At 44.4% G+C, this 72089-nt stretch overlaps 1 protein-coding gene across 1 annotated transcript; it reads left to right on the top strand.

Moving 5' to 3' along the window:
• The first annotated feature begins 15145 nt into the window (after nt 1–15145).
• SIAH3 (siah E3 ubiquitin protein ligase family member 3) lies at nt 15146–56633 on the top strand. The gene is made up of 2 exons (XM_030951259.1): nt 15146–15428; nt 55827–56633. Exons 1-2 carry the CDS (start codon nt 15294–15296, stop codon nt 56418–56420), a joined length of 729 nt encoding a protein of 242 aa, XP_030807119.1. The 5' UTR covers nt 15146–15293; the 3' UTR covers nt 56421–56633.
• Nucleotides 56634–72089: the final 15456 nt, after the last annotated feature.

Genomic DNA, 72089 nt, shown 5'->3' with positions numbered 1-72089 from the left:
GATCACTGTTTGGAAATGGACTTGATGGCCATAGGGGCAGAATGTTGTTCCCCAGTAAAACACAGGCAGGGGTGAAGCTACCCAAGAGCTGCCATCTCCTGATCCTGTGAGTGAAGAGGACAAATAGGGAGCCCTGGCACATGGTCAGGGTGTCAGAGCAAAATGTAGAATGGACTTTTTGTGGAATAAAATGCCCGAGTGGATTACAAAGGCAAATATAACAACAAATCTTCCTGATGCCCCTGCCTTTGACTTTCAAAGCCTTATGAGGGCATGTTGTTCAGCTGTTACACCCCTCCCTGCTTCAGTGGCACTGGAAGTAACCTTTCCCTCCCAGAGTTCCCCACTTTATTGCCTTTAATAACCTCATGAAAGGTAATGAAGCATTTTAAGTTTTGTGTCAAGCTGACTGGTGTGGTGGGGGCGGGAAAGGGGGGCTTTGGGAAATCGGGAAATCTCAAGGCTTTGAGATGTCTTTGAGCAGGGGCCTGGGGTGGGAATGTGGCATCCCAAGGCTCAGCCCTGAGGTCAGGGTGCTGCGGCAGCAGTTTCAGCTGAGAGCTCCCTGCCATGTTCAATGCCAGCTCCTCATCCTTTCCCAAATTCTCTTTAGTCCCTTTGTGACTTTCATGTGGAAAATTTGGGCTGAGACGGCACAAGGGTGCAGGACAGAGGGAGGATCCCCCGAGGCCCACATCTGCTTCCCACCCACAGGAAGAGGTAGAGGTGAGTTTGAGCATTCTTCTTGTCAGAGGAGCTCCCCCACGACAAAATCTAAGAACAGTAAGAGCTGGGGGGAGCTTTGAAAGTCTGACGTCAAAAGTGACTTTCATCACACTGCTTGCAGTCATCCAAGTGCTGTGATGCTGCTGCACTCCCCAGATTGGATCTGTGACAGCTGGATTCAGGGTGGAGGTGTGGGAAGCCTCTGTGGTTTACCAAATAACAGGGAGAGACAGGAAAATCAACATGTCACACGGTGTCTGCTAGCAGGCTGATGGACTTAACCAGCTCCACATATTTTAGCATTTGTGGTGAATTTGCTTTGCTTTTAAAAGCAGACAGACTTTCAGGCTTGCAGACATTTTCAGACTAAACACCCCACACCACTCTGTCGTCCTCATCCTATGCTGAGACGTTTTTTTGACCTGCACAGATTGTCTGATGATGATTTGGTTGCAAAATGCCGTCCCCAACATCCAATTGAATGTTGTAACAAAATGTTTCGGGGTTTATTTGGCTGTTTGCCTTTTAAACAAGGTAACCAAGAACTCCCAATTTGCACCCCGAAATGCTGATTGCATTAAGTAGTTCGGTCCATCAGGTTCCCAGTGACACTTTCTGTCTGTGAGTTTCAGATAAAGATGGGGAACTAAAGTAGCTTAGTGGATTAAAGGAATTGCCTTTCCCACCTAGACACCTTGGCTGGAATCCGATTTTCATGTAATTGCCCTTTTGCTTCAGGGGAGGGAGGTGGGGACAGACCATGTGAATTTGTGTGGTCCTCTGGCAGCCAGGGGTGGCAGCCACTGCAACCAGGGCCATTGGCTCCCTGCAAGTTGTTCCCCTACCAGATGCTCCCTCCATATGGGATTTCCTCATTGCTGAAAATTTATTTATTTATTAGCTATTTCATCCCCTTTGGCATGAAATAACTACCGCTCACAGCAAATGTGGAGAAGCTTTTCCCAGTACAGAGTACACTGGGACAAATTCTGCCAAATTCTTGTTCATGGAGAGTAGTGCTCAGACAGAGGAGGTGCTAAATGGTTAACCTTTCCATCAGACCAGGGAGAGGCTTTGGCTGTGAAAGCACCAGTAATTTACCTTCCATTAAGATGCTGCAGCTTCTCCTCTATTTGAAGGCTGCAAGAAATTGTTTTCTAAATAAGAAGACTTTCTCTGTAAAAAAATATCATAGGTAATGGAAAGATTAAAACGGGGGTTGAGACACCACCAATCTATATATTCAATCAATGTCAGATGCTTTATGCAGTCACTCTCTGCTTCCTGATACATGTTACTAGGACCGTACCAGAAAGCTCAGGAGAATTTCCAGGAATTGCTGCTATTTTAAATTTCTTTTTTAATTATTATTTTTAGTCCAGCTTTGAGGTCTAAAACAGAATAATTGAAAGTTGTCCAAATGACTGAGATCAGTGGAAAATCTTGCAGAGAACCTATTACTTTTGGTTTACAGTCCTAGGGTCACTTTCAAAGGAGCAACACAGCTCTTGGGGCTGTTCCTTTCACTCATCAGTGTGGCTGTAAGAAAAGTGAACTTTCTTAATGGATGTTTGTTTCTGTGTGCAGCCGAGGCACATCATTCCTTATATGCCAAGACATCCCAGAGCACCTGAGAAAATGTGTCCTGAAGAGCTATCTCTTAAATTGTTGTGTTCTCCAAGGTGGAACATCACAATTCTGTCTGGTAGCAGCACAGTGCAATTTTCATGAGTGTAAAATTTCTCCAAGATAGTCAGATTTTGATTAGGAAGAACAGAAGCAGCCAAGCTGAACCTGAACAGTCAATATCTCCATTTTGCAAACTACTTTTTTCCCCTATAGTACCTAGTAGAACAGCCTATGAAAGCAGTAGGGAAGAGGAAAACGCTTCTTACCTCTGCAAACAGAAGCTGGTCCTACTCTGCTGCTTGAGGCACAAGTGAAACACAGTGCTTCATGGGAAACACTGGATGCATGGCAGAGGAGAGAGACAGAAATACCACTTAATGTCAAATTAATCCAACACGATTTAATAATAAGGCACAAAGGAACAGAATTGTCATTTACCATGGGATTTAAAATGCTTTGTGTGTAAGCTGCTCATTTAAACCCTCTTAATACACTCTCCTGTTACCATTTGCTGCACATCCCATTTTTACTTCCCCTTGCTTCTGGGCTTTTCCTGACCCAGCTTTCATCAAAATGTGATTCAAGCAGAAAAATGGGTTGAAAGCTGATACAAGAGAGGTCCACTTCTCTCTTCTCTCAATATTTTCTGTAAGAGTCTAGAAGAAGGCTGACCTTGACATAGGACATGGTGTCATTGCCTCTTCCCTTTGCAATGTGGTGTAACAGTTACTCCCTCTTGTGAGGATGCAGGAGGAATCCTGCTCTGCAGCCCTAAACAAGGGAAAAGTTTTTCTTGATGCTGAATTGAGTAAATAGGATGGGAGATTGTTCCTGGGTTCTATCTTCAGAGTTGATTCTAGGCTGCAGCCGGAGCTGATAGGGGTCTTTTTCCCCTGGAATTAGGGACTTCTGTTGTCTGTGCTGATTTTCAAGTTTCTGCATGAGAAACCCATAGGTTACAAAACAGAAGCATTTGGGAGTTTCTTGACAATCAAAACTTTTCAGATCAAGAAAAATCATTAAAATAATCATGCACTTGAAAACATGTATTGAGTGCAAATGCTGTTTTTCACTGGAAGACATCAGGGACAATTTTCTTCACCAGTCTGGCAGATCAAGTCACACATAAGTCTTAGCTCCTTTCTTACCCTGTTTCATTTCCAGTTGTTTTGCCTCCTTCTGCCCAAGTGGCCCTCTCCCTCTCTGCCAGTGACAGAGGTGGTGCTGTGATCAAAGGGTCAGTGCATGGTCAAATGGTCAGTGCTGCCTGGCTCAGCCCCTGCAGAAGCCTGTCAGCATCATTTAAATGTCCTGGAAACAAGTGGAATTTCGTGGTCCTTTGGTGTCCGGGGAAAACCCACTAACAGATTTACTTCTGGAAGCAGGAGAAGGCTGGAGCTGGAAATGGGAGTAGAGCACCAAAATTAGGGAAACTTCCAGGCCCTGCACAGGTTCTGCTGCAGGCAGCAATGGGTCACTCTACCCCTGTGTCGATCCATGAGGGACACTCTCACACTCACTGTCAACCCACCCCCCTGCCCTGTCCCCTGCCCTGTCACATAAAGATCCTCAAGATCCTCGGAGGAAATATCAATGTGCAATGACAGTATTACCAGGATACATTTGTCTGCCTTACTCACACCAGATTAAATATCTAAAGAAATTCTTATTTACCCCAGTCAGCCACCGAATACAGTTTATTTAACTTAAAACATTGAAATAACCTGGTGGTCCAGGGGGTTAAAAAGGAGCAGTAAGCATTTCCAAATTGATGCATTGCCCTGAGGGCACCTCTGCCAGTAACAAAATGCATCTCACAGATCTGACTGGGCTACAGGCCAGCAAAGTGAAGTGGAGTGGATCTGTCCCAGGTTACCTGAGAAGGAGACTGCCATTTTAACACAAAATTCAATACCCATCAGGGCTCTGATTACATTAGTCACAAAGCCTTGGTAAATCATCTATATGGACTTTCTCTTCTTCAGGAGAAATTAGTTGATGGGATCTGCAAACAGTGGAAAATCAGATGTACAAGAAGCAAAAGCCATTTAAGTTCTTTTCTTTGCTCAGCTTCCTCATGATGGAAACCAGTAATACTAGAAACAGCTGCTAAGTGTGAATGAATCTGGGCGCTGTGTTCCTCCTCCCCCACTTTCCTTGCCATGGCCTTTGAGGTAGAGAAGCCACTCTCACCCCTTGGATGTGGCCATACCCAGACAAGCAACAGGAGACAAGAGATCACCGCTCCAAGACTGGCAGTACGGGACTGTGACTGGGAAAAATGTGAAGGCTGGGAAAGGCTGGATTTCCCAGGGGGCTTGAGGACATCTGTGTGTGGTCTGAGTGCTCCTTCAGGTGAGATTAGGATGTCATGGGTGCCTCCCACCCCTGCCTCACCCTGGAGCACCCAGACTCGCTCTGTGCCAGATCTTGCCATAGGGATGTGACCATGCTGTCCCCAAGCCCACACCTCTTCCCTCCTGCTGAAGGGCTCCAGCCCCAGGCAGGCTCAGCCAGGCACCAAAGGGCCAAGAGATACAGGGTGGCCATGCCTCCCCCAGTGGTGTTTTGGAGGAACAAAAGTGTGCTTATTTTCTTTGTTAAAAGGAAATGTATTCAGGAGCCAAGATCACCAGAGGAGTGAGGTCCTCTGTCAAGACTTCGTCCCACTTGTGCTTGGGCACTGGAACATCTCACCCTCAGCAGGCACAGCAGAAATGCAGGCAAAGTGGCAATGCCTGGGCTGCACACTGGATCAGGGCTGAATGATATTAGGATTTTTAAAAAATTGAAAAATAAAAATTTGAGGAAAAAAATTTGCCAATCTGAACTTTGAGACTGCAATTTGTCCCAGCTCCTCCTTTCTTATGATGGGCCATGGGCCAGGATGGCTGGTAGGTGTTCTTTGAGGCAGGATGACTCCTCTTGGACTTTGATTCAAAGCCACCATGCCAGAAGATGCTGCTTCTTGCCTTATCCTCCAGTTTTGCTACTTTGCATTTCAGATGCAGGGGCATGGTTTATAGCCTAATTCCAAAAAACAAAGACTTGGCATCTATTTTTTATGCTTTGTTAAGTAGCTGTTTGGATTTTTATGATTCAACTTACATTCATGGGGCTTTAGGTTGTGTGCAGCCATCCACCAGCAAGATTAAATAAAAAGTGGAGTCCCTTTATTGATTTGCTTTTGGTTAAAAACAAACATGTCATATATAATTGAGATGTGCACTGCTTGTAGATAGTAGAGAAGACATTTATAAAGCCATCGAAAGAAATAATTAAACTGAATATATCACAGCCACCTCTCTGAATCGTTCAAACAGGGAAGTTTACACCCATAAAAGTCTGATACTCCTTCTGGCAAACTTTTAATACAATAATTTGGTTTGTACTTTAAATGCCTGGCATATTTTAACCTTGAAGATAAATGAATCTCAGTGGGATTGCTGAGTAATTAAGAAAAGTGTGTCTGATGGGCTTGCTTCATATGGAGAGGTGAAATAACACCGTGCGAGTCAGCTGATCATTTGATATCTTCACATAAAACAAAAAAAAAAAAAAAGGCAAACCCTGAGGCAAGCCATTGTTATGCTGTGTGGCAGGGATTGCTTTCAAACAAGTCATGTTTTCAGTGTTAGCTGTATCATGGTTTTTAAATTGCCATTTAAAATGTAAACCAATGAGCATTGTGGAAGGAAGTCTCCTGAGACCCCCTGAGCCGGAGCATGGTGGCCTCGAGGCCGGAGGTCAGGGCTCATCTGCTCACTGGGGCTTTCCTTGATTGAGGGCGACAGCTCAGGGGGAAAGTGGCAGTGGTGGAAGGGCTTGAGGAGGAGCAGTTTGGGGTCTGCTGGCTAATTACTGGCAAGAGATCTCCAGAAGCTGTTTATTTTCTAGTAATAGGTCAAGATATAGTCAGGATGGTCTTGAGAACTTGCTTTAGGGTTTTGTGTTGAGCCATCTGGATGCTCGGTTTTACTGAGGGCTTAGACTCCTGGTTAGAAATGTCAAAAAGCAGCTGAAACCCTGAGCCCCCAAAGAAAGGAAATCTGGCTTTGAATTACTGCCTGAGTGTGGTGTGCCATGAGGATCAACACACACAGTGTTAGTCCCAGTGCTACTGCACACAAATCACACTGGGAAGGCTCCCTCAGCTATTCCTGCCAGCAGAGGGACACTTCCACATCAAGACGTTTCCCTCGAAGTAGTCACTTTGCCGGGAAAACCTTGGAGAGCAGGCTCTGGGAATTTTACCCCAGAGTAAAGCAGAAAGCAGCAGAGTTGTATCCCAGGCTGGGAGCTTTCAGCCTCGGTCTCTGCTGGCTGCCCAAGGTCAGGCTCCGCTCGCCCCTCGGGAGCTGGCTGTATCACAGCCAGGAACGCGTGGTGTCAGCTGGGATTTGTGCTGACAATATTGCTCTTGGTTTCAGTCAGCATCCTGCAGCATGAAAAGCATTCCAGGAAGGCAGTGGCTGTATCCCCAGGGATGATAACTGATCTTGTTTTGAAAAACATTAGTTGTTCTCTGGAAAACAGAGACCCCATAAAGACATTATGCAATTAGGGCCATTGCCCCTTAAAATTATTATTTTCCACTAAAAGGTGTTGTTATTATTGGTGGAGAAGTGGCTGCAGGAGCAGTCCACTTGACAATTGTGTCTGAGAGCATGGGGCAAAAGCACCTGTTTATTGACTATATAAATCAAATTAATTTAGTTACATTTACAAACACAGGAAAAAAAGCAATAAGGTCTGTCATGTGGCTGTGCCCCAAAACAGGCAACACTGTCAGTATTGAAACTGCTCTCCCCAGGGAAACCAGAAATGTGATGTGGCTGCAAGTATTCATTTGGTTGTTGTCATTTCCAGTGCTACATATTTTAAATTTACTTCAAGCTCTGTTGAAAGCCTATAATGGTGAGGAATTACCGGCCCAGAGGGACTCTGGGTGACGTGCCCACCAGCACAGAGGGAAGTTGTGCTGTCTTGCTCCATGGAAATAGTGAATTAAGGGTTTATAACCAAGGTTAATAACTTCAGATATATCTCCTTCTACTGCACAAGGAAAGTGAATTATTTATAGGCAGAACTCCTGTCCCCCTAACTCTCACCTTCTGTCCCTCACCACTCCTTTACCAACATCCTTTGCCCTGTCCATGACTCAAGCCACACCTAAAACATGGCTGAGGATTTCTCTTCCACCTGGGATGCAAACAAGAGGTAAAAAGAGGTCATATTTGGAAAACCCTCCCCAGCATTTCTTGCTGTGGTATTTGCCACGTTATCCCAGGCCAGATGGGCTGTGTGATGCAGAACCTGGACACCTCAGCCTGTGTCTCTGATTTGTGAGATGCTAATCCAGGGGCACAGGGAGACACAGTCCCTGCAGAATGTAGCCCAGAGGGACCTGGGAGGCTTTCACTGCCCTGGGCACCTGGAGATGGCAATCATTACTCTGCTTCATCTCCACTTCATTCAGCATAGTCACAAGTATATATTGAACTGAAGGACAGCCCCAGAATTTGTTTCAGGGAGGACTGAAACAGAGGGGAGCCACCTCAGTTTTCCCCTCCTGAGATTATCCTGAGGGTGAAATAAATAGCCTAAGAGTGAAGTTTTGCCATCAGATACCTGTCTACAAATGCCACTGGTGTCATGGGAGCACCACATGTGAGCACAGGAAGAGGAAGAGCACCTCACCTCCAGGTGAGGCCCTTCTTTTTCAACATCTATTTTTGTGTACAGGTTCTGGGCAGATGAGTCCCTGCACTATCTCTGACTTTGATGGGCTCAACCTAAGCTATCTGTAGGCTGGAAAAATGCCACCAGCTGCCAGGATGCCTTTGGTACTTGTGCAGATGCGAAAGGACACATTCCAAGCAAGTTGTTCCTGGGTGTAGCTCATGCAGGACGAGCGCCTCTGGTGACACGCTGGGACTGGGTAATCATCTTAACAGCACTTGGCACTGGATACTGCCTCTCATCCTCATCACTCCCAGTCTCTGTGCCATTAGCTAATTGAGCTTTGCAGCAGTGCCTCAGAAACACTGGCTTTGGCAGGCACATTTTTCAAATGCCTAAATAGAGATTTGGAAAGGCTGCATGTGCGTCTTGGCCAGTGATCATCTGTGGGATCTGTGAGCCTTTAGCTGACAGGAGCTGGTGAGACCCTCAGTGAAGGTGGCCCCTGGTCTCACCAGGAATACAAAGGAAGATACTGCTGTAATCCATCCCAGAAACTCCTATGAAAAGTGACTGGAAATTTAGAAAAAGGGTCTGAAATTCAGACACTCATCCAACCATTTCCAATCTGAATAATTTATCGTTCTTGTGACCCAGAAGAGCAAGGACTTCATTCTGTGCTGCTGAGTCGATTGGATAACAGCCCTTCACCTCTTCCTCCATGCCCTCCTCCTTGGTGGGGGAGCAGGAGCAGCAGTACCTGGTTCATCAGGGCTCCTCTGAAAGCCCAAAAATCTTCTCACCCTTTGACATGGGCGCAGCGAGTCTGTCTCCTTCCTGTTACCTATCCGTTCTTCAGCACGTCCCTGTGCGTGTGCCTCTGTGTCTGTTCTAAAGCAGATGGACTGAAAAAAGCCCACTGGGACTCTGGCAGGCTCCTAGGGAGGCCCCCAGCGTCCTGATTGCACACCAGCACTGGAGCTGAGAGCACACTGAGGAGATTAAAGGGCAGCAGAACAGCTGCCACCAGCTTGCATTGCCAACTGCCACTTCCCTGGCTCGGCACGGCTCTGGGAGCGAAGAGAGGGCAGAGACAGCCTCTCAAGCAGGCCTCCCAGCCACAGGAAAGCTCCTCATCCCTAAAAACCTCCTCAGAGTTAGAAGCTGCCTCTGTAGAAGCCGCTGCTCATGCTGTCAGCAGGAAAAGGAGTATCCTCCGTGCGTCACTTCAAGCTCCAGGAGCTTCTTCTCTCCAGCGCCAGGCAGATATGGTCCCTCCACCCAGCCGCTGTGGCCTGGGGCAGCAGAAGTCTCCAGCGGGCACTGTTAGGCTGGCAATTGAAAGCAATAGGTCTTTATGGTAATTTGGGCACCAGGCAACCACTATGAATAGGAAATGATGGCAGTTACTTTATCGAGTAACAGCATGAAAATGTGGAGTGCCTTTATTGAGCTGCTGGCTTGCTGGTGAGAGTTAAAGGAGATGCTCTCTCGGGTATAACATTTGCAGAGAAGTGGCATGAGATACTGCCATAAACTCCTCCTTTAATAAGCGAGCGGGGGAAGGCAGAGAATACCTAATGCAGCTGTGTGAAAGGACAAAATTAAGATGGTAGAAGCAGCAACATTTTTCCCTCGGCAGCAGATGTACCCCAAGGAGAAATGAAGAGTTTCCCTCTTGACCCAAGAACTAGAAAACTCATGTAGTGCTAATATTAATATAGGAAGGATGGCTTTGAAAGGAATAAAAGAAAAACACATCTTGCCACATCAGTGCCCTCCAACACCAGCGAGAAATTTAAGTCTCTGCTGAAGGGACGATTAACAGGGAAGAGACCAGCTCAGCAGCTGTGCAATGACAATGCTCTGCAGGTGGCCAGGGGGTACAGAAACGACTTTTGCTCTGTGACAAATGGGGGAGACCTGGCCCAAGTGTGTAAAAAAATGGCAGCATGCATCCCCAGTTATTCCAAGGATGGTGTTGGATTGCAGCATTGCAAAGCATGCCCAGTTGAAGGTGAGCTGCCCAGAGGAAGCAGAAAGGCAGCACTCAGGAAATACTGGGAAAAATTGCAAAATTGGTTACAGCACAGCAAATTCTGTTTTCTCCCAAGTTTTGAAAGATCGTCTGTGGCATTTATCACTGATATCCTAATTGGCATGTTATTTAACTGCTTTTGATAGTTCTTGTCCAATGAAAGCTGTTCTTCTGAGAAAATAAAAACTGTTGAGACATTTAGGATCAATTTCTGCTTAAAGCATATGTACAGTTCAGTGCAACTATTGCTTGTATCGATGAATGTAGTCAAAATGGATTTCTGAAAACCTATTTGGCAAAATAATTCACCACAGATAAAGAATTTTGGTAAAGCAAACAACTTCTGACAACACTTTGCTTTTGAAAAACGACAGATGATTATTAAATAAGAGAAAAAAATCTGCTTATATTCTCACTTCCCCTCACTGTAGTTGCCCAATAAGATGAGAGGAGGGAGTACCTACCTCCCTGCATTTTTGGGGGAGATCTGTGATTCTCCTCCATGCCTGCAGGCAGCTCTGGCTTCCTTGTAGCTGCACTGGTGTTAAACCTGCCCTGCAAGCAAAGTGGAGGTGTGGAATGGAGACCCCAAGGAGTGGACTGGTCATGCTTGTAACCAGAGCACCATGATGTCTCTTTGCTTCTGTACTCATTGATGGTGAAAAGCAGATCAGGTTTGAGAAGAGAGGAGAAGGGAGAGGAAGAGGAGGAGGAGGATGTAGAGAAAATACACAGAGAAGCTGCAAGAGTGACCTGACCTTGGGCAAGAAAGGTGCTTTGCAAAGGAAACACTACCTGTCTGTTGGGTTTGGTGGAGGAGGTTTTGGGCAAAAACTGAGTCTTCACATGCAGAAAGTCTGTGATGGCAGAGACTGCCCCAGCTCAGTGAGGGAAAGCACAATGACTTTCTGAAGTCAGAAGCTCATGTAGGAAAATAATTCAGACTGAAAATATGATAAAAAATGCTAGTGGTGAAGATACATAATCTTTGGAAGAACTTAGCAGGAGATGCCACTGGTCTCCTTCATGGGAATCTTCAAAGCCAGACGTTTTGGAAAGAATGGGCTCCAATTAAAGCACAAAGCAGTCAGTGTGAAGTGTCACATGCTTTACAGGGGCCAGGCTGGAGGGCTGCTACTCTTGTTGCAGTTGTAAAAGTTGCTGCTGCTTCTAAAAGGCTCTGATTCCTTGTGTATGTGCCCTCCAATACCCCAAGATAACAGCTGTAGGTGCTTAGGGAATGCTAGGAGAATGGACAGCAGGTGGTGATCCTTGTCCACAACTAAACTCAAAATGCTATCTCCTGTAGTCACGGCAGGGGACAGGGTGCTGGGCTGGGGGAATCATTGCACTGGCCTAGTGAGACTTTTCGTATGTTCTAGCCTCAAAGACAACACAGGAAAACGATAACAGGGCAAAAACGTCTCCTCAAAACCTGCTGTGAGAGCCAGGAGAGCACATGAAGCTTTGTATATTGTTTGGATCCAAAGGATGCAGAAAACTGCCTGGTGTCCCAGCCAGGTGGCAGGTCAGATTGGCCTGGTTCCTTTCTCAGGGAAATACAAAGCATAGAGCCAGAGGATGTCCTGCATCAGCCAGCCTTGCCAGAAATCCTACCAGCACTCAGAAACATGGGCAGGCTGCTGAGGGGCCTGAATGGACACTCGTGATACCCCCAGGCAGCATCTGCTCTCCTGTTTTTGGGATAAAGACTAATGCTGGTAATGTGGCAGGTTAGGTTTTCCCTATGGCTGTTGAAGAGAAAGCAGCATGTAGGAAGGTGACTCCCAAAAGTGCCCAGTCAGAAAAACAAACAAATCTGGTTGAAAGCCAAAATCTCCTGTTGGGTTTGGGTGGAGCAACCCATCTCCCAGGCTATCATCCTGCCAAGTCACACAGTGCCTGGACACCTGATGTTTCCCAGGAGGATTCTCCTTTCACCTTGGCAGCTTGGACTGAAAACCTGGACAGCTCTTGCTGCTGTGGTTGGTTTTTGTGCCTGGCTGATCCTATTACCATGCAAACCTGACACAGCTGCAGCAACAGCTCAGTGCTTAGAGCATTATAATCCTGTGCATGTTACAGTGATGCCACTTGAGCCGCTAATTTGGCAAAATCTGGATCCTAATGGAGGTTTAGCTCATGGACTTCTGCTACTTCCCACTTGTCTGTTACAGAATTAACCATCCTGGAAGTAACAGCGGCAGTCACCAGGAATTTCCAACCAGCAGTGAAATGGGGTTCACCAAGCACCCCTTGCAGGTGAACTCGTTTCTCCTCTCTCTGGCTACATCCACACAGCTAAATAATGACATTAAGAACCCATTCCATGGTGTGAGACCAGATGGGTCAGCAGACCTTGGACTCCTGAGCCTGGGTGAGACCACCATGAGCTCAAATTAGTGGAGTTATGCTGGTCCAGAGCCTCTGTATGTGAAAGCAGAAGAAAGAAGTGGATCCACACCCACATGCCAGATGATGCTGCTGATTCTTTGTTTGCAAGAGAAGTTGCTTGCACAGCCAGCTGCTGTGTCTTGGTGGGTACAGGGTCCCTCATCAAGCAGGTGCTAAAAGTGTTGAAATGCAGTAAGCAGGTGCTGTGTAGGAATCTTTGGACGAAATATGGGCAGTAAAATATTTTCCAGATGTGCCACCATGAATGTAAGCTCATGCACTGAGCACGAGTTACCTTCAGATGCACTGAATGCTCATTTTCATCCTTCCCCGCAAATACTGGTGGCAGACAGATGCTCCTCAGAAAGTCACATGTAGCAAGTATGATGGACACAGATGCACACAGGGATTTGGGCACTGCAAAGGTCCCTCACCCACCTTTGAATGTGGTCTTTTTTGGAGAACAATCATTTTTGTATACCAGCCCGGAGGCACTAACACATGAAGATTGAAGGTTGAAGATGATCCTGTGTGCCTGTGGGATCAGGGATACCTCTCCTGCCAACCCTGGAGGGCAGCTGGGTCTCAAGGGAGGTGGATCACAGAATTCCCACAGCTCTGAGGTTAGCAAAACTGCAGGGATAGGGGGATCCATCTCTATTGCCCATGGATATGGTGGTGCTCCCCAAGTCTAGGCATTTAGTCAATAGTCAAACAGAAATTATCTCCAGGGATTCAGGCGGAATAACCAGTGTAAATAGCAAGGACCTTTAGCTCATTTATGGCTTTGATGGCACTGGTAACTTGCAGACTGAAATTTCCTGGTATCAAAATTTGTGCAGCTACTTACTACAAATCAGGAAAAAAACAAATAATAACTTGCTGGAGGCTCACAGTTACTTTGGGAACAGAGAGAGAAAGAATACATTTAAGCAAATCGATTCACTCACTTGTCCTCAAGTCTGTCTGAAAATATTCTCAAAGTGTCACTCAGCTCTGCAAAAATTATCTCTTGTTCTCATTTACAACCAAATGCTAGGAACTGAGGGATACATATTCCTCCCATCCTTAGCGTTTTTTTGGGGGTTGTATAGTCAGCTGTTCCAGCATTCACAATTTTCACTTATTTATCTACTGAGGTCTTTTTCTTTTTTTTTTTTTTTTTTCATGCACAGCCTCTGCAGTCTGGCAGAGGCAGGATTGCAGTATTGATTTAGGAAGAGGCAGTTGTGACAATACAGTCCCAGGCTAATTCCCATGCTGTATGGGGGCTGCTCTGTCCGCAGCAGCAGCCTCACCCCCAGCATGGGGCTCACTTTTAAAAAGAAGAAAAAAATTGAAAGAAAAGCTACTTTTCTCTGTTCTGCTTTGAAGGGGAAAAGGATTACCAAGGCTAAATAAGCCATCTGAGTACTTAGCTAGCAAGCCTAAATAGTACCCTGATAGGAAGTTCTGGCAGAGAGCTAATTAAATTAACTCTCTTTGATTTATTAACAAGCAGAGCAACACATCACACAGGATTGTCCCATGAAATTAATGTGCTTTCTGATTCCCTCAGCTGCTTCAGCTCAGTCACCTCCCAGAAAACCCGGTTACAGGGACTCAAGTTTAATGAGACTCAATGGCTCGAGAAGGATGCCTGCCCACCAGCAGAGATACGCACTGGTAATAATACCTAAAAGCATGTTTATTTTCGTTGCACTTCCCTAATTCCTTTTTAATGCCTAGGACTATCTAATGGCTAATTCGTAATTTCCTGCTCACTGATATGCAGATGAATGACAAGGAAAAGCCTTCTGCATGTTTAATTATTCTGTTGATTTAAAAGCCACTTTTCCCTCAGTGCAAGTTTCTCTGTGTGTGTGTGCTCTCATGCATCACATATTTCATTATTTTTAGAAGCATGCTCTGTGCCTTTTTATGCTCCCATAGTTCCAGCATCCAGTAATTACCATGTTTTGTGTCCAACAGACCTGATCCACCAGCAAGTGTAAATCAGGAAAACATTGCTGTCTCTAAATGGAGTTATTCCAAGTTACACCAGACCTGAGACCTGACCTCTCCTCTTTCAATGATGGAGAAAATGTTATTTGTGTGCTGGGACCCTTGTGAAGTAGCAGGGTATAAGATTTGGAAAACTTCAGAGCAGTGAAAATCCAAATTGAAGCCCGTGAATGCGCAGACAGTAAGAATCTATTTATGTAGCAAGCTCTACTTCTGCTTAACCCCTGCAAGGAGCTGTAACTCTCTTTGCATATTTGATTTTTCTCCCTCAGTAAAACATAGTCTGCTTAACCTATTTTTGCTACTTTCCAACAGTTTCACTGGAGGGGTTCTTCCCTATGCCTTACATTTAGCTTTGCTATCTGAGCACTCCTTTGTTAAATTAAGGCAATTAATAAATGGAGATGTTAAGCAATCAATTTTGCCTGCATATCTCCACAGCCTTACGTATGTCTGGCTGTAATCACAAGATAAATGCAATGTGCTGATATATGGTAATGTTCAATAATACATTCTCCACCAGGCTCAATTCATCAGGGAGTTTCTGGAGGGGAGGCATTTGTTATTGGCTGTCTCCGGACCTCAAGGATAACATTCCTGTCCTTTCCATTGGCCGCCTCGCTGCTGCAAGCCTCTTCCCGTCTTATTTTGATGATGAATATGAAGGCATGCTAAGCTGTGCCGGAGAGCAGCTCTCGCCGACTACACTCCCACCCCGGGCTCAAGGACTCCAGAGCTCCCCAGCTGCTTCCCCTGCCCACTGCCAGAAGCAGCAGCAACAACAGCAGCAGCAGCAGCAGCAGCAACGCCAAAAGTTGGGATGCTTTTCTTCACCCAGTGCTTTGGGGCTGTGTTAGATCTTATTCACCTGCGGTTTCAGCACTACAAGGCAAAGAGGGTTTTCTCAGCTGCCGGGCAACTTGTCTGCGTCGTCAACCCAACACACAGCCTCAAGGTGAGTTAAAAATATATTTTCTCTTCTAACATCTCCTCGTTGTCCCCACCGCCGCCACCCGTGATTCTCCACAGGGAATGAAATTGTGCTCTGGCAGCAAGGGGAGAGTGCTGTTAACACATTGCAGCCCCGGCAGAGAGGACGTTTGCATTGTCTGAATGCATGATTCCCTTAGGAGCAAAGGAGAAGCAGCCCACTACTCCGAGCGACCGTGGCAAGTCGCGGCTCCCCCTCCCTAAAGTTTCCTCCTGCATTTCGCCCACACGATGAGCGTGCATGTTGCAAGCGTTCAGTAAAAATGATTGGAAAAGTTAGTTGGATGAATTAACATCCCTTTCTAGTCGAAGGATGCTGTGTGGTCTCCCAGGCTGACACCCCAGCACACTGGGATGCTGCCAGGCTCTGGGGAACAGGAAGAGGGGGGTGGCAGGAGAGGGATCTCCTCTGCTGCCGTTTGCAGAGGAAAACCGGCTGTTTGTGTCTCCGGGGGGGAGTTGGAGACATTCCTCTGGCGCTGAAACTGTCCTTAAGCTGTTTGCAAGGTGAATCTATTTTAGGAAGGAGGATACATTTGCTTTAATGCAAAACTATTTATAGTCCCCATAAAAACATTTCTTTTACTTGCACGGTTCTGAATTTTCACTGACAAAGTGTCAACAGCTCCATCTATACCGAAGCCTTCATGTTTGTAGTAGAGAAGGAGCAGCAGGGGGAGAAAGCAATCAGGAGGCTTTAATTACTTTATCACACTAGTGAATGACCAACTTTAATGAAGTGCCTTCTGTTTTGTGAGAAGTCCTTGCTGACCTGACTCGTGAGGTAGCTCCGCTATCCTGGTGCAAGCTTAGAAATTAATTTAATTCAGGATAACTTATTTTTGGCTCTGCAAGGGTCCCTGTGAGGTACTTGGAGGGGTTGCAGGAAGCATCTTTCCCGAGCTCCTGGTCCCTGGGACGTCCATTGATGGGGTAAATCCCTCTTCAGAATAGCATCACCTCACGAAAAAAAAAAAATAATAAAAGAAAAAAATGGGCATGTTTCCCACAGTCATCTTTCCCGTCTGAGGCTGTGCTAAGGCAGAAGGAGACTGTTTCTAGCAGGGTGCCGGCTCCGGGAGGATTTTCCCGCAAGGCTGCGCTCTGAGCCCTGCCGGCTGGGGCAGGCACTGCCCGGGGCTGAAGCGCCTGGTGCAGGCTCGCCTCTGCCGGCGCCGCGCTCCTCACAAGATAAGTTAAAAACACACAGCCTGTCATTAGCTGAAAGCGTCTGGTTGTCTGAATGGGTAAAAGAAAGAGCTGCGTTCCTAAGTGCACGGGGAGATTTTGTCAGTGAATTCTTCTGTGCTCAACCCTTTTATGTGACTTTCATCTATAATTTTAATTTTTTTTTTTAAGTGAGCAGAAAAAAAGGCTCTCAACACACAACAGGTCCCAACACAATTTCAGTGCCAGTGGAACTGTCTGATAAGGTCCCATAAGCACAGAAGGGGGTGACTATTGCTCCACTGTTACCTAAGACTAGACCCAAGTTTATCATTTCAGGTCCTGCTGAGTTGCAGGTTTGCTATGGTAGGAGCTGCAGCTGTGTTAAACATATAGGGCACTTCATTTTACTAAAATCCCCCGTGGCCAAGGTCTTCACTGCTCAGACTGAAAGCCCCATGGAAAGATGAACAATCTCAGTCCTGCTGTGGCAGCCTTTGAATGCCAAAGGAAGCAAATTCTCTTGGAAACAAACAGGACACTCTAGGAAAAGGTCTGGTGTGTCAGTGAAGCCCCAGTAAGAATTGTCATAACTGGGGTGGGAATTGCTCCCCTGATAAGGCTGCATTGGGAACCCAAAGGCACAGGAGCCTGTTGAGACATCATTCAGATGAACAAACTGATGAGAAACCCTGTGCTGTGATAAACCCCTCTGACTGTAGAGTGAAACGTGCTGTGCAAGTGCCCCAGGTTACCCAGGTCACAACCAGCCCCATAAATATGGTGGGCTTTAGCCCTGATGTGCTCCCCAGGTGCTCAGCTTCCCTCCAGCTGTGTGAGGAATGCATCACCACTTTGTGGCAGCATACAGAGGAGATGTGGGGATCAGGTCCCTCTGTGCCCAGCATGACACAAACAGTTGCTCACCCACAGCAGCCTGTGGGCCAACTGGAGCTTGCTGGCTGCAGGCAAGCAAGGCACCTTGTCCAAAGCCTGGTGTCAGACTGAAGCCCGGTGAACCTGCTTCTCAGGGTGCCCATTTCTCCCCAAGGGATGCACAGGGAGCTGTTGTTGCTCTCAAAAGGCATCTAAGAGACCATGAAATGTGAAAGGGCTAAAGTTATTTTTCTGTGGTGATTTACAATATTATGACTACTTTGATGTTTCTTAGTCTATTATTTCTAGCTGGGTCTTTTCAACTGTAACATTTTGTTGACAGCCCCCAAATCTATCTTAACAATTGACAAGTGGAGTGAAAACTGTATTAAGGTTCGCGGTCGATGAATACAAACCTGCTAGGAAACAAGGGCTGGGAGCAATGTCATTTCTCTCCTTTTCCTTCAAGACTTAAATGTTTGTGCTTACTCCAAAATCATAAGCCCTTTGGAAAGGGATTACTTTATTCTGTATCTCCACAGTACTGGTGCAAGGGCACTCCTGGCTGATTGGTGCAAATGATAAATGACAGGCATCTCACTTTGGTGTGATTATGCACATTGACATCCTTCACACGGGGCAGGTCTTCAATCAGTGCCAATACACATAACCTCATTAAAGTCAATTGCTGCAGGACCTCCATTTTCACTCCTTCCACCCAAGGGAGTGCTCAGGGATGTAGTGGGACTCAGCCCACACGGGAGGATCTGTGGCTGGTGATCACATATGTGTGTCAGACACGTGGCATCACAGAAATCACTCAGTGAGCAGCAGAGGAGACCTGGTGCCCTCCAGGGAAGGCTACACCAGCTTCTGCTGTCACAGACCCACAGCCAGATCAAGGGGGCACTCCTGTAAAGTTATTCCAGAATGCTGTCATCATCATCACAGCCTGGACCTCTGACAATGACCAGAGCCCATCACTTACCTCTTCTCTTAGGAGAGATACAGAGGTTGGTAGAGAGGCACACACTTAGAGAGAAACCCATGTATTTTTTCCCATTGAAAGGCTCATTAGTTGGGAAGGCTTATGAACATTTCTGTGTTCCTTAAAGGGCAAGAATGTAAAAGTGTCAGTACAGACACCTCTTGATCTGCTGCAATTTTCCCTGCACTCAGCAGGCAGACATGGGTGACTCTAAGAAAGAAAGATAATTTTGCAACTGTCCCACTCTGTTTTGTGTGTTTGTCAGAAGTGTGAATGGGAGGGGGTGTTTGTTTTGGAGCCTTTGTCCTTCTTGCCACTTTCTGCTCTTTGTCCTCCTACAAAGCTTTCCCAGACATAGCAGCATCTCACAGCACAGTGCTATGCTGGGATCAAAATTCACTTGCCAAGCAGAGAAAACCACTTACCACACTTCTATAGGTCACCTTCCTCCTCGATCATATTGTATCCATTACTTTGTAACCTGCCTTCTTTCAAGCATGTGGTCAACCTGACATCTTCCCTTGGACAGGCACAGCTGGGCAACAGAGCTCTCTAGCCAAGTGGCTGCTCCCTCCAAAGCCATACCAATTAAAGGAGAAACACTTATGCTGCTGGCTGCAGGTCCCAGCATGCAGGGAAAGTTTAAAGTCCTCCATTTGCATGGAAGAAATGGGCAGGGTTTTCTCATCCTGCAGAGGTGATGCTCAGTGAATTCCTGTCCATCTGCCCCCTGTCAATAACAATTCTCCACAGAACTGCAAACTGGAAAGAAGGTGAAATTGATGGGGTATCCTCACTCCTTAGCATCAGTCCCTGTCCTGATAGCCAGCCTCACATGGCAGGGGACAGCAGTGCAATCACATTCCAGATGGGTGCTGGTGCTTCATGAAATGCTGCATATGGCTGAGTAAAACAGATCTTCATTCAAGGAGTTACTAGCTTTTTACACACGATTTTTAACACTTTGGGGAGCGTGAAAACTGTTCTTCAAAATAATAAAAAACTGTGTTTACATTACTCTTGTAAAAAACACCAATCTCCACCTCTGTAGGACTTCAAGGAACTTGTTGAATTAAAAAAAAAAATTATTCAAACAAGGTCATAAAATAGTTCAATCTTAATATTCTAAAAGGGTCGTAACATGGTTTATGGGTCCAGGCTGTCTTTCAGCTAGTTTTTAAAGCAACAAGCAAATCTGCTCTGACTTAAGGAAGGGATTTGAATCCTGTTATAACAGTTTGGCTCTGCACCCAGTGGCCAGCCAAACAGCATTGTAATCCACTTTATCCCCAGGAGTATTAAAGTGCTAGGGTGCATTGCACCCCCATGAAATCTATTTATTGGTGCAAGGGAGGAGAGCAACCATGAAACCTGCTGCTAACAACGCCCAGATGCCACTGTCTCAGCCCAGACAACCTCAAATCTCCCATGCAGGGCTGTGATTTGGGGACAAAGTGGCGTTTGGCCCCAGTGTCCAGCAGGATTGTGACAGTTGCAGTGAGAGGCTCTGTAAAATGCGCTGCTACCTGAAAACCCAGGCTCCTGGCAAGGTGCCTGTTTCCCACCCCAGCTGTGGGCTAGGGCTGTGCGAGCACTGGGCACCTCAGATTTGAAATCCTTTTGTAGGGATGTGGACAGCAGCACATGTTTGAAGGAATTCCAGATGACCTGGTCACCCCAGGAGGCTCAGTCTGTCCTGAGATGTGACTTTAAGGGTGCCTTGCAGACAGAGGCACAGCAAGCTCAGGCAGCTCTCCCTGGGGGCTCTCCATTCTCTGCTGCCTCCTGGCCCCAGAACCCCTCTCTCCAGAAGCCATTAACCTTTATCCTGCAGATCCATGCACCTGCAGTGCCGTGGGCTATGGCAAAGGGCAGCACGGGATTCATTGCAAGGCACTGCAAAGTGGGACAGCTCTGCACAGAGTAACAACCACGGTGTCTCTGGGGACAGGGAGGGAAAGAGCCCCCACCTCAGAAGTTTCTGTGCCCATAGGCTCAGGCTTCCCTCTCCTCACCTCCCAGCCCAAGCAGAAAGTTAATTACCACTCTTAATTGGTCCTGCGTGTTCTGCTACAGCCCCGGAGGGGGACAGAGTGGGCAAGCACCGAGTCCTTTTCTACCCACATTTGATTTTGAGAGTGAATTTGAGGCAGTAGCACAAGGGGTAATGGTTTTAAACTGAAGGAGGATCGATTTAGATTAGATATAATGAAGAAGTTTTTTATGATAAGGATGGTGAAACACTGGCAGTTTTCCCAGAGTGGTGGTTTACGCCCTGTACCTGAAAACATTCAAGGTCAGGCTGGACAGGGCTCTGAGCAGCCTGATCTCGTTGGAGATGTCCCAACTCATTGCAGAACTAGAACTGAATTAGATGGCCTTTAAAAGGTCCCTACCAACTCAAACTATTCCAGGATTCTCTGATTCTATATTAAATCTGACCTGTTTGCAGGACATTTGAAGTCAAATGTTATGAATGGAAGACAGTGCTGTTATTTTAATATTAGAGAAATGTCTCTCCCCTTGACAGGGTGTTTGACAGCAGGGTGAGGAGTAGCCATCAGACGCTGCCACATATTACTTTGTAATCCACCCACTCTGATATGGCTCGGGGATATCAGGAATTTCTCAGTGCAGCCCTTTGAGTTAGACACAATAGCCCAGGTAACTCTCGGGAGAAATACTGTCCCAAAGGAATTGCTGTGACTAACGCAGAGGGTGCAGAGGAAAAAAGGGGTGCTTTAATACAAGGCTTGATTACATGAAATCAGTGGCAAGGTGTCAGTCTGCTTCCCAGCAGATCAAAGGCACACTGAGTATGGTCCTGCAAGTCTCTGCAGGTGTTAAAATGTCCTCGGTCAGGCTCCCGGACATCATGAGTTTGCCTCAAAGTCAGAATTCTTTGTTTAACCATTAAGATTCTCACTTTGTTGCAAAGAACTCCCAGCATATGTAGCTGGGTGACATTTAAAACCTTCATTTTTTTTCCTCAGTAACAATCTGAGGTTCTTAAGTAATGCAAGAAATTGAGTTTAAAGGTAGCACATTGGATCCCAAGAACTCTGGTAAAATGAGGGAGAGGAACTGCTGTGTCTGTGCCCTGCCTTCCTGGGACTTTGGTGCTTCCTATGCTGTTTAAAAGACCGTAATTCTTGTTCTGCCTGGCTCAGAGTTGAGACTTTGTGTCTCTTTTGGCACCCCCAAAATCTTCCCCTCACAATAGGAAATTGGCATCCCTCAACCGAGTGCTCAAGAGAGGAAAACTGAATCCTGCAGTAATTTCACAGGGCGGCAGTGGGGGAAGGACAGTCTTCATGCAGCTTTACTGGGAACTGAGTGGGGAGGTGAGGAGCAAGGGAGGGGCACAGCCAGGCTCTCCTGGCTGCATGGGGCTGGGGTGTCAAAGCCTGCTGTTCTCCTGGCATGGTGGCCATGGGAGCAATGACCGTGATGGGCTGCCCTTGGTGCCTCTTGTGGCATTGGCACTGGCACACACAGCATGGCACAGGATGGCACAGAGCCATGGTTCTCTTTGGAGGCCATGGAGATGGGTGTCAGGCAGCACAGGAGCCACCAAAAAGGAGGGAATTCCTTTGGAGATCTGAACAATATTTAGGCAATACACTGGGCCTGCTTTTGCCGTGGGTTTTGTAGCTGAACTGAGCAGTGTTGAGCCACTTCAACTTCTGATGGAGCTAGGGAAAGCCCTTCTGTCTAGCTGAAAGTGACAGCAACTTCCCAGCCCACCTTTGTATGCATGTGGTGTATCTGGAAATAAAAAACATGGATGTTCAGTCATTAAACACCTTATCAGACTGCATTCTTTTTCTTTCTTTCTTTCCATATCTTGCCTCTTTTTGTTAAGTATCTTTTCTTCTCTGCTCTTGCTCTTTTTCATGCTTTCTATTCCTGGTTGTACCAAAATCTTAAAGCAAAAGATTCTCCTCATCTGTCATTCAAAAACCTAATCTGGGGCTTTTCTTGCTCCTGCTGAAAGGAAAGCATCACCAACTTCACTGCAACTTTGGATGTCTTACTTTCCTCCAAGCTGTTTCAGAAGAAATCACATCATTCAATCCTTGGTGTCACCAATTTCGCTGTTGACAAATGAAGTTTCACTTTAACATGATCACAGACAAGACCAGGAGAGCTGCAAAAAGCACTGAAACACTGTGTCACCAGCTGTGGATGCAGCTGGCAAGGAAGCCAAGGGCTTTACATGCCTGCAAAACTTAATTGCCATCCTGCACTGGCCTGGAGCTCGAGCAAGCAGGTCCAAGTGAAGGAGCCACAGACCTTGCTGTCCAGCCAGCATAGTGAGACATAGAAATGATCCCACCAGCTCCCAAAAGAGAATATCTGCCCTCTGCTTTGGTGTGGCAAAGCAAATCCACTTCCAGCAGGGATTTAAGCTGGAGGTTTTGTGTGCATGCCGCCAAAGTAGACACTCGTCCCTTCTGCTTCCATGCTGCAAGGACAAGCAGCTGGCCAGGGAAGTGGCTCAGCTGTTTTTCAGAACCTCACACAAAGCTCTTACCCCTTGGGATTATTTATGGCTGTGCTGAATGGAAAAATTTCTCTTGTGCATGGAGACTTCCTGAAAATTGCTCTGGGTGACCTGCTGCTAATAACCACCTGCAATGCTTCTGCTCAGCTCTCCCACAGCATTCTCCAAAGAGGGAAGAGGGGAAGAGCATCTTGGCACTGCCAATAAATTTCCTGACACGTGTGCAGTGTACAATCTGAAGTACTTTTATTTATTTAGAGGCATTTCTGAGCATCTTATATAACATTAATGGATTTATCTTTAGTTCTCCCCTTTCATCTCAGCAATACCATGAAAGCATCACTGGAGGAGAACAGCAGAGACCTCTGAGTACTTTGTGTGTTTATTTTGGTGTTCTTTTTTTTAAAAGACAGAAATGTTTGAAACAACTTTGGGAAGAAATTAACCACCTATTTCCATACCAGATGCAGCGCTTTCAGTTCTAATCTTTTCTTCCAGAGCAATTTCATTCTGAACTGATCCAAACTGAAACCCTTTTTCACTTCCAGATTAGCCTCCTCAGTAAAAAATAAATCATTGAAACAACCTTAGTATTTCACACATGGAAATACTAGGGTTCAGAGTAGCTGATGAAGTGCCCATCAGCTCCTAGTAAATGCATAGCTGAGAAGAGACGCGAGTCCTTGTGAATATTTTAAACACAAGATCACACACTCTTTTGCATCAAATGCCAGCTGAAATGTAAAGAGAAACAGAGAAATGGAGCATAAATAAGGCAAAAAAATATTAAATTGGTAGCATCTCCATCTGCAGAGCACAAATGCTATAGATGAGCAAGGAGGCAGATGCTACAGAGCAGAAAACCACATCAGCAGAGGATGGAAATGTTCTTCCACTCCTGGAAACCACCATGTGGAAAATAGGCAAAGTAATAAGCCTAAAAATGTAGTAAACGACCACCACACAGGGATTACATGGGGCAGCTGGGGTGAGGGGGTGTTACAGTCACCTTCAGGCTTTGTGAAAATGAGAGGCTGAAATGGGAACAGCAGGATGGTAGCAAGTGGGGTGATTGTCGGCCTCAGCAGGAGTGCTCAGGGGCTCAGTGTCAGACACATGCACAGATATGGATGGAAAAATATGAATATTTTGCAGGATCGGACATTCAGACATACTTGTTCTGAAAATTATCAAACTTGACCCAGCAAAGGACCATATGAAAAACCTGCTGGAGTTCAGCAGACTTACCCACCTCTCTTCAAGGGTTCAGGGCAGACTGAAGACACCCTCCTCCTCAGCAGGGATGTTTGAGTGCTGCACTGCAATGTCTGTCTTGCTGAGAGCACCTGGCTGCACACAGGGAGATGCTCTCTGTACTGGTTGGATTCCCCTGTATGAAAAGGCACAGCACAGGCCAAGGAAGTCCAGGGAAGTCCAGGCTTTACTTGTAAAAGGAGGGCAGTACTGTGAGGTCCCTGCTTTTTCTGCCTGAGAGCTGAGGGCCTCTCTATGGTGCAACTCCTTAGGAGTCTAGGATCAGCCACATTCTTTGTTCCGCTTTTCTTGCCACCAACAATCAAGGAAGCTGGAAGACTAGCTTGGGATGGATATGTCATTTTTGTCTAGCTGAAGTTAAATTAAATTAACCCCTCTGGTACCCTACTGTTCCTTTGACTCATGCAAAAGGAAAACCAAGCAGGATAGTTGTCTCCTTAAGACAAATCCAGAAGTTTGGGCACAGTAACACCAAATACTATGTTTTCTGTTTAACACAGGCTCAGGTAAGACACTTTCCACTCCTGAAAAGAAAACTTTTAGGGAGATTTCAGATGTAGCAAAAAAGGTCTGGCAACATAACTGCATGCTGGAGCTTTCAATTTATTTCTACTACAAGGAACTCATCACCAGGAAAAAAGTAGGGAATTACTTTTTGGACTAGTTGACGATAGAATTTCAGGCAGAGTGAGTGAATAAAGCATGGATTTTATTACCTTTCCCAGGTAAGACAGGGGGACAAAGGGCACCTACATGGTATATAAGCTGAACATGAGCCAGGAATGTACCCTTGGGGCACAGACCAGCCTCATGAGCTGTGTTAGCAGGACTGTAAACCAGCTGCACTGCAATTTCTGAGATTGCATCCACAACTGCCCAGAACTCCTTTCCCACCCAAAGTGTTCTGACCCTGCAATACTCTATAAAAACAGAACTTGGTGCTAGCAATGTTAGTAATGTTAGTAAAATATGAGTTAGAGTTAATACAGGATAAACACTAAATTGAGAGTTTTTTCAAAGAACTCTGATTTAAAGCAGGATTGAATACAACATTAAATAATTTAGAAGTTTTCTTCAAGAAAGTATCCATTAATCTGAGTAAAAAGACTTGAACTTGAGGCAGGTGCAGCAGTGTAAGGGTGTTGAGAGCAATCTTTGAACGTTTGCCTCAACAATGACCAAACCAAAGTCATATCAGAAAACCATATCTGAAAAGAACAAAGAAGGCAGACAGAAAGTCTTGTGGGATGCACTTGGGAATCCAAGGTGCAGCACAGGAGACTGACATCAGTGAAAAATTATGGAGCTACAAGTATCTGGTAATTTAAACTCATCCAAAATGCAAATCCTCATGGCGGTCCAAAGCCCAGAGACAACACCAGCTAATTAAATCAGTCTGAACTGGAAAGGAGGTCACTGTGGCAGATGAGGGATGGCAAAAGGCAGTAAGACATACTCCAAAATATGCTTTGGGACAAGCACCCTTATTTGTAATCACAAGCAATGCTAAATAAATTCTGACAATGAGAAGACAGATTGTTCAATATCTACCAGAAAAGACTTTGTACCATGGCACAAGTGTAAACATGCTCCTAAAGAGTGCTGAGTGGAGAAAATAATATGGAGCAAATCACATGGAGAAAATAATCCACTTGGACAAATCTTCCTCCCATTCTCCTTGTAGGATGGCTTCCAGCAGAAAGAAAATTCCTGGGCTTATTCAATTAACTGCTTCATGATTACTTTCCCCCTATGGTAGAATCCCTGATGCTTCAGACCTGCTTTTGGATGTGCAAGCTGTGTTAATTTGCTGTGCAAAGAGGCACAAAGCAGAGAGGTTATTAAGGTAATTTCTGTTCCCTGCCTGGATTCTGGGTCTGCTCACAGGCTCAAAGGAGTCTGTTTCTGTTTGTCTTTGATGCTGAAAGCCAGAGGTGCAGCACAGATTTTGGTGACTTAGGATGAGATAGCATCACTAGAGGTGAGGAAATGCTGCTTTTCCCAGCATTCTTAGGCCAGCTCATGTTTTGCAGTATGAAAGTCTGTGGGTGACCTGTGTTTTGTTGAGGGGCTTTACTGGAGTGAAATATTGCCATTCCTCATGACTTTGTTGGTTCCTTAAAAGCTGTCATAGCCCTGCTGCAGCAGCAGCAGAGGGGGAAACAAAGCTAGGTCCTCAGGCCAGCTCCAACCCATTTCACAGGCTTTTATGGGGTTATTAAAATAGTTTTCATTTGTATGTCAGACTAGAGAGACAGCTGAAATGCTGTGTTCTCCTTTGCTGCCTTGGCAGTGGCTGTGTTGGTCCTGGAATCAGGAATGTCCTAGCCCACCATAGCCAGGTTCACCATAAGGTATCTGACAGGAGCCCAAGACACAGGTCCTTCAAAAATGTTTTGTTTCAGGTTTGTTGGCTTGGGAGAGATGTTCACATCTTATTTTCTCTTCTCACACTCCTAGGAAACAGCTGTGATGTGGTCAGAGTATTGTCTGGCTCATTCAGTTTCCTCTCTGTCATCATTCTGGCAAACACATTTTGTGGAAGTCTTTACCCCTGTTGAGCCAAGCAGTGTCCCATATAAATATTTCCCTCAATACATTAACTCAAGAAGGTTAAACTTCTCATTATTTGTGCTTCAGGGAGTGGCTGAAAATACAAGTTTTTCACAGCCACACACCAGCCTCAGCAGAGTGCAAACTCAAAGAAGGCAACAATGCAGCAGGAGCACATTCCTTACAAATAGGTATGTCTGCCTGCAGACAATTCATAGCTGTGCCCAGGTCAAGATTTAAACTGTGTCAGGAAAACAGATGCAAATGCTTGCAGTAATTCACCATTCGGTAATTCACCCCATACAGCCAAATTGGAACCCTTTGTCCAATTACTGTTCCTGCCTGGAATCTCAAGCGTCTAAATCACATGGGAAATGATACAGCTTTAAAAGAAAACTAAACTTTTACTGAGTTTCTTCTGCCATAGAAAATATTTAAAAAAAGAAACTCAAAAATATTAAGGTCATGAATGGCTGCACAAACATAACCACTGGTATGTAAATAACTGATTATAAAGACTGAATTTTGTTTCAGGCTGTTGCTAAAAGATGAAGGTACTATCAGAAAACAGATCTGAAAGCAGCTTAATCTCCAGAAGCTTCACAAGGCAACTGGAGATAATTTAATACTTGCAGCTAAACATGAGCTTACTGGTATCTCTTAATAATTTTTAAGCTTGTAATGATTTTTTAATAATAAACCAGTGATTAGAAAAGAACATCCCAGTTCACAGATAAATCCAGGCTGTGTCTGGATATTTTGCTTATTTGCTGCTTTAGCTAAAGCAACTCCAGTTTGCCAGCGGCCAACCAACAGCCGGTAGCAAGAGAGCTCAGTCTGATGGAGCAGATGTTGGGAAAGGGAAAACCTTTTCATTGCTCACTCAGAGGGAAAATCTGCCAAAAGCAGCCTTTCAGCATTTTTTGTAATAGTAACTTTTGCTTCTTGGCTTTTAGAAGAAATTTGCAGATTAAGTAGCTTTTGAGGGGTTTGGTTTTTTTGTGGAAAAGGACCTTGAGGCTCTCTACAGGCAAGTCACACAGTGGGTTGCAGCCTCCTTCAGCCCTGGATGACCCAAAATTACAGCTCAGGTGCTCCAGGAAGACCTGTACCACCTGGTACTTGCAAATAGCTGAGTGTTAAAAGCTGAACAAAAATCTACCCTCTGTAGCCAAGAAGTCCTACAATTTAGGTCTGGGTTTTGTGGGTAATTTGTTTCCCTGGTGAGGAACAACCCTACATCTTGGTGGGCATCACCAAGATTTCCCCAAGGCCCATCCATCTGTTCCTGAGTTCATGGGCAAAATCAGGTTACAGGGAACAGTGACAGAGTTTGCTGTGCTTTCCTCTCTACCCAGAACTGCCTTTCCCCTCCATGCACACACAGAGCCTTTGGGCACACCAGGAGCCCTGGCAGGCTGTCTGTCTCCTGCTCCTCTAGGTCTTGGAGCCAAGTTGCAAGAATAGATGGAGCAGAGGTGCAGCAGAGGCTGGATATGAGCCAGGCTGAGCCCAGGGGATAAATAGATGCATCAGGTGGCTGCTGTGTCTGAACTAATAAGCCCTGCAGGAGACAGGATCTGTTCAATCTGTTCAATCCTGACAAGGCCTTGTGGTCTATCTGCCTCCAAATCTGACAGGCCATGCCATGGGCACTCCATCATGTTACTGGAGCTGCAGGAGCCATCATCTAGCTAGGATGCTCTGCAGGAATCTGTGTCTTTGGTTTGTCTCTCTATAAATTAGTGAGGGACAATATTCCCTGACATCAGTTAAGTGGTTTGGGGTGGAGGCCAAAATAGTTAAATCACCTGTGTAGTTTACCTTTCATTGTGTGTGCAATGGGCCCATCTGCAAAACTGATGCTGTTGTCATAAATACTGTGAAGTTGCCAATCTTTTTGGTGTCAGTAAGGCCAAAGGATATGCTCCACTGATCTCATCACTGTAAATAGGTAAGAAACAAAATGAGAATGAAGCTGAAGCTTAAATGTAGCCATCTAAGTTGATTTTTTTTTTACTTTAATCCCTTAATGATTATTACAATGTAAGTAGAAAATATAAAGCATTTTGGGAGCATTAAGTATTGCTTGGAGGGCTCATTAATCCACGGTTAATATGCAGCCACCACTGAGAAGGGAAGGAGCAATCACGCTGCCTCAGCACTGAGCAGTGTGCCATTGCTGCCTCTGCCTGGCTTCAGGAGGGAGGCAGAGGATGGAGAATGCTCCCTCAGCCTGGCACTGCAGGAGGAGGCACAGCTGGACGGAAAATGAGGGTCTGAAGTAGACACCACAAGACACACACATCTCCCTAACCTCGCTTGTTGTCGTGCATTGGGGTTTGGGGGCAGATCTGTGCCAACAACTTGACTCTTTCCCCTAACGAAAACAGCGAAGTTGGCACCTTTTTCTTTTCAGCTTCCAACCTGAGTAAAATTCAGCCACCTAGATCACAGCTGAAGATTGTTCTTTGGAAAAGTATGTTTCAGTGCAGCAACCTCTGTGTTTTTCTCTGGCAAAGGCAAGACCCCGGGGAGCTCAATCATCTAGGCTTCACCACACCAATGACTTGATAAAAAAATAAATGTATGGAAGTATTTGCCAGCTTAATATTCACTAATAAATAAAAAAGGTCTTCATCATGTTGGGTTTTCGTGGTGGTTCCCTGTGCACAACAGTGATAAAACTGGGTCTCATTCTGCTCTAAGTATCATGAGTTGCCAGACCTGAAGAAGAACTCTGTGTCTGCAGTGCAGGCACCCAGTCTCTGGGCTTTAATTATGGAAAGGGGAGTTAATTTTCATACAATATGTCCAAATATCAAATGAAAAAAAACCAAACAACTTGTCAAATCAGTGATCTTCAGGAAGTTCTTAACTGGCAGAAGTTTCAAGGGTGTACTGTGCACTGCCTTAGGATGAGGCCAAACAAGAATGGAGGGGCATATCAGGCGATAGTAGATGTACATGTACTGCACAGTCAAAAGAAAGATCTTTCTTTGTCTTGCCAGGAAACCTAGTTTTCCTGATGGCAATCACCACAGCAAATGAGTAGGGAGGCTGTTGCAGTTCCATATGATATTTTTTTCATGCATTATCTTCACTCTCCGTGTGCAAGATAAGGCTAAGTCTGACTGGGATGCAATACCTTGTCATGGCCAAATCTCCACATGGGAGGTGGTTGCCCTGGCCCTAAAGCAAAGAGAGGTGCAAGAGCAGGAAGCCTTTTGTTTTGATGGGTTTACCCCTCACACCCTGTCCCTAAGGTGAAGAAGGAAATAAATTCATGTGCTCAAGGGGTAAATTCTTCTCTCGACAAAGCCAGCAGGGGTGCAGGGCCCCCTGATATCTCAAGCCTGCATCTGTGCCCTGTGGCTCACACATGGGTGCTACCCATGGTGCTAAGTGACCTGTGGTGTTCTACAGTGCTGGCTATCACCCCAGACATCATGGCCAGGGAACAGGGAGTGTGGACAGGACATCTTCAAAATATAACAGCTTGCTGCAGGTCAGCCCCCTCCCTGCTCTGTGCTGCCCTTGTTGCTAATGTGGGTGTTTCTTCTGTCTGCTGTGCCTACATTAACCCAGGAGATGTGCCCAGGGAACCAATGAATGCCATACCTTTATGTGATGCTCCTGATTTTCCAGAATTTTTTATCTAAGCATAATCTATTGGTGTTATTTAATTACCATAAAGCAGCTGCCTTATAGCACCCAAAATATATCTATTTGCCTTAATTTTGCAGTATGGCAATTAACAACCAACAAATGATTTAAAACATATTTACAGAGGGAAATGTCAGAGATGCATTATTTTTTCATGCCCAGTAAATGCACTCACAATAACCAATTTGGTATTTAATTAACTCGCTTATGAGCTCACCTTTGAGAAATATTATTTGAGAGAACATTTGGCTATGGTGCTCAGGCAGACGCTCAGAGGGAGAATGCACCAGCTGCAGGTCAGCAACAATTTTTTGCTTTATTATGTCAGGGTGTTTTGCTGTTTGTATGGGCTTAATGTAGTTCTGGCCTTCACATCATTTCAAAGTTAAACTATTAAGCATGCAGAAAATCAATATGTAACAGAAGAATGTTCATTAAGAGAACCATAAATCAACTCTTCTGTAGACAGAGCAGGTACCAAAAGCTTTCATAAAGCTGCTGGCCTGTCATGATTAGAGGAGAGGAGATGGTTACCATGAACAGCACATTTCTGTGTTTCAGACCAGGGTTAAGTAATACATGCACACTAACAAACATTAATTAGGAAGGGAATTTGCACCCATCATGACCTAGCAACAGTGTCCTTCCAGTGTTCCTTCTGCTGTAACTCCCCAGATGAGATGGAAATTACACAAGTTAAATGGCTCTTCCATTTCTGCTCCTATTTGAAATTTCACTGACATAACACAGGGTGAAGCTCTGGTGAGGGTACAGAAATTTTCTTGCAGACTTAAATTCACATCCTTTAAAGCTAGAAGAGGATCTTAGGGCAACCTAACCAGGCTAGCTGCACAAATCCAAAACCAAGATCCTTCCTCAGGAGCTCAAGGCCATAACTTCAGCTCCCAGATGTCTTTTAGAAAGTCCTCTGGTTTGAACACAACGACTTTAGTCAATAGAAATCACATGTCTATGGGCAAAATATGATATTTTAGAAATTGTACTGTCAGCAGAAAAAAAAAGGCTACATTTGATTACCTTGGAAGGTTTTGGCAGAACTGGGAAGGCATTTTTCAGTGTTTTCTTCTTCCTGAATGTTAACAAAATAGCAGCAAGGTTTGTATCAATTTGGTGTGTCTTTGCAGAAGGCTTACATTCCCTTGGTGTTTACTGCATCAGCCTGCTCCCTCCACAGCCCCTTTTCCCTGTGCTCTTCTCCCTACCAGCTTCTGCAGGTGCAGATACAGCTCATCTTGACTGCTGGATCAGCACTTTCTGCCCTCTGAGGCTTTGTGAAAGTCACCCCAGCTTGCAAACCTCCTGACTGATGCTTCAGCATTCTGTAAAACCAGCAATGTCTGCACACACCACCTACCCCACAGCAGAGCCCCAGCTCTCCCCACTGCTTCCCCAGGTAGCTGCAGCTTTCTGCCCCCACCCCATTTTGCTGGAGTGCTCCTTTACTTTTCCCCCAGCCACCTCCTGACCCATCCAGCTGGCTTCCCCATCCAGGAGAGGGCAGAGAGCACTCTCCCTGCAGAGCATCTGCTCCTACAGGCTCCTGAAGCAGTCCTGGTCACCCTATATCATGGGGATCAGCTGTGGGCTTTCTGCTCCCTTCACCCTGGCCTTACCAGCCTGGCAGAATTAAAATGCCTAAATGCCTTAATACTATTTCTGTGCTAATTAAGAATTGAAGCTCCTGTTTCAGGGGACTGGTACTAGATATTCTTGTAACATTTTTTTTTTTACCTGCAGTATAGAGTCCGTGGCTCATTGATCTGGAAAATATCGTGCTTGTCTTTGGCAAATAGCTAGGCTTCTATAAAATGTCCCTCAAGTAGAAACTCCCAGTCAGCTTATAAATATTGTCACCTGCATTTTAGAGCTGGAAAAACCAAGGTGTTTTTGAGGTTAAGGCATGATCTGTAACGCAGAAAAGAGAAAACTCCCGTCTGTTTTCATTAAGATGTTCTCAGTAATTTTGTGGAATGAGAGATGAAATCTCCTCTGAAGTCACAGAAAGTCTCACAGGCTCAGCACTTAGAGGTTCACACCTCCCATTAGCTGAAAGAAGGGGTTTTTTTGAAGCTGATCAAAATACATTTGATGTTGAAGTTACAGAAAGCCATTAATTATTCTGGTTTTGGAGATAACCAATCCAGACACCTGTTCATACGACAAGCAGCAATACAGTGCTAATAAAAGAAGAAAAATAAATGTAAGCTGATAGCATTTATAGTGAGGAAAAGGTGTCCTTTGAAGGACAAACGCTATTCTTTATCTCACCCCAAAGTCCATGGACATTGTGAGAATGTCCCAGCTCTTGTCAGGGCTGTTTTGCTAGCACAAACAACCTAGAAAACAAATTAAGGAAGCTACTTTCAAGTCTGTGTTGCATCATCTCAAGATTGTACTAAACTTGTTATACAAAATGGAAAAAAATGAAGACACTGTTGAGTGCCTGAGGGCAAAAGTGCAAATTTCATGCAAGATGCCTCTGTTTGTCCTCAAGGGCAGTGCTTGGGCAGTGCCTATGGGATGCTGCCTTCCTGCTGTGCCTCTGCTGCTGGTCATGCAGGGGAGACCTACAGCAAATGCCTTTTGCTGATTATTTAAGAGGAAGAGAGAAGTTTTGATTGAATTAGGTCTGTGGTAGAATTTACTTAGGATTAAATTGCAGCAAAGTTTAATGTTCCTTTTGAATAACTGGGAAAATGTTGTGCTCATTTCCTAGAGGTTTTATCCACTTTTGAATCAGAACTGGAGAATGAACAGTCTGAGTGGGAGATGGTTTCAATGCCAAAATGTAGGGACTGGGTTTTGTTCTCTCCCCTATGGATGGGCAGGTAACAATCCCAAGGCATGAGAGGTGCATGGCAGCAGCTCTGGAGCTCAGCCTGGCTCTTTGGCCATTCTGTAAACTGAGCTCCCTGGAGAGCAACAGGGTAATTGACCTGGAAGCAGACAAATCTGCATTTTTCTCATCACCCGAATTCACAGAAATGTTGACGATACTGCAAGGCTTGTACTTTTCTCCTGTCTTTTTCTTGCTCTTACTATAGCCAAGTGGTGTGCTGTTAATGGGCATGCATCAAACTGCTTGAGACAGCATGTTCAGCACTGAGAGCAGGAAATAATCATTTCAGGGCCACTGCTAAGAAAACCTGTCGAAGTGTCTGGGGGCAGAGTGAATATCTAGTACTTGGGGATTAATTATCTGGAATTTAATGAGGCCAAAAGCTAGGTAGCAATTAAATGTCTGTAGATGGAGAGAGTAGTTTCATAAAAGACTTCAGTGGTGAGGCTGGCTTAAAAAGATTTTGCTCTCCCATCTCAGGCTGTTACCAGTATTACTGGCTTTAGGGATGTGCTGTGAACCAGATTGCTGAAGGGATCTGCATTGCAAACTCTTTTGGGGGATTATATGTGAGGTGTGACATTTCAAAATTAGACTTAGGTTTCTGCCAAATTGGAGTAAAGAAGGAGATGTGTATGTGCGCAGTACATATGCCCTTATACACATCAACATAAATGTGTTGCAAAGTGATGTTTGCATAGTATCAACATCTAAGACTGGTGGGTTATGTATAAATAAAAGAGGGGTGGGAAGTAACATCTTTCCTGAAGCTAAATACAAATTACTTCTTCAGCTGGTTAGGGTTAGCTCTTGCCACAACAATTTCACCTTGGGGAGATGTAGCGAGGGTGGTGCAAAAAGAGCCAGGCTGTGAGGTGATTGTTTGGATGATCAGGAGTTTTATTTTCATATGTGCATATGTGCATAAAAGGACAGTGGTTTTTAACAGTAAATTATACTTTGACAAGTCAGCAGGAAGTCCTATTTTCTTTCTAAGTTATGTTAAGGGTGTAGCAGGTCGGGAGTCAGTCTCTTCTTTCAGGTAACAAGAAACAGAACAAGAAGAAATGGCTTCAGGTCGTGTAAGGGTAGGTTTAGATTGGATAGCAGGAAGAATTTCTGCCCTAAAAAGGTAGCCAAGCATTAGAACAGGCTGTCCAGGGAGGTGGCTGGGTCACCATCTTGGTAGGTATGTAAAAGAGATGTAGATGTGGTGTTTAGGGATGTGCTTTCGTGGTGGTCTTGGGAAGTGCTGGGTAAATGGCCGGACTCAATCTTAAAAGTCTTTTCAAATTTAAACAATCCTGTGATTCTGAGAAATATGTGAACAGTTCCCATCTACTCTTTTTAAGAAAAGCATGTTGGACAATAAAATTCATGACCACTGCATGACCCACCATACAGGTGTCCATGTGATATTAGCCAAAATCCAGTCCTGTTCTTTGCTTCATCCAGTCCTGTTTTTCTGCAGAGTTTGTTTTTTCCTCTGAGTACAATAACAATATCACTTCAGTTATTGCTGTTGTAGCAAGCAGATCAGACACGCTCCCTGGCATCTCCATACAACATATTAATTCTGATTATGTAAAATATTACAGCAATTATTGCATCAAGCCAGAGGCAGACAACAAGATTAAAACACTATGGCATGACACATACAATATGAAATTATAGACACATTACTTGACTAAGTATTATATTAGTTTGCATATGGGACCTAGGAAAAGACTTGTAGCATCAAAGATCATTTTATTTTTAATTCAAGAATCAGAATATAGCTACTCTGGGCTTGAGCAGAGCCCTTTCTTGCCACTTATAAAAAGACTGATGGTTTTCTTACAACCATGAACCAGCTCTCCATCACATTTTTTGTTTTTTAAAGCTGTAATGAGATCAGACATAGCTCAGCTTTCCTTAACTCTCCGCGGGCTTGTATCAACGCAGATGTTCATTAAGAAGAGATAATGGTTTAAAAGCTCTAATTTTGTTACCCTCTCTGCCATCTAAACTGATCCTAATGTGATTAGGAGAGTCCTTTCTTACTTAGGCAGGGTCAATTTGTCTCCGAGGAGGTAGGGAAAGGAGACATTGAGGGTGCCAGTGCTGGCTCCGTGCTCAGAAATGTTATTGTGGCGGCGAGCAGACTTGTTAATGCCGTGTCCTTCATCACATCCTGAGGCAGGGGAGGGCAGCCCACTTTAGTCTTTCCTTATTTATCTGCATTTATCTGGAAGCAATGGGCTGCCACATTTCCACAAGTGCACTTTATACAAAAAGAGGCTCCCAAACCTGGCCACTGAGGCTGCACCCATCACATCTGATTTATCTCAGCTTCACCTCAGTGGAGGACCACAAGAAACCCAGTGAACTGCGAGCAAGCTGCAGAAGTGTTGGCACAACAGCTTTGGTTGCCAGAGCTCCTAAACTGTTTCGTGTCACATGGAATCAGACAAGAAGTTAAAGCAGTCAAAAGGAAGTTTAGCCTAAGTTCAGAGAGCGCCAGGGTGCTCCCACACCCTGTGGGAAATAATAATAGCAACCAAAAAAGGAAGAAAGTTCTAAAGATTTGTTGGTGCAAATATCTTGGCCCCAATGGGCCAAGATTTGGCTGCAAGTACAGGGAATGTTGTGGGCAGCAAGTTGCAGGCTGGAGAGTCATTATGGGCTATGGGGTCATGAGAGCTTCAGAGCCACAGAGTCGGGAGGGAGCAGCAGGGGTGAAGGGCAGAGCTGTAGAATGAAGGCCATCAGAGGAGATATGCATGACATAAGCAATGCTGAAAGTGCCGGTGGTCAGGCCACATCTGCTCTGTTTTGGGACAGCCTCACACCAGGGGTATGTATGGAAATGTTACAGAGCTGATCACTTCTCTCCTGCTGCACTCACCTACAGCAGGCCTGCGTGGAGAGAAACACCACTAAGCTTTCATATGGGAACTCTCATCTGGCCCTGGGATGTAAATTACCACTTCCCTCCCCTGTCGTTCCCCATCAGATGTCACAAACAAACTAATTTTCAAAAGATGGTGTTACTCTGTTCCTACTGCAGTTGCTCTACCTGTGGCTTTTTTTGCCCTTTGTGGTAAGTTAACCCTGCTCAGCAACTAAGTACCTGCAATCTGCTTGCTTGCTCCTCACCAGCAGGAAGGGGAAAAGAAGCAAAGTGAGAAAAACTCAGATCTTGAGATAAAGATAATCTAATAAGAAGAAAAAGAGAGAAAGCTAAGAACATGTGATGGAAATACAATCACTTGCCACCTCCCACCAGAAGACCAGTGTCCAGCCAGTCTCCAAGCAAAGACTACTTTGAAAAGAATACCTTCTGCCTGATTTATTGATTCATATGACATTCCAGAATATACATTTGATCAGTTGGAGCCATCTGCCCTGGCTGTGTCCCTTCCAAAGTTCTCAACCAGCCCAAATAAACTTGTTGAGGGGAGCCAGAGTGATAAACACAAACCTTGATGTGGTACGAGAACTTCTCAGCAATAACTAAAATGTTTGTGCTTGACCAACACTGATTTGTGTTCAAATCATAGATTCGTTGGTCACAAGTCCAAAGTCCAGCACCATAAGGGCCTCTGTGAAGAAAGTTAATTCCATCCAAGCTGGACCCACTACTCCTTATTTGATTTCACTCCACACCTTCATCTTCTTGCCCACTGTTCTTCTCTGGTGCCAAATATAAAGAAATGCCTGACTAAATGGAGAGCCCCATTTTACCCAGTGGAGGGAAATAAGCATGCCTAGAGCAGATGCAAAGCAGATCACAAGGTGAGTCCATGCTATTCACTCTGACTCTCGGGAGATCCTGTATTGACTAGGTAATGACCAGAAGTCTGTGAAGCTCAGTTAGGTAAGGTGGATCAAACTTGTTCCCTTTAAACCCTTTCCGTGATCTCAAAACTCTGAGACACAGAACAAAAATCTTTAACCAGATTTCTCTTTTTGACATCATAGACACTAGTCCAGTAGACTGTTACTTTCCACTTACCAGAATCGTTCATATCTTCAAAAAGTCTTTTGCTGTGGCTCTGAATTGTTGCCCTTAAAAAGGATCCACACCATGATATACTACATGCATCACTTTCCACCTGTGTACAGGTGAAATAAAACTGGCTGTGTTTTTTACCCATATGCCTTTGTGGTGCAGTATAAAGTGTAAGTGGTAAACTTCAACACCAACAAATAACAGTGAAAGTGTTTCATGCTCATTAACTGGAGAGATGACAACAGTTCACAGGGAGAACAAGAACAAAGAAAGTGGATTTCCTTCTACTGGTCATGCTGGCTTTGCGTACTGGGGAGAGGAAACAGTAACCCTCCTTTTCTAGGTCACTTTGTTCAGGCACCTTTTGCTATTCACAAAGAGATTCTGTAAGCAGGATATCCACAACTTTGAAGTATAACACAGTTATTTATTGGTTGAAACAGACAAGGAATCTCTGGGATTTAATGTGTTGCCAGACTAAGCACTAGGATGCTCAGTGCCTCCATCAGACACCTGAAGAGTCCTTGCTGGGCAAGTAGTCAGCCACCAGGCCAGGAAGGTTTGCACTTGTGACATGTTCTCAGTGCTGCTGAGTTTCCAGTCTCCAAATCTCTTTGATGCCATCTATTATTTTATCTATTTATTATTCCCAAGCTGGTGTTTTTCTTCTTGAATCCTGTAGTTGCTACTGTCTACCTGTCCCTACAGAGCAGAGTAATTCTCTGTAATCAGTACACTGAGATATCCCAGGTTTTCAGTGGTCCCCCAGTAAATAGGGGGTGGATAAGTTCCCATGAGGGATGCTGGCTTAGCCAGTGTGGGAGAAAATTGCGCTATTTCCTTTACCTGGTCATGAACGTGACCTGCTGGGATTCAGGGCAGGATCCAGCTCCTGAAATACAATTAGGTGCTATTTGGTTTCTGACTCCAAAAGACTCACCCAATCACTTAGAGTCATTAAGAACCCCTGTGCACCAAAGCTGCCGCTGAAAATGTGTAAGTGTGCCCAATGTGCCACTTTGCCCAGGGCTGATGTCCTCAGGCCATCTTGCTCAGCTCTGCATCTCCCACTTGTACCTCCCTGGGTGCAAAACCAGATAGTCCCATGCTCCACGATGGACTAGATCCTGTATTTAATTTGTGGGTGTTCCCAACACACACTGACAGTCTAGAGGACAGGAGAAGACACAACTCCCTAGGAGCAGCTTTCAGTCTATGTTTCATCTGTTGTTTACAGAGCAACTCAACAAGTAAAGCCTCTCCCAAAAGGGAGGGAGCTGCAATCTGCTGCTTCCCACTGGAGTGCCCTAGTGGTGGAACAGATTGAAGCAGGGATCACCTTCCACTCTTTCTGTTGAAGCAAGGTCATCATGCAGGCAAAAACACAAGCAATCTTGGAATAGGAAAAATATTACTCAATACCTATGTCTCTTATGGAAACAGTGAACCACAGCCTGGTTTTTCTCTCTCCTGTAAAACACAATCCACAGAAACTAGGGCTCAATCCTAAATTTATCTTCCTTCACGTCAGCACGCAAACTGTGAAAGCCTCTGCTGTCCCCATGTCTTCCTGCTCCTGGCAGCTCAGCTCTGTGCAATGGCTGCAGTGGAGCTGCCCTGGCTTTGTTCCGCTAAGAATTTGGGTTTACAGCAGCTCACCCTTTCTGTATGGTGCTTTATCAAGGAACCTGCTATGCTCAAAGCTGGAGAAAAAACAATAGCAGAAATACTAGGGTGGCACAACAGTAAAGCAGCCGAGTGAGAAATGTCCCACTCCAGTGCAAGCGAGACTCATTCTGGCCACTCAGCACCTGCTCTTCTCCCTGGAGCCGCAGCTCAGCCACCAGCGACATCCACAGGACCTTGAGGTGCCTCCACTGAATCATGATGTCACCTGCCCACAGCTGAGTGTGTTCAGCAGAATGTGACCCCTCACCAGGTGTCTGTAGTTGTGTGGATGGGATTCAGATATATAATAAGAAGCCAAGTTTACTTGAGATATCCTTGCTCCAGAATGCCAATATCAGGAAGCAAATGACATGAAAGGAAATAATGCACTCCTATGACTACAGTATACACTTAAAATTAATTCCCTGTAGCTGAAACTGATGGTTCACATAAATCTCACTCTGCTTTTAAGCTAGGACATAACCTCTGCTTAATTGATATTCGTGCCTGAAGACGAAGAAATCAATTTGGCACATTTAAGGAGACTTTAGGTTTTTGTGTAGAAAGTCTTTCCCTGGTAAATGAGTTTGTCTTTTTATAGGCTTGGGTTTGTGAAACAGAAGATAAACCTTTAATAGTTATGTGCATAGATGTAGCCTTTCTTGGTGGGTTTGGAAACCAAAACACTTTCTGGATGCACCCTTTCCATCAAATGCCTGCCCATTTGTAAACTTGCACAGTTAGTTCCCATTCTTTCCTTCACTGGCTCACTACCCTAAGGTAAGATGTCCCTTTGTAATTGTTTATCACTGTGCACACAGTCAAGTCCTGCAGAGATACCTGCTGAAATGGGGCTGTAACACTTCCATTCCTGTTTTATTGTTCTGTAACCATTGCCCACCCAGTAACAGATTCAGGTGGAAGTGAAAAAATTAGGTGGGAAAGCTCATTTTAACATCAAGCCTGCAGTGTAGGTATATCAGCATTAAAAAATACAGCATGTGAGAAAGCTCAGCCCCATTTCTGACTGACTGGAGTTGGGATGCGGTTAGCAATGCATGCTCACAAGCACGCCCTTCCTTAAAGCTCTGAATCAAGCAAGTGGAAGAGCAAAGAGTGTATGCTAGATTTTGAAATGAGCTTGTACAGCAGGTTCGGTGCATGGTTATCATGCCTTGTTACACACGCTGCCTCATGTCCTACAATTTATGTGCTAAGTATTTCTAATACAGCAACCACATTGATTTCAAGGGCAGTTTGCAAAATGGTGTGACTCTGCAGCTGACAGGGAAGGTAAAACCTGAATGCCCTCTCCTAGACATAGAAGGGCTGCAGTACGGCTGAGGAGTTGAAATCAGTCCAAAAGCTGCTGACAAAATGTGCGCTTGAAGAAGAGAGGCTCTTTACAAAGTGCCTTATGAAAACAAACACGTACCTGACATGTAGCTGCATCTTGACATAAGATGCCAAAAGAAAAAGCCTTTCACAGGAAAGTGCTTATTATTTTCACTTTCAAATGACCAAGTGCTTAGGAAAGGTGTCAAAAGAAGTCCCTGAAGGCTGTCAGTCTCTGTGCAGCCATTAACCTTCAAGGGCTTGGGAATCAGGACACAAAGTCCCCTGATATGGATTTTTACCTCTTGCCTGCACACACTGAGCCACCTCTGCGTGGGGAAATTCAGATGTGGCTCTACCTACCAAACCACAGCAGGCCAAGGCCACAACACCAACTTGCAATTATCCATGCTGTGTGATGGTTGCATTCTCCCCAGATTTGGCACATACCAGCAAGCATTCTCCTTAACTGCCTTGGAGAGACCAGGAACTGTTTCCACCAAACACAAAGCAGAGGCCACTCTGTGTGATCTGTAAATTAAACCACATGGACAAAAGATGTTCTACTTCATCTCAGGGCCAGGAAATTACCACTGTTTTGTTTTATTCACCTGTATAAATGTAGCCTCTGCTGATAAATTAGGTATGAGCCAGTGTGGGGCCAGATAGATGGATCAGGAAGAGAAAGACTCAGAGGCAAGAGCAAAGTGGGATTCATCTCACCTTAGTGTAAGAACTGAAAACCTGATATTTGCATCTGAGTGCAGCTTAGTCACCCTCAACTCCCTTTACAGGTAGTGGAGAGAAATAGCCAAGTGAAAACAGAATCAGGGCAATGCCGGACCAAACTGGGAAGTAATTTTAGCTGTAGCTCTGCCACCCTATGGCTACAGATGATTTACCTCAATCCTGATGCTATTTTATGCAGTCTTTTCTAAATTTTCCACCTGCATTCCTGTGTATAGTCTGTATCAAGGAACTCCAGCAAAAGTGAATTTGCAAGTCAGTTTAGGTTAACACCATTGTCACTGATTTTCATTTTCACATGTGACTAGTAAGAAAGAGTTGTAGATTACCTAGCTCCCTGCTTTAATGCAAAGAATTCTTCTTAACACTCTTTTTAACCTTAGTTTCTCATCCTGAAACATTCACTCTCCTCTCATCTTCTACCAGGGTGACCTTAACGTCCACCACTTGGAGTTGTGACTCTGCCTTGCCTTTTCTGTTCTCTCTCGTACTGTCCTTTCTACTTCACTGCCCGAAGTTACATGACTTGAAAAATAGTAGCCAGCCATCACTGTCACCTGGTCTTGGCACCTTTCTAAGTACAAAGGAAAATTAAATATTGAGCAGTAATAAGTGAAAATGATACATGGATCAGTATGGCAGATCATGAGAATACTGGGGGGCCTTGAATTACAAGAGCTTTTTCCTTAAACCATTCTAATTTCACAAGACCATCTATGTACTCTGTACCCAAGGGCACTACCAGGCCCACAGCATTTAACACAGCACCAAGTCTTCTCCAGAGTCTATTAACTTGGATGATCTCTCCTGGTTCAAGCCATAGCTGTTGCAGACCCTGTACAACTCTGCTGCTGATGATTGCCATTCTGGTGAAAAGAAGAAAGCAGCATGGGCCTGCTCCTCCATTTACTTAATGTATCCTCACTGGCATTGCCATCTAATATATCTGTTACCAATCAATACTTAATATAATTTTAGCGAATGGTGCTGGAGCAAGCCCAAAAGCTAAAGCAGATCTTCATGTAAAACAGTCAGCAGAAATAAATGGGGAGAAAGCTCATGTGGAAAGCAAAGTAGAGATGGTACTTTGTGTCTGCAGATTTACCCTGTGACAGAGCGTGGACAGACCTCTAGGAGTGAAAGACAATGGGACAGTTTTCCATCTTAGGACCAGAACAAAAACGAACAAGAAGTCAACTAAAGACTAACTATTGGTTGATTAAGTGGCAGGCAATTAGTAGAATTTTCTTTCCTTCAGTACATGAGACAAGGCCAGGGCACTGTGTCATGCAATTGGGAAAGGCTGAAGGGTCAGGTAGGTTGCAAGGAGGAGAGCAATGCTGCTGGACCATGGAAGGCTGACCCAGGGTGCAGCTGGAGCACAGGCTCGGACCAGGATAGGTGTTGTGTACTGAGCCACTAGGGTGTGATGGCCCCACAATCTGTCTAGGGGCAGGAGGGGCTGAGAAGAAGCCAAGCATGAGTGTCTTGAGTTTGAGACTCTGCAGAATTCTAGAGTCTGATTTTGCCTTCACACAGCTCAAAGTTAGGTTATCCCTGACATTCTTCAATATTTCCCCTAAAACTTGGAAGCTATTGGTTTCCCTGCACTGAAGATGCTTTTGAAGGTAACTGGCTTTGTTACTTGGCAGCAGAGACTGCTTTTCAATCAGCATCAGACTAAGAACACAGAAATCAGTCACAGAGGCTACTGTTGGGAGCAAACTGTCCTGTGCACTTACCTCCTTTTGATTCAAAACCTCTTTGGTGGGCAGTTTAGCTGCAGGCAATAACAGAGGGAAAAGAGCCAAGTAAGTACATGGCTAACTGCTCCTTTGTCTCTATGAACTCCAGCATGTGGCAGCTGGATTGCACTTCCAGGTAGCAATGGGAGGAAGTCTGTGAGAGTGGAAAGTCCTACTAGCCTCAAAGAAACTGGGCCCACAGCTCAAGGTCTCAATGTCACTGAGCTTTCCCTGCATATAATTCTAGAAAGAACCTCTGGTAAAGGCAATGTTCATCTCATCAACAATTCAATTTTTGCCATAGCCCTGCTAGGCTCTTAATTTCTTGTGTTAAAACAACAAATGAGATGACCCAGCTGCAATCTCTAATAGGTATCATGGGTCAGTAATCATTCATTTGTTATAGTGCCTCTCACCCGAAGGACAGAGATGAAAATTTGTCCTCCTAATGGCAAGAGCTGTAAATTAGTTTTATTTCACTGTTAAATCTAGCTGCCTGAAAATTAGGATGACCAGTCCTTAGCTGGGAAGAAAATGTGTCAGCTCAAGGGATTTTCTGCATTAGGCAAATAGGCAGCTCATAATCACCCATTAAACAGTCACAGTGACTGTGTCCTGACACCCCTGCTACTCAGAGTCTGAGTGACTGCTGATACACTGAACATGGTGAAACTTTGCAAGCCTGGTGCCCACTTCTGGGTCAGTGACCCCAGTTCCACTTCTAGCTTACCAAGAGAAGTGAACATCTCCTCCAGGTGCTCATGGTAATTTCATCTTTCAGGAAGATAGACATGTTCAAGACAGAGATGATGAATTTTGCTGTGAAGGTACATCTTATCTCTGTTATTAAGGGAGCTTCAGATGAGTAGGTCAGATTTGAACATGTTGATCTTTTAGACATATACATTTAGATGAGAAAAATCCCACCTAAAATTTAGCAATTTGTTTGTCACAGGTGTTTCCTCAGCTGAATATTGTTATCTTTATCCTTGAAATCTTTGCAAACCCTGTGGGTCTAAAAGATGTTATTCTGAATTAGCATGGGCTCTCTGTGTAGTTGGAATTTAAAGGGTAAGCCATCCTTGCATACTTATAGGGTGCAAAAGAAGGAAATGAAGGGGTTTAAAAACAGATGGAAGCTCTGTTGACAGGGGCATGAAGGTGCCTAACAGCCTTCACCGAGCAAGTAGCTGCTGGTGAAGTTGTAGAAACACTTGAGTGGCTCCTCCTGGGAGTGTGGGTGTCCCTCTAGCAGTCACTTCACACAATATTCATGCTCTTGGCAACACAGACTGCACAAAACACCACACAGCCATTCCTGCCTGTTAAGCCTGATCCCAGAGGGCTGCCCAGAGCTCTCCCAGCTCTATCTGAAACCAGCAGGGTATATATTGCTCACCCCAACTAATGCAGTTCCTGCAGCAAAGCCATGCTGTTCACTGCAGGGTCACATCCCAATAGGCTGCAGGGATGGCAGCAGACATCTCCGTGGCCTGAGGCCACCCTCAGAGGGCAGAGAGGCTGTTGCCTGCACTGTAAGAGGTGGGGAGCAGATGTTCCCTCTGTCCCATCCCTGAGAATACCTGCTTTCTCTGTGCAGCCCTTTGGGAAGGAGGAGCGAAGTTTGTCCTGGGAAAGAAAGGCAGAAATAATTTCAGTGTGATGAAATGAATGGTCTGTCATCTTGTTCAATAACGTGTCACACAGAAAGCTCTCTGAAAAGCTCTCTATGGAAAGTTGAAAATAAATTTTAAAAATCTACCCCGCTGACAAATCTTCAAAACCCATAAGTGTATCAGAACAGTTGTAAATTATTCACTTTTATGATGTGCAAGTTACAGAATATTGTACAGCCAGACAAGTTTGTAAGAACATGTATTAAGCTGCCAGCATGGGGAGGACCTGGCTGAAGTTAAAACATAAAACCTTGCCACAAGACAAGTGAGGGTGTGACAGTAGACATTAAAGAGTGAGAATGGCTTTGAATAAGAAATGTGGTCCTCTGCCTCCTTTTCCCCGTGCTCCACTTGCACCTATTTCCTATAGGAAATTTCCTATTTCCACTGAAATAGGAAATTTTATAATGGAGAAGCAGACGGATCAGAGCTGATAGAAAGAGCCTGTGGTGCTGCAGCCAGAGCTGCACAGTCTATGCTAATGGATTTCTGACTTTAAAAATAACTAGACTCTAGGGACTGCAGCTCTGCTGGGTAATGGGTCTCTAACATCTGATTGTGCCTGTTTTCCCCATGAGCAACCTCGTCATTCCCTGGTGATATCCAAGCAGTCAGCCTCATCTCCATGCCTGGTAAAATCATGGAGCAGATCCACCTGGAAGATGTCAAAACATGTGGAAGAAAGGGATGTGATTAGAGACTACCTACATGGCTTCACCAAAGACAAATCATGCCTGACTATTTTGGCAGCTTTCTTCAACAGAGTGGCTGCATCAGCAGACAAGGGAAGAGCTACAATTGCCATCGACTTCAGCTTCTCTAAGAGTTTTGATACAATCCCCTACAATATCCTTACCTCTAAGCTGGAGAGAGGTATGTGTTTGACAAATGAGGAATTGACTGGATGGCAGCATCCAAAGAGTAACAGCCAATGGCTCAATATCCAAGTGGAAACCAGTAACGACTGGTGTGTCCCACAAGGGTCCCATACTGGGGAGCATTACTATTTAATATCTTCACCAGTGACATGGGCAGAGGGATCAGTGCATCCTCAGCAAGTTTGCAGATGACATCAAGCTGAGTGCTGCAGTTGACTCACTTGAGGGAAGGGATGTTATCCTAAGGGGCCTTGACAGTCTTGAGAGGCAGGGCCCTGTGGATCTCATGAAGATCAAGTGCAAGGCCCTGTAGCTGGGTCAGATCAATGCCAGTTATCAGTACAGGCTGAGTGATGGATGGGTTTGGAGCAGTCCTGTGGAAAAGGACTTGGGAGTACCTGTCCACGTAAAATCAGACATGACTCCACAATATGCACTTGCAGCCCAGAAAGCCAATCATATCCTGGTCTGTATAAACACAAACATGACCAGCAGGCCAGAAGAGGTGATTCTGCCTGTCTACTCCACTCTTGTGAGAGCCTACCCAGAATACTGCATCCAGCTCTAGGGATTCCCAGCACAAGAAGGATGTGAACCTGTTGGAGCAGATCCAAAGAAGAGCCATTAAGGTGACCAGAGGCTGAAGAAATTCTCCTGTGAAGACAGGCTGAAAGAGGTGGGGTTGGAGAATAGAATGCTCCAAGAAGATCTGATTGCAGCTTTTCAGTTTATAAACGGGACTGATAGAAGAGATGGAGAGATATTTTTTACCAGGGCCTGTAGTAACAGGACAAGAAGTAGCAGTTTTAAACTGAAGGAGGGCAAGTTTAGATGAGACATAATGAATAAAATCTTTACTGTGAGGATAGTGAGACAGGGGAACGGGTTGCCCAGAGAAGCTGTGGATGCCCCATCCCTGGAATTATTGACAGCCAGTTTGGATGGGACTTTGGGAAACCTGGTCTAGTGATAGATGTCACTGTCCACGGCAGGGCATTGGGACTGGGTGATCTGCAAAGGTCCCTTCTACCCCAGACCTTCTGTGACTCGGTGGTACTACACTCCCTCTTGCAGTTGGGAGTGTAGCACCAGGTGCCAGTAGGTTGGAGATGCCAGGGGATTCTCCCCCAAAACAGCAGAGCTGCAGGAGGCACAGCACAGAGACTGACTGACTCAGTCTCTCCTGGATGGGGTAGAGAGTAGCTTTCTGTAAGCAGGAATGCTAACTTAGAAGATTGCTGTTGATTTTGGTTTTCCTTTTTTTGTTAGTTTTTTTAACAAAAGCCTTTTAAATTTTCAGTCTATTAATAGCAATGGAACATTGTCTTCTCAGGCTAAGCTGAACCTCCCTTTCTGTCTTTCTTTCTACTTGCATCCTCCCTACATGAAGAAAACTTCTAGAACTATTCTTTGAGAATTTGAGGGGGAGGATGAAGAAGAAACAGGCTATGATTTGCACAAAATTAAAAGAATATTTGAGACACAAGACAAATGTTCCCAGAGAAATGCCCCTTTCCTTACTGCAAAGAATATGCCAATGAAGCATTTGCATACATTACACCAACTAAATTAATTTACCCAGGCTTGCCGTTTGCTTTTCATGCCGAAAGCTAACAGCTCACAAGGATTTTCTGGGTTGTTTTGTGGGGTTTTTTCCCCTTTCTTAAGCCTGACTACACAAACTCAAAACACACTTTCATCTGACAGTGGAATGAGGATGAATTTTGGGCTGTCTTGTAACAGGCCGACTTTTCTTTCAGTGCCACACTTACATTGCAAGGTACCCAGAGCAAGGGCAAGCTGAAAGTCACTTATGGAGAATGGGCAGAGATGTGCAGGGGAACAGAGAGTTACTCTGAGCTAGAAACAATTTATTTTCCCCTCTTCTATAACCTGAGCATGACCCCCACCACACCAGGCCATTGTGGGTGGGTTTGGGGTGCCCGTTGCTTGCTGGTACCAGCAATGCCTCAGCAAGAAGGAGACAGACATGACTTTAAGACACTATTTCCTCAGAAACAGCTCTCAGAAGAAAGTCTTAACTAAAAATGTCAAGTGTTTTTTGGCTCATACACCGCTCAGTGACTGCTACAGAGGTGTAGGCACAGGCAGAGCCTATGAGACAGGGCAGGGAGACAGGGTTGGCAGCACTGAGAGCCCTGTGTTCCCTCCTCACTACACCTACCTGGCCCCAGCCTACTGTATGCACTCCACTGTGACAAGTCTGGCACAGGCTTAGCTGCACATTGCCCTGTGACAGTTGTCAGAGCAAAGTGACATAGACCACAGAGCAAATCCTTTGCCAGGAGGGGTTCATAGATGGGATTGGAGGGGTGCATAGATGGGATTGGAGACATTGATCCCAACAAGAGAGGCTGTGGGCTTGTTCAACAACCACCACCTCATCCCTTCTCTCCTTCCAGCAGACCACTAATGTTTGTGCCATCCTTTGGCACTCCTGGGGTGCATCTCTGAAAGAGCAGTTAATGGATTTACATGTCATATAATTGTGATAGCTGGAGATTGTCTGATGGAAGGGGAGAAATTCAATTGTCTCAGGGTGGATTTGGTTTAATTATCTCAGATGACACCAGCAAATCTGCTTCTCTTGGAGACACGCTGTTACTGTAGTAACTTGTAAATGAATATTAGATGATGAGTAATTTAGAGGCAGTCTGAACTGCTAAGTTTATGAGCACAGTGGGCAATCATTTCTTCTTTCTTTTTTTTTTTTTAATTCTTTTTCATATTAATTTCTCTTTCAGTGTGAATGTAAACCACAAAATCAACAGGTCAGATATAGGGCTCTTGTGAACTCTGCCTTCCCTATCAGTCAGAGCAGATGCAGCTTGGAAGCACTTTATCACTTTGCTTTTAATTAAAGCCTATAATGGTTTTGCATTTTGGGAACAGGCCTTTATCCAAAATACAAAGTGGATAAAGGATGAAGCAAATCTTCTGATAACTCTGCATTTTTGATTATCTCTATTGTATGTATGCAGGCTGCTTGTTCCCCCACCCAGAGCCAGGATCAGCAGTGTCTCATGAGCGAGCTGCTGATAAACAATGTTTGCACCCTGCCCTTGTGGAGAAAGAGCTGATAGGGTGTGCCTTGGCTTCTGATACTTGCCTTGTGTGGCCAAAGGGCATGGCATTAGGAGGCATTACCCTTTCTTAAATCAAGGCATAAAATCTTCTAGTCCAAAGAGAAGCTGTCTGCACACCCCAGTGCATCAGCAGTTGCAATGCAGCATCAGATACACTTTGCTACAGTTTGCTGTCACTGCACTATGCCCAGCCCTAAAATGCAGCAGAGGGAATACAAGTTTCAAATCAGGTCCCAAGGGCACGTCCCACCCCCCAGCCGAGCTTTTTATTTTGAGTAGCAAATAACTGCCAGATATTCCACAGGAGCTGCCCACGCGCATGGTTTTGTTCGCATCTAATCAGTCTATTTTGTTGCTCAGAGAGAGCACAGAAAGTGATCTCAGGTGAGATCCATTAAACACAGCAGCTAAATCAGGATCGTTTTCCTGGCTGTCCATGACCCTGCTGCAGCTTAGGCTGAAGGTCAGCAGGGTGGTGCATCTTCCTTCAGTTTGAAGCACAGGAAGTTTTGGTGCCCATCTGAGCTTGGAAGGGCTCATCAAACTTAGGTTTGAAGTAGGAGAGCTGGAGAGCATGACCCTGCTCCATCCTACCACTATCCACATGGGTCTGTCTCAGAAAGCATCTATGGACTGAAATGTTTTAGTGTGGATCCCGTTTATATTTCATTATAATTACATTGTTTTCAATATATTGAAAAAGGTTGAGTTTGTTGAGGTTTTTTGCTTGCACTTCAAGAGTTGATGCTGAAAAAAATTATTTTTGAAAATAAAGCAAGGGAATTTAATTTGAGAATAACATCTTTCGTTTCACCTGGGATACATTTAAAAGAATGAATCATAGATTTGTTAGGTCTACCACAAAACCAATTTTTTTTCCAAAATACTTCTGTATATATCTGAATTCCTCTCATATCTGGGCTTTTCTGATAGAGAGAAATGTGTGGTACACCATGGACATGTACAAAAGCTGCATTTTCTCTGCATAGTCAGAGGTGTGTAATTAGCATGAGGACAGCCATTAACACATCCCGTGTGCTGTGTCACCAAGTCACGCCTGATTATGTTGCAAAGTGAGATTAGTAAAATGAGCTTGAAGTTGTCCTCTCACTGCCATTTGATAGTAGGGAAAACAAATCCTTCCACTGCCAAAGCTGCAACTAATATTCAGTACTTAAGAAATTCAACTGATGCATTCATAATGAACAGGATTTTGTGTAATTAAAATTTTGAATAAATCCCCAACATGATCTCTGGCTTGGATTTCCTAATTTCAGATATGAAAGTACAGCTTTTGACAAAATAGGTTGAGGGGGTTGGGGGTTTTTTTCTTCTCTTTTCTTTCATCTGAAAGACTTAAAAAATCTCATCAGCATATTAAAAAAGAGCAGAAGATAAATTAAATGAAGACCAGGATTAAAAGACTCACTACTTTCTTCATGTCACCTTTATAGTTCTTTTGAGTTTCTGTCCCTGTGAGGTGGGTGTAAGGTGGAGGTGGATGTTAGTGGGTGGCAAACCTTTTGTGAGGCAGAAAGAAACTGAGGATTAGAAAATTACTGGAGGCAGTTTCCATACAGATGAGAAGAAGCAGTCAATCCCTGAGAAGCCAAGAAATAGGAGGAAGACAGTAAGAAAACTGAATAAATGGCACATTTCACTGGCAAATAAAATGCCGATTTGTTTCAGCAGAAACCCTAAAAGTTGCCATGGTTGCTGAAAGTTGCTGAAGACCCTAGAAACTGCTCTCTCAAAGCAATCTCACAGGTGCAGCCCAGGTCCCTCCTTGTCAGCAGAAATCTTTAGGTCAGTGTCAAAAATCCCCTGAGTTTTCACTGCTCATTTCCAGCTGCTTACACACCTACAGGGTGACTGCATCTCCTGTTGTTCCTTGTCGCAGGCAGGTTGGTGGGATTGTAACAGGAGGTGTGAGCACCTCTCAATCCCTGGCTCCCACCAAAGGTTGCAGCTGCCATGAACATGTCCAGCTCCTACCAATTATCCTGTAATCCAGCCAAGAAAGCCGTGGATGAGCAGGAAAGGGTTTGGGTACATGGAAGGAGTTGTTTCCTCCTGGGAGGAGGATTAGTTTGTCTCAGGGTGTGCTAAGGTTAGGCTGGTGTAGAGAGGGAGCACTGTCTTCTCGTTTGGACTGGGTGGCATGCGTGGTGGGTTTGTTTTCATCTTTGCAGTTTTCTGTGTGGCCCTGCTCAGAAGCCCCACCATGGTGGCCTTCAGACCACACCACAGACCACACCAAGCAAAGATCCCAGTGAGTGTGTGAATTGATGAGTGCTTGCAAAATGTGTGTGACCACTGGAGAAAATGCAGTTGCATGGCTGTGAAGTGTCTGGAAAAAGATGATTATTTGCAGCACCTGCTTTCTTGTCAGAAACACTTATTTACTGGGCAGTGAACCAGTCCCTGTCCTCCCTCCTTGGGATGTTCTCAGCACGCATTGGCACTGTTCACAGGGATATGAAAGTCTGATTTTTGCACATTATGTGCATTACAGCAAGTAAAAGTACAAATGAGGCATCCAGATTTCCAGTATAACACTGAGGAACATTGGAAAGTGCTGAAAGGTGACACTTAACCTTTACTCCAAAGACCTGAGCAGTGTTTATTCTTCTGCAATGTGTTAGTGCTATTGGCCCTCCTTATAGTCTAGGTCAGCAGTGTCCAGGCCTTCTCCCATGGGACAGGAGCACTGCTTTCAACTCTCCCTCACCCTGCGGGATTTATCTTCAACAAATTCACTTTTTTAAAGTCAGAACTTCAATGGCAAGACACTCAGCCGCTCAGGGCAGCAGCTGCACTTGCTCTTCCTGCTGAAGCTGTGCCAATGTGCAGCAGAGAAGCAAGGCTTGAGGCACAGTGGTGTATCCAATGCCTGCACCAACCAGGGCCATGAACTCAGCCAGCAGAGGTGCAGTGTGGGTTACTGCCTCTGTTTCCACTATTTTCACCATAGGTAATCTAAAACCTTCACTAGTTCGACTACCAAAGGTCCCTCAGAGCATGAGGAGCAATAGCAAAGCCCTTTCCCCTGGGTGGGTGCCTCAGGTTTCCAGCTGCAGACTCAGAGATGTGTTTGTGTATTCTTTACCTCTTGGAGGTCTTTAACTCTTGCATCTACCCTTCATCCTTCCCCTGAATTTTCTATCAAGTGATTGGAGCTGTAATGATGGTAGGGAGCCACAGATTTACACCCTCATGTGAGCAGGCATCCATCTCTCTCTCCATGGGCTGCGTTGTCTCCAGCGCTGCAGGAGAAGCTCATTGTGGTGCACATATTTCCTGAATAAAATTGGGTTGTCCTTCTGTTTCTTGTCTAGAAACCAGTTAAACCTCTGTGGGTCTGTGCTGAGGGATGGCCTTGGTCCTGTCTGCACGTAGAGAGGGTGTCCAGAGGGATGTTCTTTCAGTACCACTTGGAATCAAGTGAATTGCACTCCAGGGCTCTTCATGGGCTGTAAAAAGACCTGGCAGTCTTCAGAGTTAGGGACTTACTCCTCAAATATCAAAGGTAGAACAAATGTGTCACATCTAAAGCAATTTGTTGCATTTTTAGCAGAAACCCTGTGTCGTAGTTCAAATCTAGTCATGGTTTGGCTGGGGTATTTTTCCATAAGAAAAGCACCATGTGCTTATAAATTGGTCTTTGCCAAGTTACTTGGTCTTGAAAAGAACTGCTCTGTAATAAGCTGCATCATTAAAAAGAAATTTTTCTGTGAGCAGCAGAGCCTGGTTTCCTGTGGTTTGGTGCCTCATGGTGGGATTATGTTGCATCTAATGAGTAGCACTCTGGCTGAAGCCTTTTCTCCTGTTCATAAAGACACTGTCTCATGTGAGTTCTCTGTGTCTATAATCCATTTGGGATCAAACTGCCATTGTTTAGGCTGTCTCCTGTCTGTCAATGTAATACTGCCCACGTGGCCAGCTGTTCCTCCCTGGAGACTTGAAAGGGTCGTGCTGCTCTACCCTGACTCCTCTTCTTTCAGAAATGGTTGAAAATTAAAGCATTTGAGAATTCCATCCCACAGTTCAATTTGACAGAAATTGGCCAACAGGCTAAAAGATAATTGAGAATAATACTGGACTGACACAACAATATAATAAATCTGATTTTATTAGGTAATTGGGCAATAAATGGTAGAAAGTAAATACTGGAGCAGATTAAACATGGAATAACTGTTCATAAATATTTATTCAAGCATTTGAATACACTCAAGGTGACCATTTTCTCCCTGTTTTGCATTTCAATTCACAGCCATATGAATGACCAGCAAGAGCACAAACACCCCAATAGTTACACTCACACCTCAAAAGTAAATGTAAAACAATACTTTTCTCTGAGACTTTTTTTAAAAAGTAACAGGGAATTATTAAACATTTCTTTCTAAATACTACAAATTTAAAATTTTGAAACAGGAATGTAACAAGCAATTCAGAAACCAGATTCTGAAAATGGTTCTTACCAAGCCAAAGAATAAAAATAGATCACGTGGTTTGTACTGAGTTTCGAGAATTTTAAATAAACCTGAAATGACCAGTTAGACCAGAAATCCTTTGTTGAAATGGTTCATAGAAATATTTCAGAAATGTGAGTTGTGAAAAGGAATTCATAATTATGCGCACACACAAAAATTCACAAGTTTAGGAAAGAAGAAAAATATATTGTATAAGTTGCTCATTGTAATTTAGTTTTCCAGTTCCTGAGCCATAGAGACATGTTTGTCACAAAAAGATTTTTGAAGACATTTGTATTTTCTTACCTTGGATGCAGTTTAGATGGATGAGCTACCATTGTTCTCCATGTTTCTCAAATTAGGAGAACGCATTTCTAAATTCAATTTCATCCTCGGTGGAAATGGTTTCTCTCACTCTGGTAATCTTTGGAGAAGAATTATACATAGTCTATAAAGCTTCAAATTTCAAAACCTAATTTTAAGTGTTAGTCAAGAGGTTAATTTAAGATTCATCTTCCAAAAAGGGAGTTAAATAAAACTGATAGAAGGCTGGAACTTGTCAAGTGGTTGAGAGGTTTATCAGCATGTGAGTATGAGTTCATTAGTTTTAATTAGTATAATCACTAATTTTGCATTAACAGTTTGGTGAGAGAAAGTAATTGCTCACACCCACTGTATTAGATTGGGAGATTAGAATTCATTTTATGAGGTAATTAGCATTTCAGGAATTTTTTTTAAAAGGCTTTTATGATCTGCCATTGCAGTAGCCTCCTTCACCAAAGAGTTTAAATTAACCATAACTTTCATCCTAATGGGATGCAAAAATTAATGTAGAATTAAGTGTGAACCAGTAATCCCACTGCGATAAGCAGGCAGCTAAAGCCACAAACCTTGATTAGTTTATAATGACCTGTTTTATTTCCCAGACAATGATAGTCATTTATCTGTCCTCAATTCATTATCTTCTCGAAAAGTTTATATTCTTGAATTTTATACAGCAAAACAAATAAAATATGAGGAAGGGAAAAGTAGAACAGTACTACTGAAATAATAATTGTCAAAAGAAAAAACTGCCAGTTCCAATAGTAAGGCTTAATTTGTCAATTATTCTTCATATCAAATGCCAGAGGAAGAAGAAACAGGTCCCTTTGACATCCAGCGCCTTGGGAAGAGCCATGAATTTCACAGCAACAACAATCACAACCCTGCTCTATCCATCATAACCTTTGGCAGCTACTGACACAATGAGAATGGATGGAATTGTCATCCTGGTTGGCAAGGAAGCCCTGGTCGTCTGAGATTTAGGACAGTTTATCCAAGAGATTGCCTTCCAAAACATCCTGTAAAGAAATGTGCAAGTTCTGGTGGGGAAAACCACTTACAGCAAGGCTGTAATGAAAGCTTTCATGGTATCCATAAAAAGACAAGACAACACACCCTTTGCAACAAATCTACCACCCATTATATGGGATTGTGCTTGCCCCTGGATAAAAAAAATCTCTGCTCAAAAATCCCAAATCTGCTATGAGTTGGATGGGGCATAGAGGAGAACAACTGTTAAATGTTAGAACTATAATGTAGTTCATGCAATTTTGGGTACATATATTAAAATAAGGGGATGTGGGACACTATTTAGGGAATTACATTAATTTTCCTAGAATATATGTTAAAGCAAAATGTATGTATATATATGTACGTACTGCTATTAATGGATGTAAGAGATGTATCTTTAAAATAGGAGTTCAGAGGGAAAAAATGTTTAAACAGCTGAAATTTAGGCACAGCTAGAGAGACTGGATCTCAGTCTCTCTGGCATCAGCTGGTGTCATCTTTAGAAGCTGAACTACTCCAGCTAAGCTCTGAATCCTGCACTCTAAGAGCTCCCTCACTCTACAAGCTGCAGAGGCAGTCCCAGGTAACCAGGTTTCTGTCTTGGATGGGTGAAGTAAATACTTAAAATTGGGTAAGATTAATCTTGACCAGCAAGCCTGTGCCTTAGGGTTTGTCTGTGCACACAGTTACTGTGGAGAGACATTACTCTTCCTGAATAGGATTACATATGAATACACTTTTGGCTGAGTAAGACTTATTTCTCTTCAACAACATCCTCTTGAGAGAGTCAGAACAGTTTTCTTTTTAGTCCTCACATGGAATTCTTCTGCAAGAGCTGCTGCCGTTTTTAGTGAGCTGCCCTACCTTAATCCAAATTTACTTCAGTATAAAAATGCCCTAAATCTGCCATCCAATCACCTTTGAGAGCAATTTAAGATTTATGGTAGTAAGAGCATCAATTAGGCACAAATACATTGACCAAAAAAATAGTGACAGTATCATATACAAAAAACCTGACATTTATTTCACAAATTATGGGTGTAATAAAGCCTATTGTTTCAGGGAAAATGCCTGTATTTGCCCGTATGTTTCATTAAAGAATAATAATGCCATACATATTTCATTCCCTTGTTCTGAGCAGCAAAACTCTTAACTATATAAAATGCCCCATGCTGTCCCTGCTTTGTTGGGTTGTTTTTTTCTTTTTAATCAGATTTTTCCCCCTGAACTAATAAAATTGCTCCTTAAACACATACATCATTTTCATTTGAAGTGACTTATCATGGCTCAAACAGTTTGTCTGTTCCCCTGGAGAACAAAGCAACTGCCATCTCCTTGGGCTGTGCAGATCCAGGTCAGGACTGCCTCTGATCCCCAGTGTGCTGAGTTCTCTGCACCCCCACTGGTGCTGCCTTAGGTGGAGTATGGGTGACTGATGTCTGTGGGATCTGCACCTTGCACATCTGCACTGCTTTCTGGTCCACTCGTTCTCACATTTAATTTCTCTCTTCCCATAGTATGCACCGACCCGCTGTGCAGCTGCACAGGCGTCCACGGAGCAAGGCATCCTTCCTCCCTGCCATCACCATGAAGTGGTGCACGACCCCCAGCTGGTCCCCTGCACGTGCCCACTCTTCTCCTGCCCGTGGGAAGGGCATCTGGAGGTGGTGGTGTCCCACCTGAGGCAGACCCACCGCATCAACATCCTTCAGGGCGCGGAGATTGTCTTCCTGGCCACGGACATGCACCTGCCCGCACCCACAGACTGGATCATCATGCACTCTTGCCTTGGCCACCAGTTTCTGCTGGTCCTCAGGAAGCAGGAGAAGTATGAGGGCCACCCCCAGTTCTTCGCCACGATGATGCTGATTGGCACGCCCACCCAGGCCAACAACTTCACCTACCGGCTGGAGCTCAACAGGAACCAGAGGCGCCTCAAGTGGGAGGCGACGCCCAGGTCAATCCTGGAGTGTGTTGACTCTGTCATTTCGGACGGGGATTGTCTTGTGCTGAACACTTCCCTGGCTCAACTCTTTTCCGACAACGGAAGCCTAGCGATAGGAATTGCCATAACCACCAGCAAAGTTCACAGCTCCGAAGCTGAAATGTGATGGGGCGGAGGAAGAGGAGGCGGAGGAACCACAGCAACAACAATGGTGCTCTAGCTGCTTTCTGAGAGCCAGAACTCACAGACTTTTTATGGGGGGGTCTCGGGTCTTTTATGGTATTTAGTACTTGTCCACAGTGGGCATTATGTAAACATCCCGTGGTTACGGTCCCTGTGTCATGTATTTACCATTTTGCTAATACAATTTTATGAGAAATTTTAAAGAGGCTAATCAATTTATTGTCACCCTCCAGCAGCACTGGAAACAACACTTGTTAATGAAAAGTGCACTCAGGGTTACTGGCAGAAACCTTTGGTCTGACCATGCTATGCAAATATGTTTCCTTCATTGCCTGCCTAAGGGACCAGAGGCCCCTGTGCCTGATGAAAGGTCAAGTATTCCACAAGGGGACAAGAGCACTCAGGTTTCCATATCAGCTATAGTGATTTAACTCCTGTATTTTGGGCACAGCCAAGCCCTCAGGGAGCTGGCAGTTTCAGAGCTCCCTTCAGCTTCTGAGGAAACAACTTTCTCACACACACAGTGAAAGCTTAGAAGAAAAAGCCACCCCCTCTGCTGAGCAGAGGGCTTGGAAGCTTCATCCTGCATTAAACTGGGAACAGCAGCTAGTGGTTGGTCACTGTGAGCATGGTCAAATCTCACTCTTGTATCATAAACAGCAGGGAGAGGTTGCTAGATGGTCTGGCCATAGGATGGATATAACCATACCCAGCCATTGGGCCATTCATTTTTTAGCTGCTGTTTACTTAAGCATTCAAAAAGAGATTTTCAGAAAATAAAGCATAAGAAGGGTCTTAAGCTGAGTACTGATCTTGCTACTGAATTCTTTGCCAGTTAGACCCTCAGTTTTGTGCTGCTAAATGTTGATGTACAGCAATATAGATATGACAGCTATTTGCAAATTGACTTTGAGATTGGACAGGCACTCCTTTGGAAAAAAAACCTCAACTTTTTTTGCCTTGCATACATTTTGTGGGGTGGCGGTGAGGGGTGACTGTCATTTTCTTCTCCTGAGGGTGTTCCACAAACAGTGATGGTCACAAAAAGATACAGGCTTCTCTAAGAGCTTCTCCCTTGGATGGTTCCTTGGGGGAGAGTTGGAGGCAGGTGCTGGCCATCTCCTGTCACTCATTCCCATCTGCAATCAGGCCTGTTTCCTCCACAGCCAACAGCAGCAGTGAAATCCCACTGCAGCAGGTGACGTGTTGAAGGAGGGGGCTCAGCAGATAGTGTGACACATGAGAAGCATGGGAAAGTGTCTTTTCCTGTTTTCCCTTCTGCCTGTGTGTGGCTGTGGTCTGGCTGCTCCTGAATGCTTTTTCAAGAAACATCTGGTGGGTTGGGTCAGTTAGTAGCTAGAGAGATTGAGGCTCATAGTTTGAGCCCCTTGGAAAACCAAGGAAAGGGGGGAAACAGTCTAAGAGCAGTCCTTCAGTGCTTCAAAATGCATCTCACTCTAGCTCTGGGTAGGCAAAAACACTGATGCTGATCTCTCCCACCCATTGCTCTCCTGAGGATTACTATAAATGATGCATGAAGTAAAATGAATTGTAATTTTCCTGAGATGAATGCCATGCAGGTAAATGACTTCTGAGGCATAGATGCACCTCACCTCCTTACCTGGATTTTCACAGCAGGTCAGAGAAGGGTGAGAGCCTCCTCAAGAGGCTGCTCATGACCACACAAGCTGAGGTCAGAGAAAATCTCAGTCCCTGTAAGAAGGCACGGGAGCATAGCTTCCCAGCTCTCCCATCTCTGAATTTTGGGGGCCAAGGGTGGCACAGTGATTTGCAGAGCCTCACTGGAACAGGCAGGCTTCAGAGCGGCTGGCTTTTTCCCTGCAGTGTTAAATATTCAGGACCAGCAAATGCTGCCCTTTCCTTAAATGATAGCAATAAATAAATCATTGGTGTTTTTGTGGACTGAAACTGGCTTCTCCAGCTCCTCTAACAATTGTTCTGCTGCTGAATAAAAACAAAGCAAAAGCAATAAAACCTCAATAAAACCAGTTCCTCTAGTTTAAACTCCCTGAGCTCTTTGTACAATGGGGTAGAGACCAAATGTAATGATGCTTGTGTTGCATGGCCACAAGTTCTAGGGTGAGAAATATTATTTAGTCATTCTTTTTTTTTAGTCTATTTACTTCTTGTTAGTTGGCACATTTTTTTCTTGAAATATCAACTGAAATGTAGGTATTTTGGGGGATGGTCCTTGCCAAAGGACCAGTGTATTTCTGGCAGGATGAGTGTGACAGTATCAGCTCTCTGGAAAGGGTATCTCCATCTCTTGCCAGCACCTTAGTTTTGAAGGAGGGATAGCGAAAATGTGACCTTCCCAACATAACCTTCCACACCTGCCATGTGTTCTTCTCCCAGAGCTTTCTAGTGACCACACCAACAGTTCAGCTTTTCCATTTTGTTTTCAGTCTTCTCCCCTCATCTGATAGCTGCCTTTCTCAGCCCATTTTCAAGCCCTCAGCTGTGGTTTCACCCTGTGACTTGCAGAGCCCATGGCACTTCTTGCTTTCTCACATTTGTACCTTCTGGATGCCATTGTTAAAATTGTTCTCACTGCTTTCTGAAGCCAACCAAGTAACCTCCTTTATCAGTTTTCTCCACATCTGCCAAGACCCAGCTCTGGCAGGGATTTCAGAAATTCAGATGCACTGGAGTACTGATGAAAATCTGTCCAGTGTGACTCCCAGTAAAGAAAAGGAAGATATATTTTGGGGAGAAATGAGATATGGTTGCCTAAATCCAGCTTTCATAAGTGTCTCAACATGAAGTGCAAATGTTTTAAGGTATATTTAAGGACTTTCTACCATAGAAGATATTCTAATTCTGTCATAATTCAAAGCCTATGAGCAACCTTATACTGCCATAAAGCAAAGGTGAAGCAAATATTCCACATGGTAGGACATAAATCCTAAAATACTGGCAAGTGGAATCAACAATGAAATTCAATTTGCAAGCATACTTTCAGTGCTCATGGTATAACACTTTTTACAGCTCTGCTTATGGTTAAAAGGCAGCTGCAGCTTGGCTTCCTAAATTTGATCTGAAATCAGGGCTTCTAAAACTAATTTCGAACTCGAATATTTTACATCTTTACAATGTATTAAATCTGAGTTCCTGCCTTCCTGTGAAAACACAGCCTTATATCTCTTTGAAGTAAGGAAGTACCCTTCATGTGGTGCAGGAGAAAATGAGGTCTTTCAAAATTGCTATGCGGCTGCTGCAAAATTCTGTTTTCCCAACTACCTGGGAGAGTTGTTCCCTCTTTGTTTTGGTGGGGTTTCAGTTGTCTTTTGGTTTTCTACATAGACAAAATATTTGCTTTGGGTTTGTGGTTTTATTTTTAGGACTTTTATATATCTCTGTTCACAGATGGATTTTCTTGTGTTTAGTTTAGTGAATTGCAACAATAATTTCATCAGGCTGAGACAGATGGATTGCTACCAGACCCACTAGAAAACCTACTTTGGTTCATCTGCACTATCCATCAGACACCATGTGAATGCAAATGTCAGATCTGCAGTAAAACAGCATTAGTGCTTTCAGCTCAATCCCATTATGAATTAAGCTCACATCATATATCCATGACTCCTTATAAATCAGCTGAAGCATCCTGAGTCTCATCATCTTGAAGATGACAAAGGATCTTGCTGTGCCAGTGCTGGCTGTAGGGCTTGTTGAGAAGTAGGGCAGTAGTCCTCTTCCCACTGGACTTGATATCACACCTCTGTTTCATACCATCCTTATGAATACAGACCAGTAAACTACTGAAGGAACAAGAGGTGGTAAATTCTGGACAAGTTAGGGTTATAGCAAAATTAGTCACTTACAATAAATTGCTGGATGCTACTGCACGGCTCTCTCTTTTGTGCATCAGAGGAGTTAAATCCAATTGACAGTACTGTAGTACAGGTAATTTATCTGTTTTTCTAGCCCAACACACACCTGACAAACACTTTAATTGGAGAAGAGTCTGTCAGAAGAGACTCAGATGTGCTTCTTCTGCAATTGAATCAGAAACAGCTTCTCACATGGAAGAGCTGCAGATTTTGAACTGTTCTGCCATAAGCTTTTTTTTTTTTTTTTGAGTTCAATAAACTCTGCCTGCTCACACCATCAGAGTGAAGGGCGGAAAACAAAGATTGCCATGTGTCATCACCAGAACTCTTCACACACAAATATGATTCACTTTCTGCAGAAATGAGCCTGCATTTCACAGCAGGGTAGCACAGGGCAGCACCTGCAGGCTCCAGAGGTGTGCACAGAGGGCAGAGCTCATCCTCCAAACAGAAACTACTCAACAGGAACCTCTCAGAGTGCAGTCACAATGGGACTGCTAGGAAAGCCATCGGACCTCCTGGGTGCAGAGCACAGCAGGAGTTAAGGCTCTGTGTAGAGATGTTTCTCTTCGCATCAGCACCTTCTACCTGGCTACAGGGTCTCCACTCTCCTGGGAACCTTGTCTCTGGAGCAGTGCAGGTGATCAGATCAGCTGAGTCTGCATGTGGATGGTCCTGCACAAGGATGCTGCATCGTGAGTGCAAACGCCCAGCCCCAGTCCTACCTGGTTCCTTTGGGTTTAGTGGGCACCCAGCTACCTGCAGCTGCTAGTGATTCCTCCAGGCCCTGACTCCTGACAGTTCTGCTGTCTTTCACCTGCACAGCTCCCCCCAGGGCAGTAAAGTACTTGCTGAAAACGACACAAAAATCTTTGGCAGAACATCACATTAAGCATCTACCTCATACCCCTGTCTAGGACTACAAGCAGTCATTCTTTCTCTCTCCACACAGGCAGTAGACTAGTGCATAGCTTTCTTATCTCCCTTTGGGCTCTGCCACTTCAGAAAATACATGTCAAAGATTAGGAAGCAGTGATAATCTTCAAGGGAATAATGAGGACTAACCTTCATTGCAAAGATGGCTCTTCTCACAGTACTTTCACAAAAGGATGCCAGGCTCCAAGAAAGAAACTAACAAACTCTAGTGGAAGGCAAATAGGAAACACCAACTGCAAAGCGTGCTGTCCTTCAACCAGAATGAGCTTTATATCTTCCAGGTAGGGAAAATCCTCCTGAGACATTGCCTATCTGAATACATCACTTAATCTTGTAGAAAGCTCCAGGACAGAGAGGTTCTTCCTGTTAGAAATTGCATCAAGTAACCTTATTGAAGATAAATGGCTTTGAACTTTCATAGCAACAGTGATGAAGTGCTTCAACATCCATGCAGCACAGACTGAAAAATCAGAGCTTTTAGACAAAGAAATAAACTTATTCAAATGCAAACGTGAGATTTAGAGCAGAGTTTCCAGGTGATCTTAAAAGCACTTTTCTTATTGCTGAGACTGGATGTCTGCATAGCAAGAGATATCTCGCTGCCAGACAGGTCTTATTGGCTTGAGTTCAGGAAAAACTCAGATATTCTTTGTTTCTCTGCTGAGACCACTTAAAGAAGTAAAGCAAACAGTGTAATGCATGAAACAAGTTAAAAAGGAATTTTGTTTTCAGATCAGACTGCCTGGTGAGCAGACTGTGGGGAAAGGACTACATCTCCCACCTGTTCAAGGTGAATCCAGACTGGCAAGCAGAGTCTATGTAGAAATTTTCTTCATGTTGCAATCTCTGCTTCAGCCACTGAAGATAACAGCTGCCAAGCAGCTGGCTTGAAGACTTTCATGACTCTGAGACTGCTAAATATCTACTGAGGTTGACTTTTAGGCTGAGATGGCATCAGGGCATGAGACAGGAAGGCTCCACAGAGGCTCTGCAACGCTCCTCAGCAGGAGTGCATGGAAGGGATGCAGGCAAGCCTTACATCTCTGCCTGTGCCTTTCACAGCAGGACCACTGGGTACACCCACAGCGATCCATCTGGGTCTTTCCTAACAAACTGCGGCAAATAGCTGGGCCACAAAACTGGATGCTACCATTCTAAACTGGTTCAGTTTAACAGCAGCCAAAATCAATGTGAGTTCCCCCCTTAGCTTTGAGAATTAAAACAGGATCTGGCACATCAGAAATATTTGACCCATTCTTATCACCATCAGATATTTCCTATTTCAGGATACAGACTCCTCGTGGCTTGTGACAGTGACAGTAGAATACAAAACATGCCTGGGTGCTGCTGCAACTTCCACAGTATGGTTCTGATCTAGAGAGAGATGTCTGGGAACTACAGTGACACAAATGAATAATTGTAGAATACACTAACATAAAATAATAACACGGTTAGGGCTGATAACATCTTTAAAAGTAGCAGCTGATATTGAAAGGGATCATTACCTAAAGTGAGCTTCAGGAGAGGCCTGTGTTTTTGCCTAATTGAGATGTGGAGGGAGATATCCAGAAGAGTGACAGTCTCAGGACAACTCCGATTATTCAAAGAAATGCTGAACAAAAAAAATCAGCTACAAGAGTCTTGAGTGAAACAGAAATATATTGTTGTTGCCTCTGGGCAGCAGTTTCTTATGGCATATGTCCTTGGAAAAGGAATTCCAGTAGGCAGAGAGGGTTGAACTTCAGCATGCCACAGCCACTGCACTGTCACTTCTAGAGTTTTTGCTAAGAAATACTTAATCAGGACTGCAAAAAAAAAAAAAAAAAAAAGAGTATAAATATCCACTGGATGGTGTGACCAGTGTGAGAGCTGCCAAGGAGATTTATCCAGCTTCCTCTGGGTAAGCCTCCACACAGCTGCTCTGCTGGATTGGCAGAAGACAGGGACAGCCCCAGGTATGAGGAGGACTGGCTGGATTCCTGGCAGACTGTAAATTGTTGTTGCAATTGCACAGTGACTGTGTGTGATAAACTCCCACGCTGAAAACCAGTGAAGATTAAACCTGGGCCCTCCAGCAGTGTGTGTCTGCACTGGCTGATGCTGACAGCCAGGCTGCGGATGAGGGCAAACTCATTGGCCTTACAGCCTATATGCAGGACTGGCACGGGTTGGTGGTTGTGTACACACTGAAAAGTCATGTTGAAAAAGGATTTCTGCATGAGATATGTGCTTAGTGTGTGAGGGCAAGCACATAATCATACTGTCTGTGCTGGATCACACCTCTCCATGCCTCCTGATTGCTCTTCTCTCTGCTGGAAACATGGATAAACCAGAGCTGAATCACCAGCCATGGAGATCTCCGGGCACTGAGGCTTGCAATGAACACCACAAGGGTGTTCATGCTGGAGGGCCCATGGCTGTGCACAGAGGGAAACACTGAAGAGCACTGACTCTAATATGGAGAAATCTTTGTATGTGAGCCATAACATCACATTTCCACATACCAGAGGATTTATTTCTGCAAAACACACTCATCTTCACTCAATTTGCCATCTAAGTGAAAGCCCTGCTGTGACTTATGAACTTTCCATATGCAATGGTGGTTGTACTTCCCATTCAGCCTCAAGGGCTGGCAGGTGAGATGGGCTCTCAGTTCCTCAGTGACATGACTTTCCTCTATAGGCACAGTGTAGCTCTTCTCCAGACATAGTGATTCTCCCCTAGTGCAGACTTGCTGCAGAAACCCCCTCTCCACCATCTGGCCATGAGACCAGAACGATCCATCCCAGCTCCAGAGGTGTAAAGCTGTTATTTCACACTGCATTTGCTGTGGGGTCTGTGATCTGACCACAGCCCAAGCATCAGAACCCATCCTGCCATAACAGTCCCAGGTTAAGACACTTGCTCAGCCACAGTGGGTCAGCTGCTCATCCTGGAGCTAAACTAACACTGCACATGACACCCATCTACAAGGCTGATATGCTGTCTAACAAAACAAACCCCATTCTCCTCTCCTGTTTGCCCTGAGTAGACACAATAGCCAGTTCTAGAGATGGGTCTGAACCATCACAGTTAAGTTAGAAGCTAATACGCAGGTGAAAATTGACAGTGGGGCTAATATTAGCAAAATTTAATTCGGGTGCAAGGACTAGTGGACTTCATCAGCAGCTCAAAACAAGAATGGGAAATGCTGATACTGATTATGGTAAATGGGGATTATGGTAGTGTATCCAAATGCAAAGGTGACAGGAAAAAGACACTCCTAGGTCAAGAGGCTTTTCTGGAGCAACCTTTAGTTTTGGTGTTAATGCCCTGGCAGAAGGCTGACACAGCTTGGCTTTTAGACCAGTCAGGTTGGGCAGCAGCCAAGAACAGCTTTTATTCACTACATGTAAACTGAGCAAATTGCTCAGGGAAGGGAGTCAATAAACATGGAGCCTCATGGCACAGTTTTCCCAGAGTGACTTTTCAAAGCATAATTGCATGTTGAAAGACTCGATGGGAGTTGTCTCTGATCAGAAAAGCATTAATCAAACTGGGCTGGGGACTTACCTGTGCTCAAGTGGGGGTGTGTCAGAAAAGGGCTGTGTAGTTAGAGACTGCTTTTGGCTAGGTCCCATGTGAGGCTGTGATTGGGAGAGCTTCAAAAATCTTTGGCGTCAAGCTCTCTGGGAAAAGGAAGAAATAATAGTGGTGGTACTGGGAAGCATCTTCATTATCACTAAAATCCCTATGGCTTGCTGCTCTCTTCTCATCCAGTGGTGATAACCACATTCAAATCACTTCATCTAGGAGAGATTTTAATTGTGTTCATGGAAGTGCATGACTGATCCTCAGTCCCTTGGACCACAGCCTTCAGGCTGCAGCTCCATCTCAGTGTCATGGGCTATGGGGTCACCATTCACAAGAAAAGCTATCCTCTCATTATCCCACGCCCAAGGTTCTTCCCTGGAAAGCAGCCTTGCCCCCAGCCTGAACACCCCACAAAACTATCCTTGTTCTTCCACAGGTAACAATCTCATCCCCTTCCAATGCTTAAAGGCCCTCTCTTTAATTCCTTTTAAATGAACCTTTTCCAGCTGAAAAAGTTAACCCGAGCCACCTTTGTATTATGTCAACATAATTGCACAAGTATTCATATCCCCAGAGGGGCAGGCAATCCTGGGCTTCTCCTCAGCCTTGTCTTGGATGTCACATGTCATAACACAGTGTCATTTCCAAGGACAGACACATTGAACCCCTAAGGCAAACTAGCTCAAGGCATCACAAATCGCGCAGCAGTCAGAAAACCAGCCAGAGACTGAGAGGCATCCTCCCAGCTCCAGTGAGCTGATAGAGGCATCAAGGAGTGCTCTAAGGAGTGCTCGGAGCTGGGCTGGCAAGGTGAGCACCCCTGGAGCTCAGCAGAGGACTATGGAGGAGAGGGTTTCCCAGAAGATGAATTACTGCATTATTAATGACAGTACAGGTCTCTTAGTCCAAACACTTAGATTATCCTCTGAGACTCTGAGGTGTGTCCATCTGTGAGCACCAACGACAGAATTGCAAAAGCCCATTTCCTCTTTTAAAATTCAAGCAGTACCACTGTGCTACTATGTCAAGAAAATGAATCCTTTGAGAAATTGAAACTGTTCTTTTTTTGGATAGATAGTGCAAGGCTGATCCTTATAGATCCATAGAATTGTTTAGGTTGGAAAAGACCTCTAAGATCATTGAGTCCTACCATTAACGCAACATTGTCAAGGCCACCTCTAAACCTCAGTGCCACATCTCAAATCTTTTAAATACTTCCAGGGATGGGAACTCAATCACTTCCAATGGACAGCCTATTCCAATGCTTTCCCACTCTTTCCATGAAGACATTCTTCCTGATGTCCGACCTGAACTTCCCCTGGTGCAGCTTGAGGCTTTGTACTCTCATCCTATTGCTGGTTGCCTGGGAGAAGAGACCGACCCCACCTGGCTCCACCCTCCTTTCAGGCAGTTGTAGGGGTGATAAGGTCACCCCTGAGCCTCCTTTTCTGCAGGCTAAACTCCCCCATCTCCCTCAGCTGCTCCCCATCAGACTTGTGCTCCCAACCATTCCCCAGCTCCGTTACCCTTCTCTGGACATGCTCCAGCACCTGAGAGTCCTCACAGTAAGGGGCTCAGAACTAAACACAGGATTTGAGATGTGGCCTCACCAGTGCCCTTAAGAGCAGGGGAGTAATCCCTGCCCTGATCCTGCTGGCCACACTATTGCTGATTCAGGCCAGGATGCCATTGGTCAAGCACAGACTTGAAGACAAGCACAAATAACCTGCCTGAACTCAGGTAAAATATGCCAGATTGGAATTTAAGTAAAGAAAATAACATAGGGATAGTTTATTTACTGCACAAATCCTAAGCAGTGTTTTTCTCCACACATATTTTGACACATATTTGTATTTGCTGTCATTCATACAACACTGTCTCCCCAAATATTTGTCTCAACATGTTACATTTCATTAAATGTATTGAACATTTGATGAACATTGCTCCAATTGAACATGCAATGAATGGTACCTCAGAGAGAATTTCTTACTCTGAACCAATACAATCTTCTAGAAATCCTTATGATGATGTATAACATGAAAGAGCAGCAATAAACCTTTCTATGGGTATCTGTAAAACATTTCACAATGTGTGCCATGCAAATCCTATTTGAAATTCTCAGCTTGTATCGCCTGCTTGCATTGGAGGGCTATTTTTATGAGGAGGGTGGTGCATCATGAGACAATTGAAATGAAATACTAGGAAGAAAAGAAAAATTGCCAAAATGCACTGCCTGCTAAAGCTTATCTTACAATTTGTTTGCTATATTTAATCTTCTCAGTCACAATTGGTTTGAAGATAAAAGTGTCACCATCACCAAAGGCAAAACAGAGGTACCTGTACTCCTGCTTGGGCTGTCCCTCATGAGCTGGATTTAGGACCACCTGCAATTTGTGGCAGGAGCTTGAGAATCCGCATAGGAATCAGAGTTTTAGACCTGTGTCTAGCCCAAAGCTGGTCCTGTGAGGAAGCAAAGAAAGGGACTCTTGGCATTTTCTAATCTTTCTGTCATTTCATTAAATGGAAACAACATGAACCCGCTCCTCATTTCTTGCAGGCTTTGGGCATGGATTTTTGTCTGTTTGGGCTTTTTCTTCTGGATAATTAACAGGGAATATACTTTAATATTACCACATAAGTTATCAAAGACCTCCACAGATTAATTACTTAATTTCAGGTTGGTTATTTGCAAGATCAGATTTGGGCAGGATGTCTAACCCTATTGCCTGTCAATTCCTGTTAACATCATTTTTTTCTTTGCTTTCTTATTGCCAAAACCTGTTTCAGGCTCTCATAAAGCTTGATAGGAATTGCCTTGAAAATTCAGCTGAGTGATCAAAACTGACCAGACATGCAAGATGAATATTCATGGTTTATTGAAGCAACCTCCACCTCAGAGCAGGATACCTTCAGCTGACCTGTTGTCTCTCATACAAATTACTGCCTCATTACCATTCATTCCTCTGGAACTCAGCTGCAAGGGACATCGAGCTCATGTTAAATAATTCAGAAAAAGAGTGGAAGAGAACTGGTCCAGAGTGAGGCACCTGAAATTTCCTGCTGTATCTGCAAATGGAAGTGGACTTCAAGGGACCACAAGAACCAGCTTCTCCCATTGGAAATGGAGCATGGGTGTTAACCCCTTTGATTTTAGACAAGTGGAAGATAAGTATCTGCATTTGCTCAGGTGACGTATAGTTTCTCTTGTGCAGGGTGGACATAGGGCACTTTGAGGATGTGATACATTTCAGGTATTTAGACATTGACTTCGGGAGGCAAGGAATAAAATCCTTATATTGTTCACATCAACCTCCACTCTTCTGGGGCTCAAATCTCCAGGAAAACCAGTCTGAAACCTACCCCAAACAAAACAGGCTAAGAGCAAAGGGTACTTTGTGCTTGCACTCCTCCCAGATGTTAAAATTTCTGAGGAAGGTCATTTATTTACCAGCTGGCAATAAGAAAACATTGCCAAAGGAGCACCCTAGGCTGTGGGTTAGCACTGGGATCCAGTTCAGCAGCAGAGAATTGATTTTCACTGTCCTCATTTCTCTGGCCTGCCAGAGCAATCCTAGCCTTCTTTTCACCAAGGTTCAAACAGGAGAGCTCCACCACTTTCAAGATTAACTTTTTTCACAACAGACACATAAAAAATTGCTGATAATGGAGGAAGCAGATGTGAGAGTTGATTTTCCTCCATTTACCCATGAACAAACACACTGGTGGTTGTAGAGCAGACACTGATTTGCAGAGAAGTGAATTGTGCCTTAAAACCCTAGGCAGGAAGGGGCAGAGTGCCTTTTGTGAACCAAAATGATGCTTGGGGAAGGCATTATGGTAACTCCTTTAATACAGCCAGATTTCATGTGCAGCAAGAAGAGGCACTAAAAATAGAGCAAGATGCTAATGAGGGCCTGGTGCACACCATCTGCACAATGAGATGATGATTCTTTTTGAAAATGCAATAATTTAAGGGGTTGTTTCATTTTGTTTCTTTCTGCTGCTGCAAAATGTTCAGAAACATGAGGCTGTTTGGGTCTTCATTTTTTTTCTCCTTAATCTTAGGAAAATGAAATTGTAATGGACAAAGAAGAAAGCAATTCAAAGCAAGAGTTGCTTTATTTTTCCCGAGGCTGCTCACTCGTGATCAGCAAACAAAGTGGGTCAGAGCAGGCTTTCATAACACTTCAGGTGGATTTCCACATAGCCCAAGATGGGGGTTCAGGATATTTTTTACAAAGACAGACTTTGACTCTTTTCCCAATTTGTTGCCTCTGTTGTAGGCACCACTAGGAGCTCCCTGTCTTCAGCTTGGTCATCTCTACACCCTAAACCCATCTGGCAGCTTAGTTTAGCCTGGGACACTTCCTTTTGTGGCACACCACTGATTCCTTCTCTGCCCCTTTGGCTCACACACAGACTTTCTCTGGGGATGGACATCCCACTATCCTGGGAGGAAGCCAAGCCAGAGGGAAGGACTTGCTGATGTCTGTTAGGATCACAGGCACAGCAGAACCCAAATCCAGAATGGCCAGGATGGGATGGAGCCGCTGGTGATGAAGCTGAGCCATCCCCAGCTCTGGTGTGCCCAGGCAAAATTGCCCAATGGTTTGGGCATGATGAGGACATTGAACAATGCAGGCCTGTGTAAACTACACCTCTGAAGGGAACCAGGCTGAAAATCACAGCAGGAAGATAAGTGCTCAGGAAACATCTTTTTTTTTTCCTTCCCATCAGAGAGAGCCAACTACCTGCCTGTTAGCAGTCTATGTTGGTGAGCCATAAGAGCATGCAGCAGATCAGGAACTGTTTTCTGTGCTTTCTGGCACAGGCACACATCGCACTCACTCATCTTCCTTATTTGTAGGAATAATTGCTACTCTGGGAGGGAACAAAACAGGTATTGTCTCTTAATGCTCCCATTAAACAGAGCACACAGATGGTAATTAATACATCATAGCGTGGCTAAAATGTAAGGAGAAATTGCTGCAACAAGAAGTCACCCCAAGAACAGCAGGATTCAGATTAGTGTTCATTTCAAGATCAACTGCTTCTTCATCCCTTGAAGAGCTAGGGACCAGCTATTCCACATTATGGAAGATTTATTTGTCTACTTTCATGAGTTTTATGTCACAATGGAGCTTTGTTATCTTTAATAGATTCATGTACTCCTTCCCTTGTGCTTTGTCAAATAATAATACTTACAAGGCAATAAAAGGGAAAAGAAAGCGCAAAGTAAAGAACCACCCCCTGTACCATAAGTCCTGGGTAGGTGAATGTGTGTGTGTAGGAGAGGGGTTGTATATTGCACCATCCAGTGCAGAATTAAATAATGTATGTACCATCTACATGCAAATGTATCCTTCATTTAGGTAATAAACTGCACCCTTGTATAATTCACCCAAACAAAGGAGCTGCGAGGACACTGCCACTAATCTTAAAAATCAACTGTGCCTTTTCAAAAGGGATTTTTGTCTTTCTGTGAATTGATCAAACTTGACAAGTAATTTCAACCTAATGTTCACGGCTACCCTCCTCACCATCTGTAGGTGAGAAATCCTATTTTCTGGAAGTGACAGGGTAATGCAGGAGGCTGCAGACATCTGTAAAAAAAAAAAAAAAAAATTGCTTTTCCCAGAGCTACAGGCACACCAAGGGTGGATTCAGAAAGGATATGAGTGGTTTCTAACAAATGATAAATTCTTTATGCCTGCAACTGCCCAGATGGAGTCATGTATTTTAAGTCACTAAGTTTAATGAGAGCATCTAAGAGATTAAAACATCTCTGTATTTAAAACACTATTGTAGAAATGCTTCACTGGCATAGCCTTGCTCTTGTTAACAAATAAAGACTCTCAGAAGAAATTAATTCTGCAAACTTATTGCATCAATGAAAACTGCATTATAGACAAAGAGACTGAATGCAAACTCAATTTGCTTTCAAATTTGTTTATAAAAATACCAGCTTTGACTGAAAGCTGATCAGTCCCACATCAAGCAGTAGAGGTGAAGCAGAAAAAAGGTCAGTTATCATGCCAGCAGGATCACTGACATGACTGAGATTAATCCAAAACAGTTACAGGAGAATCTTGTGCAAATTTTGGGTTTTTTCTCACAGGAAGTACAAGTCCAGATTTAGGGCCATTTTAGGCCATACCAGGACAGGGAATACAGCACAGCCCCCATGTACCAGTGGATGGAGATTCTTGTATCCCTTGGCCAAGAGTATCCATCCTCAAAGATAAGCACATCTGTGTGTAACCCATATAAATACACTAGTGCTGGGGGAGTAATTATTTTCTTTTTACTATGCACATGCTTTCTCCCTTTCTGGATCACTGCTACTCATGCAAAATTGTTCAGGGTTATTTTCCCTAGCAAGTAAGAGGGTTTCATGTGATACATCAGATGCCCTCACGCCTAGCTTGAAGTGGAAATGTCTTTTACTCACCATACCTCAATCTAGATAACTGGAGCCGTGAGTTTCCTCAGCTGCTAGGTCCTGCTGCACATGTCTTGCCTCCAAGAACTTAAAGGCTGGCTCTTCTTCTCTTCTACAGAGACATTCCCTGTATCCTCCTCTCTCCAACCCTCTGCTGGGGCTGACCCATTGCTTTTATAGACAGTTACAATGCAGCTGGAATTGATTGGTCCTTTAATTAAAACACCACCACCATTGGCTAATTAAGAAACTACCCTTTGGTGAACAAATTTCCATAACACATTCCACATGTTCACAACAACAGGTGCAGCAAGTTAAGAACTGTTTCTCATTCTTTTCTCTGATCTTCTCACAGCCTTTCCCCAGAAAAGCCTGGGAAAGTTTTCTCTTGCTCTCTGCAGCCAGGGAGCTGCTGCCACAGGGATGCTTAGTGACATCTTTGGGACAGACCTGCCACGAGTAAGCTGAAGTGCTCTTGAGCTGGAGGAGGTGAAGTGGTGGCCAGCAGAGGGGAGATAAGGCTCAAGGCCAGCTGAAGGTTGGGTTAAAGCACCTGGCTGGGCAACGCACAGGGCTGGAGGGTGGCAATGCACTTCGGTGTCACAATAACTTTTGAAGTTCTGAAATCTGCTTTAATTTCCCCATTGGAAGAAATCCCATAGCTTCTGATGGTTTTCACAGAAGAGGATTATGTCAAGGGAGATTGAAAAGGTCCCTTGGAAGATTGAAAAGGTCAGGCCTTTCAGCTCTTTCTGTATTTCTTCCCCTTTGTTTCCCTCCCTCAAAGATTTAACCAGATGGTCCACCTCAGACTTCACTAAAACAGAATGGGAAAACAGAGTCAAAA

Source organism: Camarhynchus parvulus, chromosome 1, assembly GCF_901933205.1.
Source record: "Camarhynchus parvulus chromosome 1, STF_HiC, whole genome shotgun sequence".
In the NCBI taxonomy this organism is placed as follows: Eukaryota; Metazoa; Chordata; class Aves; order Passeriformes; family Thraupidae; genus Camarhynchus; species Camarhynchus parvulus.
Note: the sequence above shows the minus strand (reverse complement) of the source record. Positions and strands in the feature narration are given on the sequence as shown.

Bases quoted from the DNA above. Each gene is read 5' to 3' on its own strand.
- SIAH3 (XM_030951259.1), top strand. From the start codon at position 15,294: ATGCTTTTCTTCACCCAGTGCTTTGGGGCTGTGTTAGATCTTATTCAC. The intron at 15,429-55,826 runs GTGAGTTAAAAA...CTCTTCCCATAG, and splicing joins ACCCAACACACAGCCTCAAG to TATGCACCGACCCGCTGTGC.